The following is a 52,906-nucleotide window of genomic DNA, read 5'->3' on the forward strand; positions in this document are numbered from 1 at the left end:
GGAGAGGGGAGATGGAGAGGAGATCTTGGGCAGGGAGGAGGGAGGGAGAAATGGTTTGGGGTGAGGGTGCTGAGCCCCTGGGTGCCCAGGTTGCCCCCAGAAGCTGTGGCTGCCCCATCCCTGGCAGTGTTGAAGGTTGGATGGGGCTTGGAGCCCCCTGGGCTGGGGGAGGGGTCCCTGACCATGGCAGGGGGGCACTGGGGGGGATTTAAGGTCCCTTCCAACCCAACCCAGTCTGGGGTTCCATGAAGTGCCTGGGGAAGCAGCTCTGCCAGCAGGCTCAGGGCTGGGGAACATCACCCTGCACCCCAGACCTGCAGAGACCCCCACCCAGCACCAAGGCTTTGGGGGGGTCCACCCAAGGAGGCCAAGAGCAAGGGTTGGGGTATTCCCAGTGCCAGCACAAACTGGGGGGGATGGAGAACAGCCAAGAGGAGGACTTGGGGACACTGCTGGGTGACAAATGGGACAGGAGGTGGCAACGTGCACTGGTAGCCCAGAAGCCACCTATGTGCTGGGATGTGACACCATCCCTGGCAGTGTTGAAGGTTGGATGGGGCTTGGAGCCCCCTGGGCTGGGGGAGGGGTCCCTGACCATGGCAGGGGGGGCACTGGGGGGGATTTAAGGGATTTAAGGTCCCTTCCAACCCAACCCAGTCTGGGGTTCCATGAAGTGCCTGGGGAAGCAGCTCTGCCAGCAGGCTCAGGGCTGGGGAACATCACCCTGTCCCAGCCTGGGGACAAATGCCACTTGAGAAAGTGTCCCAGGGCACCCCAAGCATCTCACCCAACTTCAGAGCCCTCTTGCTCCTGGGTTCTCTCCACTTCCCTGTGCCCATCCACCCAGCAGCTGTGTCCTACCCTGGATCCAGCCTCCAGGAGACACCAAAGCCCAGGCCTGGTGGGACTGGAGCAGAGGGCTCAGCACGGGACCATCCCTCCTGCTCCCTCCAGATGAGCCAAGGGTTTGTCCCAGCTCCTCCTCACCTCCCTCTCTGCCTCCTCGTGGTATCTGGCTGTTTCCAGGAGCTCCTGGAGCTGCTTCTGAACGAGGTCTTTGCTGGTGCAGGCTCCAAGGGTCGTCCCAATGCATTTATAGAGGAAATTCTGGAAGAGCAAAGGAACGTCACCACCCCTGGGAACCTGGCCCAGCCCTCAGGGGGGCTCCATCCACCCCTGGGTTACTCCTTGCAGCACCCTGGAGGCACCTGCCCCAAAGCCAAGGGGAAGGACAGAGCTTGGCCACGAGCAGCTGGGGGACAGCAGAAACAAAACCCTTCCTCCTGCCCCAAATGGAAACAAAACCTCCAGGAGAGGGGGAGCAGGAGAGAGGTTCCCCAGCCAGGGCACCACAGCCCCTGGTGACCAACCTGGGAGCAGCTCTGACTGTTCCTACATTGGATTGGGGTTGGAGATGGGGGAGAAATCCTTAGGGGTGAGGGTGCTGAGCCCCTGGTTGCCCAGGTTGCCCCCAGAAGCTGTGGCTGCCCCATCCCTGGCAGTGTTGAAGGTTGGATGGGGCTTGGAGCCCCCTGGGCTGGGGAGGGGTCCCTGACTGTGGCAGGGGGGGCACTGGGGGGGATTTAGGGTCCCTCCCACCCCAGTTTGGGGCTGGAGGAGAAGCTCTGGGGAGAGCTGAGCAGGAGCTGTGGGTTCAGCCCTGGTGCAGGAGGAGCTGCTGACAGAAACCCTGCAGATAAGGAGCAAAATGAGGTGCTGGGAGTTTTCCTCCTCCCCCTTGAGCCCCCCCTGCACCCCCCCAGCCCCAGCTCTTCCCTTATCTGCTGCGAGGAGATAAGAGCCCAGGGCCCAGCTGGGTGCTGCTGATACCTCCCTGCTTTGCAAGTCAGCCCCAGGGAGCAAACAGCTCCAGAGCCACCACCTCAGCCCCCCAGCCCCTCAGCCCCCCATCCCCTCAGCCCCCCATCCCCTCAGCCCCCCATCCCCCCAGCCCCCCATCCCCTCAGCCCTCCATCCCCTCATCCCCTCAGCCCCCCATCCCCCCAGTCCCCCATCCCCCCAGTCCCCCATCCCCAGTCCCCCAGTCCCCATCCCCCCATCCCCCAGCCCCCCATCCCCCATCCCCCCATCCCCCCAGCCCCCCATCCCCTCAGCCCCCCAGCTCCTCAGCCCCCCATCCCCTCAGCCCCCCAGCTCCTCAGCCCCCAGCTCCTCAGCCCCCCAGTTCCTCAGCCCCCCAGCTCCTCAGCCCCCCAGCCCCCCAGCCCCCCAGCCCCCCATCCCCTCAGCCCCCCATCCCCTCAGCCCCCCATCCCCTCAGCCCCCAGCTCCTCAGCCCCCCAGCCCCCAGCCCCTCAGCCCCCCATCCCCTCAGCCCCCCATCCCTCAGCCCCCCATCCCCTCAGCCCCCAGCCCCCCAGCCCCCCAGCCCCCCAGCTCCTCAGCCCCCCAGCTCCTCAGCCCCCCAGCCCCCCAGCCCCCCAGCCCCTCAGCCCCCCCAGCTCCTCAGCCCCTCAGCCCCCCCCAGCCCCCCTCAGCCCCCCAGCCCCTCAGCCCCCCAGCTCCTCAGCCCCCCAGCTCCTCAGCCTCCCAGCTCCTCAGCCCCCCAGCCTTTCAGCCCCCCAGCCTTTCAGCCCCCCAGCCTTTCAGCCCCCAGCCCCCAGCCCCCAGCTCCTCAGCCCCCCAGCTCCCCAGCCCCCCCAGCTCCTCAGCCCCCAGCTCCTCAGCCCCCCAGCCCCTCAGCCCCCCAGCTCCTCAGCCCCCCAGCTCCTCAGCCCCCCAGCCCCTCAGCCCCCCAGCCCCCCAGCTCCTCAGCCCCCACTCCCCCACCCCCCCACAACCCATCCCCCAGCCCCTCAGCCCCCCAGCTCCTCAGCCCCCATCCCCCAGCCCCCCATCCCCCAGCCTCTCAGCCCCCATCCCCTCAGCCCCCATCCCTCAGCCCCCCATCCCCTCAGCCCCCATCCCCTCAGCCCCTCAGCCCCCCAGCCCCCCAGCTCCCCAGACCCTCAGCTCCTCAACCCCCCAGCCCCCCAGCCCCTCTCCTGCCACCACTTGGGGTTTTCTGGGTTTTTTTTAATGCTAAAACTGGTGGTTTGGGGGCCTGGGAACAACAACAACACCCCCACCAGCACCATCCTCCCCCCTCCTCCCTGCTGAAGGTCGCCCTGGGGGGAGTTCTTGGGTTTGCTGGGAAAACTTCTGGGGCTGAAACCAAAGAGTGGGAGCAGAGAGAGATGTGTGGGGGTGTTGGAGGAGCTCTGGAGCTCACATCCCAACCCCCCCAGACCTTGCAAGGAGCAATAACACCTCTGCTGGGCTCCCCAGCACTGAGAGTTCCCCCCCTCACCCCCTTTCCCCCTGGGCACTGCTCAGGCTGGGGAGGGCTCCAGGATTCCCAAATGTCCCTGATCCTCAGGGATCAACCTTGGCAGAGATGGGCTGGGGGAGAGGGATCTGCTGGGGGGCTGGGAGGGAAAAGGAAAGGTTCCTGCTGAGCTTCTCCATCTCCTGCAGCTCCTCTGGGGAGGTTCCTCCCCTGCTCCTCTGCTTTGGTCACCAGGGAGCAGCTCTGGGGGTGACCATGGGGTGAACCCCATCCTGAGGAGGAAACAAGAGGCCCCCACCTTGATCCTGGGGGCAGAAAAGGGTCCTGGGGGGTCTGGGGGTGTCCAGAGAAGGGAATGGAGGTGGGGAAGGGGCTGGAGCAGAAGGAGAAGGGTCTGGAGAAGTTGTGAGGAGCAGCTGAGGGCCCTGGGGGTGTTGATCCTGGAGCAGAGGAGGCTGAGGGGAGACCTTGTGGCTCTCTGCAACCCCCTGAGAGGAGGTTGGAGCCAGGGGGGGTCGGGCTCTGCTCCCAAGGAACAAGGGATGGGACAAGAGGAACTTTGGGCACAACTCAAGTTGTGCCAGGGGAGGTTTAGGTTGGAGCTGGGGAAGAATTTCTGCCTGGAAAGGGTTGTCAGGGCCTGGCCCAGGCTGCCCAGGGCAGGGCTGGAGTCCCCATCATCCCTGGAGGGGTTTCAGAGCCCCACAGATGTGGGGATGAGGGACATGGGGGGTGCTGGGGTCAGGGTTGGACTCCAGGATCTCCAAGCTCTTTTCCAACCCAAACCATTCCATGACTCTGCCAGGTCTGGGGTTGTAGTTTAATCCCAGTGTCTGGGACTTTCCCCTTCTGCAGCTCCATCTGCACAGGACCAGGTTGTCACAGGTGGGGTTTCTGGGGGTTCTGGAGTCCCCATCATCCCTGGGGGGGTTTCAGAGCCTGGGGGTGTGGGGATGAGGGACATGGGGTGGGGATGGAGTCAGGGTTGGACTCCAGGATCTCCAGGTTCTCTCTTTTCCAACCAAAATAGTTTGATTTTTCTAACCCTGGAGTTCATCCACCCCTCCCCCAGCCCAGGGGGCTCCAAGCCCCATCCAACCTTCAACACTGCCAGGGATGGGGCAGCCACAGCTTCTGGGGGCAACCTGGGCACCCAGGGGCTCAGCACCCTCACCCCAAACCATTTCTCCCTCCCTCCCTCCCTGCCCAAGATCTCCTCTCCATCTCCCCTCTCCCAGCTCCAAACCCTTCCCCCTCGCAGGCTCCCATCCCTCCAGGCCCTTGTCCCAAGTCCCTCCCCAGCTTTCCTGGAGCCCCTTCAGGACCTGGAAGCTGCTCCAAGGTCTCCCCATTGCAGCCTTCTCTTCTCCAGCCTCAACACCCCCAACTCTCTCAGCCTGGCTCCAGAGCAGAGCTGCTCCAGCCCTCCCAGCAGCTCCAGGGCCTCCTCTGCACTGGCTCCAACAGCTCCGTGTCCTTCTGCTGATGGGGACCCCAGAGCTGGACACAGCTTTACCCCAGGGGGGTCTCCCCAGAGGGGCTCTGGGTCCTTCCCCACCACAAGATCCCCTGAGCACCTCAGCAGCTCCTGCCACCCCCTGCTCTGTGGGGACATTCCCAGGAGGAGCAGAGGGATTTGGCCACGGGACAGGAACCTTCCTGTGTCCCCTGCCAGCAGCACCATCCCTCTCTCCATCCCTCCCTCCATCCCTCCAGGGAATTCCTCCTCGGTGTGGATGGAAACCAGGCTGGGAAAAGGGCCCCATGGAGCTGGGTGTGGGGAGCAGTCAGGGCAGCTGAGAGCTCTGAACAAAACCCTCCTCCTGGTGGAGTCAATCACAGAATCATCTGGGTTGGGAGGGACCTCAGAGCTCATCAGCTCAAACCCTTGATCCACTCCCCCCGTGGTTCCCAGCCCATGGCACTCAGTGCCACATCCAGGCTCTTTGGAAAGATCTCCAGACACGGAGAATCCACTACTTCCCTGGGCATTCCAGTGTCTGATCACCCTCTCTGCAAAGAATCCTTTCCTAATATCCAACCTAAACCTCCCCTGGCAGAGCTTCAGCTCTGCCAGGGGAGGTTTAGGTTGGATATTAGGGAAGAATTCTTTAGTCCGAGCCCTCTTATCCCACTGATACCTCCCCGACCCCCCCCTGGCTCCAACCTCCTTTCAGGGAGTTGCAGAGAGTGATGAGGTCTCCCCTGAGCCTCCTCTTCTCCAGCCTCAACACCCCCAGCTCCCTCAGCCCTTCCTCACAGCAATTCTGCTGGATCCCTTCACAGCCTCCTTGCTCTTCTCTGGACCTGCTCCAGCACCTCAAGCTCCTTCCTGAGCTGAGGGGCCCAGAACTGGACACAGGACTCAAGCTGTGGCCTCACCAGGGGCAGAATCCCTTCCCTGGATCTCTTGGCCACACTCTTCCTCATCCAGGATGCCCTTGGGATTCTTGGCCACACTGCTGGCTCATGGTCACCTACCAGGTCCCTTTCTGCCACTCTGGAGCTCCCCGTGGGGTTGTTGTGGTCCAAAATTCAGGATCCAGCACTTGGAATGTTGAACCTCATCCCATTGGGATCATCCCAACTCTCCAACCTCCTTTCAGGGAGTTGCAGAGAGTGATGAGGTCTCCCCTGAGCCTCCTCTTCTCCAGCCTCAACACCCCCAGCCTCACCTCACACGACTTGTGCTGGATCCCTTCACCAGCCCAGTTCCCTCTTTTGGACCTCCATCTCCTTCCTGAGCTGAGGGGCCCAGAACTGGACACAGGACTCAAGCTGTGACCTCCCCAGGGGCAGAATCCCTTCCCTGGACCTCTTGGCCACCAGCCCAGGATGCCATTGGGATTCTTGGCCACACTGCTGGCTCATGGTCACCTTCCAGGTCCCTTCCTGCCACTCTGGAGCTCTCCATGGGGTTGTTGTGGCCAAAATGCAAGAACTGGCACTTGGAATGTTGAACCTGGCTCCAACCTCCTTTCAGGGAGTTGCAGAGAGTGATGAGGTCTCCCCTGAGCCTCCTCTTCTCCAGCCTCAACACCCCCAGCCTCACCTCACAGGACTTGTCCCTCACAGGACTTGTCCCCCAGCCCTTCCTCACAGGACTTCTGCTGGATCCCTCCACCAGTTCCCTCCTTTGGGCCTCCATCTCCTTCCTGAATTTCAGGGCCCAGAACTGGACACAGGACTCAAGCTGTGGCCTCCCCAGGGGCAGAATCCCTTCCCTGGATCTCTTGGCCACACTCTTCCTCATCCAGGATGCCCTTGGGATTCTTGGCCACACTGCTGGCTCATGGTCACCTTCCTGTCACCCCAAACTCCCAGGTCCCTTTCTGCCACTCTGGAGCTCAGGACCCAGGACCCAGCACTTGGAATGTTGAACCTGGCTCCATCCTCCTTTCAGGGAGTTGTAGAGAGTGATTTCCCTTCCTCCCCAGGGAAGATTGTGGGAGACAGAATCCCAGAATTACCCAGCTTGGAAATGACCTCTGAGAGCATCAACTCCAACCCTTAATTAATCCACAACCACCCCAGAGCACTCAGCCCCTTCTTAAATATCTCCAGGGATGGAGAATCCCCCCCCTGTCTGGGCAGCCCATCCCAAGGTCTGATCACCCTCCCTGTAAGGATTTTTTTCCTAATATCCAACCTAATTAAGCCCATGCCCTCTTGTAAGAAGATCCTGACCCCCCCCTGGCTCCAACCTCCTTTCAGGGAGTTGCAGAGAGTGATGAGGTCTCCCCTGAGCCTCCTCTTCTCCAGCCTCAACACCCCCAGCTCCCTCAGCCCTTCCTCACAGCAATTCTGCTGGATCCCTTCACAGCCTCCTTGCTCTTCTCTGGACCTGCTCCAGCACCTCAAGCTCCTTCCTGAGCTGAGGGGCCCAGAACTGGACACAGGACTCAAGCTGTGGCCTCCCCAGAGCTGAGCACAGGGGCAGAATCCCTTCCCTGGACCTGCTGGCCACGCTGTTCCTGAGCCAGCCCAGGATGCCATTGGCCTTCTTGGCCACCTGGGCACACTGCTGGCTCCTTTTCAGCTTCCTGGCAATCCAGACTCCCAGGTCCCTTTCTGCCACTCTGTGCCCAGCCTGGAGCTCCCCATGGGGTTGTTGTGTTGAACCTCATCCCCTTGGGATCAGCCCAACTCTCCAGTCTGTCCAGGTCCCTCTGCAGAGCCCTCCTGCCTTCCAGCTGACCCACACTCCCCTCATCTTGGTGTCGTCTGTGAGAGGGACCCCAGGGAGGGCCCAGGACATGGAAATGGGGCTGGGGGTGCTGGCAGGGGGGGATTCCCACAACCCAACCCCCAGGGACACCTTCCTGGCAATCCCAGGTCCCTCTCTGCCTGGCTGCTCTCCTTGCCCAGCTCAGGGAGCAGAAGGAGCTCAGGGCTCTGGTTCCTCCCATCCCTCCCTCTCCCTGTGCTCTGAATCCCCACGTTGGGAATGTTTGTCGTGGAGTCACCAAGGTTGGAAAGGACCCCAAGGACCCCCCTGAGCCCTGTCCTGCAGTTGCCACATCCCCACTGAGCAGCTCAACCTCACCCCAGGGCCACAGGGAGCTGCCCCAGGAATCCCACCTGGAATTGGCACCACTGCTTTCCCGTGGGGATCTTCAGACCCAAGCCAAGCTCAGGATCAGTGCCAGGGCTTGGCAGGGACCTCTGGAGGTGTCCAGGGGGGTTGGAATTGTCTCCAGGGATGGAGGCTCCATCAGCTCTCTGGGCAGCCTGGCCAGGTTCTTCCTTCCCTTTGGCTCAGCCTCCTGTGGGGGCCCCTTGGTGACCATTCCCCCCTCATGACCATTCCCCCTCATGACCATTCCCCCCTCATGACCATTCCCCCCTCAGGACCATTCCCCCCTCATGACCATTCCCCCCTCAGGACCATTCCCCCCTCATGACCATTCCCCCCTCAGCCTCTGAGGTTGGGGACAGGAAAACCAAAGGGAAAGGCTGAGGAGTCCCTGGGTGTGCAGCTGAGGGGGCTCCTGCCACCTCCTGCTCTGGGACTGGATCCCTGAGGGGCTTTCCTGGGCTCTCCTGACTCTCCCAGTTTGATCCCAGCATGAAGAGCCAGCACCTCCTTCCTGCTCCTCCAGAGCCCTCAGGAACCTGGAATCCTCCTGGGCTGAGCCTGAGGGAATGGGATCCAGGGTCCTGCAGGAGTTCTGGGGCTGCAGCTCCAGGGGCAGCTCTGACCTCATCAGGAGTTCAGCTGCACAGGATCACCAGATCCCACACTGGTTTCAGTGGGAAGAGACCTTAAATCCCCCCCAGCGCTCCCCCTGCCATGGTCAGGGACCCCTCCCCAGCCCAGGGGGCTCCAAGCCCCATCCAACCTTCAACACTGCCAGGGATGGGGCAGCCACAGCTTCTGGGGGCAACCTGGGGCTCAGCACCCTCACCCCAAAGGATTTCTCCCTCCCATCTCCCCTCCTCCTGCAGCTGGGAACCTTTCCCCCTGCCCCTCTCAGCTTCCCCCAAACCAGATTCTTGGGAGCCCAGGGGTTGGGGACATCCCTGGTGGCACCCAGAGGACAGGGGGGGCTCCTCCTCCCCCCTGCCTGATCAGTAATGTTTTCTTTTTGGTTTCTCAACAGAGTGGAAGCAGCTTCCATGTCTTTGACCAGGGGCAGTTTGCCAAGGAGGTGCTGCCAAAGTACTTCAAACACAACAACATGGCAAGCTTTGTGAGACAGCTCAACATGTGTGAGTAGTGCCTGGCACCAGGGTGAGGGGCTCCTCCTGCACCAGGGACTGGGGGGGCTTGGAAGGACCTCTGGAGATGGAACACAGCAGGATCAGCCAGGGCAGCCTGGACAGGAACAGATCCAGGGGGGGTTTGGAAGGCAGCAGAGAAGGAGAGGAACCTCATCTGGAGGTTGGGGGGGTTCAGGAGGGGTTTGGAAGGCAGCAGAGAAGGAGAGGAACCTCATCTGGAGGTTGGGGGGGTTCAGGAGGGGTTTGGAAGGCAGCAGAGAAGGAGAGGAACCTCATCTGGAGGTTGGGGGGGTTCAGGAGGGGTTTGGAAGGCACCAGAGAAGGAGAGGAACCTCATCTGGAGGTTGGGGGGGTTCAGGAGGGGTTTGGAAGGCAGCAGAGAAGGAGAGGAACCTCATCTGGAGGTTGGGGGGGTTCAGGAGGGGTTTGGAAGGCACCAGAGAAGGAGAGGAACCTCAGATCCCCCCCAGTGCCCCCCCTGCCATGGTCAGGGACCCCTCCCCCAGCCCAGGGGTCTCCAAGCCCCATCCAACCTTCAGCAGTGCCAGGGATGGGGTTTTCTTGAGGAGCACTGAGCTCCCTGGGGGTTCTTGGTTTGGTTTCAGCCTTTCCAGGTTCTCCTCTCCCTGTCATCCACACATCAGCCTCTCCTGGCCTTGGGGGAGCAGCACAAAGTGGGTTTCAAACTGGAAATCTGATGTTTGGAAAGATTTCTGTTCCCCCCCCCAGGGCAAGGCTGGAATCTCCATCATCCCTGGAGGATTTGCCAAGCCCTGGAGATGGATGTGGGGATGAGGGAGATGGGGTAGGGGTGGCCCTGGCTCAGTCTTGGTGATCTCCAGGGCTTTTCCCCCCTTGCTGATTGATGAGCTGGGGGTTTCCCTCTCCAGGGGGTGGTTGGGAAGCACAGAGGGCTGAGGTTCTGCTGTCTCCAGTTCCAGTTTCACCCCAGTGTAAGTTTTTTCTCTGCTGCTCTCTCTCCCTCCCCTCTGGTTTCAGATGGCTTCAGGAAGGTTGTTCACATTGAGCAGGGGGGGTTGGTGAAGCCTGAGAAGGATGACACAGAATTCCAGCATCCCTACTTCATCCGAGGGCAGGAACATCTCCTGGAGAACATCAAGAGGAAAGTGAACAGTGTAAGTTCCTCCCACACTTCTCCCTCTGCACAAACACTTCCAGACCAGAGGGCTTGGAATTTATTTCAGATCAAAATCTCCCTTTTTCTTTAGGGTTTTTTTTTTTCTTTTTACTCTTTTTTTCCTAAGTCAGTTTTCAGCCTCAGGCTGGTGGGTGGCACTGCAGGTTCCCTCCCCTCTCTCCAGCAGAACCAACCCACCCAAAAGTGTTTCTTGAGTGTGGGGAGAAGGGTGGCTGCATTTTCCCTCCCTTTTTTCTTTTCCTCAGCAAGCAATATCTGGGGAAGTTCAGCTCAGGGGAGCTGAGTCCAACCCCCCTGCAACCTGGCCCTGAACCCCTCCAGGGAGGGGGCAGCCACAGCTTCTCTGGGCAATCTGTTCCAGAGTCTCAGCACCCTCCTGCTGAAGAACTTCTTCCTCAGCTCCAGGCTCAACCTCTTCTCCTTCAGTTGGAAACCATCTCCCCGTGTCCTGTCCCTGGACACTCTGATGAAAAGTCCCTCTGCAGCCTTCCTGGAGGTTCCCTTCAGGGCTTGGGGGGCAGCTCTAAGGTTCCCCAAGGTCAATCAACACCCTCAAGTCCTCTTCTTCAGGGCTGCTCTCCACCCACTCCGTACCCAAAGTCCTCCCAAACTGGACCCCTATGAGTAAGATCATTCAGAACCATTCACTTGATTCTTACCTGGATTTGCTGAGACCAATCTACTGACATTTAGAGCATCTTCTCTACCTCTGCTCAGTGCTCACTTTACTCATTCATCTGCTCCTGACTCCTAACACTCTATCCCAGCAGAGTTTATTGCTTCCCTTCTATCAAATACCTTAAAAGAAATTTTAAGTAGGTTCAACCTTTTAAATTCATTTTTAAGGCTCAGCACCCTCACCCCAAACCATTTCTCCCTCCCTCCCTCCCTGCCCAAGATCTCCTCTCCATCTCCCCTCTCCCAGCTCCAAACCCTTCCCCCTGGGAGGCTCCCATCCCTCCAGGCCCTTGTCCCAAGTCCCTCCCCAGCTTTCCTGGAGCCCCTTCAGGACCTGGAAGCTGCTCCAAGGTCTCCCCATTGCAGCCTTCTCTTCTCCAGCCTCAACACCCCCAACTCTCTCAGCCTGGCTCCAGAGCAGAGCTGCTCCAGCCCTCCCAGCAGCTCCAGGGCCTCCTCTGCACTGGCTCCAACAGCTCCGTGTCCTTCTGCTGATGGGGACCCCAGAGCTGGACACAGCTTTACCCCAGGGGGGTCTCCCCAGAGCAGAGCAGAGGGGGACAATCACCTCTCTTGACCTTCTGGCCATGCTCCTCTTGATGCCTCCCAGGTTAGGGTTGCCCTGAGCCCCCTGAGAGCTCCTCTTGAGCTTCTGCTCACCCAGCACCCCCAGCTCCTTCTCTGGGGGCTGCTCTGCCCCCAGTGCTCCCCCCACTCTTGGGGGTGAGCTCAGGGGGTGTTTTCGGGGGGGTTCCCCCATCAGGATGCCCTTGCCAGCTCAGGGTTGTGTCTGCAGCCTCCTGGTCCCCTGTTCCCTGCTCAGGTCTCTTGCAGAGAGGTTCAGAGGGGCTCCAGCTGTGCCCCATTTCCCTCCAGCCCCCCCAGGAACTTCAGGCTGATGGTTGGGGGCTCCCCCCAAGCTTTGTCCTGAGCTGCAGAGGTGGTGGAGCCCAGGAGGGGGTTGGAGCTTTGGGGAAGTTTGGTGCTGGGAAGGGCTGGTCCTGGTGCTGCCATCCTGGCAGGGACTCTCCTGGCTCTGGACTTTCTGGCCACACAGACAGGAAATCCCAGCAAGGTGCTGGGAGTTGCCCTCTCCTCGTGCTCCCAAACAACCCCAGTGCCACTCTCCCTCAGCTCTGGAGCATCCCAGGGATTTTCAGAGCAGGCAAAAGCCCTGAGGAGGAGGTGAGGGAGCTGTGAAGGTGAGCCCAGAGCACAGGAGGTGGGCAGGAGGTGCTGCTGAGCTGTGTCACCCCCTGTGCTGCTCTGCAGGTTGAGAGGCTCTGTCCTGGGACGTGCTCTGGGGGTCATTGTGTTGTTGTTCCTCAGGAGAACAGAACCCTCTGCTCACAATCTTGTGACACATCTCCTGGTGTCACCCTGGGGGTGCCCTCCCCAGGAACAGGACCTGATGGGTCCCTCCCAACTCAGCAGCTTAGAATCATAGAATCACAGAATTAGCCAGGTTGGAAGGGACCTCAGAGATCATCAAGTCCAACCCTTGACCCACCGGAGCAGTTCCCAGCCCATGGCACTGAGTGCCACATCCAGTCTGTTTTTAAATGTCTCCAGGGACGGAGAATCTCCCACCTCCCCGGGCAGTCCATTCCATAGCCTGATCACCCTCTCCGTGAAGAAATTCTTTCTAATATCTAACCTAAACCTCCCCTGGCACAACTTCAGACTGTGTCCTCTTGTCTTGTTGAAGGTCGTCTGTGAAAAGAGTCCAGTTCCCACCTGGCTACAGCCTCCTTTCAGGGAGTTGTAGACAGCAATGAGGTCTCCCCTGAGCCTCCTCTTCTTCAGGCTGAACAGCCCCAGCTCCCTCAGCCCTTCCTCATAGGGCCTGTGCTCGAGTCCCTTCACCAGCCTGGTTGCCTCCTTTGGACCTGCTCCAGCACCTCAATCTCCTTCCTGAGCTGAGGGGCCCAGAACTGGACACAGGACTCAAGCTGTGGCCTCCCCAGAGCTGAGCACAGGGGCAGAATCCCTTCCCTGGACCTGCTGGCCACGCTGTTCCTGAGCCAGCCCAGGATGCCATTGGCCTTCTTGGCCACCTGGGCACACTGCTGGCTCATGGTCACCTTCCTGGCAATCCAGACTCCCAGGTCCCTTTCTGCCACTCTGTGCCCAGCCTGGAGCTCCCCATGGGGTTGTTGTGTTGAACCTCATCCCCTTGGGATCAGCCCAACTCTCCAGTCTCTCCAGGTCCCTCTGCAGAGCCCTCCTGCCTTCCAGCTGATCCACACTCCCCCCAGCTTGGTGTCATCTGCAATTTGCTGATGATGGACTCAATCCCCTCATCTAAATCATCAATGAAGATATTGAACAGAACTGGGCCCAACACTGATCCCTGGGGGACACCACTAGTGACCAGCTGCCAACTGGATCAGCCCCGTTCAGCACCACTCTCTGGGCCCGTTCCAGCCAGTTCCTAACCCAGCACAGGGTGCTCCTGTCCAAGCTGTGGGCTGACAGCTTCTTCAGGAGGATGCTGTGGGGGACAGTGTCAAAGGCCTTGCTGAAGTCCAGGTAGACAAATCCAGGTAGAAATTCTGAGGTTCTGCTCAGCTGCCCTGACACTTGTAGTGGGAAGGAGGGAAGGAGGCAGATGGTTGGGATTTCCAGAGGGATCCAGTTCCCCTCTGCTGCCCTTTTGCTCCTGGCTTTCCTTCCCAAACCAGCTCCTGGCTCTCTCCAGTGCTTCCAGTTCTCTGCGTGCAGCAGAAGCTTCTGGAAGTTTGCCAGGAGGAAGTTTTGTTTCCTGTCCTCTCCTCATCTCTTTGGCTGCAAAGTTGAGGTTTGAAAACTGCCATAAATCACAGAATCAGGGAATGCTCAGGGTTGGAAGGACCTCTGGAGATGCTGGAGTCCAAACCCTGGCACAGCAGGATCAGCCAGGGCAGCCCAGACAGGAACAGATCCAGGGGGGGTTTGGAAGGCAGCAGAGAAGGAGAGGAACCTCATCTGGAGGTTGGGGGGGTTCAGGAGGGGTTTGGAAGGCAGCAGAGAAGGAGAGGAACCTCATCTGGAGGTTGGGGGGGTTCAGGAGGGGTTTGGAAGGCAGCAGAGAAGGAGAGGAACCTCATCTGGAGGTTGGGGGGGTTCAGGAGGGGTTTGGAGACTCCACAACCTCTCTGGGCAGCCTGGGCCAGGGCTCCCTCAGCCTCACAGCAAAGAAGTTTCTCCTCCCCTGGAGCTGGAACTTCCCATCTTCTAGCTTCAACCCATTCTTCCTTGGCCTGGGCACCACCCAAAAGAGACTGAGCCCTTCCTCTTGCCCCCCAGCCCTCAGCTACTGACAGACATTCAGCAGATCCCCTCTCAGCCTTCTCTTCTCCAGCCTCAACACCCCCAGGGCTCTCACTCTTTCTTCCCAGCAGAGATGCTCAAGGCCCTTCAGCACCTCCCAGCTCTCCAGGGGACTCTCTCCAGTAGATCTCTGGCTCTCCTCAACTGGGGAGCCCCAAACTGGAGCCAGGATTCCAGCTGTGCTCTCCCCAGGGCAGAGCAGAGCAGAGCAGAGCAGAGCAGAGGGGGAGCAGAACCTCCCTGGACCTGCTGGACACACTTTTCCTGATGCCCCCCAGGCCACCCTTGGCCTCTTGGCCACCAGGGCACATTGCTGACCCCTGGAGAACTTCCTGCCCACCAGGACTCCAAGGGCTTTCTCCAGCCTCTCAGGAAGGCTGTGCTGCTCCCTTGCCCATCTGAAGCTTTCCCTTTCCCCTCAGCCCCATCCTGCTGATCCCAAAAGTGATTTATTTTTTTTTTTTCACCCAGACTGTGACAGGATTTGATGTTTCCCATGAACAGAGAACTCCCTTGGGAGGTTTTGCTCCTTTGTGACCCAGTGGCCCCAGGCCTGGATGTGGGGGGGGGGGGAATGGGATGAATTGTTGGAAGCTGTGGAAGGAGGAATCATCATCTTAACCCCCCCTCTGTGTCCCCAGGTCTCCAGCATCAAGAATGAGGACATCAAGGTCCGTCAGGACAACGTCACCAAGCTGCTGACTGACATCCAGGTGATGAAGGGGAAGCAGGAGAGCATGGACTCCAAGCTGCTGGCCATGAAGCAGTATGTATGTGGGAGGGGGTGGGCAGAACATCCAGGGGAGTTTGCTCAGAGGTTCCTTCCCTCAGCACCTGGGGCTGAGAGGAGGCTGAGAGGAGGCTGAGAGGAGGCTGAGAGGAGGCTGAGGGACTCTGCTCCCCTTCTGTGAGCTGCAGGGAGCAGGTTGGGCTTCCAGGGGTTCTCTGCTCCAGGTGAGGAAGGGGATGGGTGGTGGAGGAACCTTTGGAAGATGATTCAGAAGCCACTGAAGGGTTGGGGGCTCAGGCAGCAGAGCTCTGGAGGACAACTCTTGTCCAAGGTGTGGGTTGGAGGGGCTGGGAAGCCCCCAGGAACCTCTTGATGCTTAACATCTCAGCTCCCAGTCCATGTGTGGTGCTGGGCTTTGCTCTTCTGCTTTTCTTTCCTCCCACAAAACTCTTCTGTGTCCCTGAGCCCCTGGGGAGGACACCTCCTCCTCTTCTCTCCCAGTCCTGTCTTTCCTCCTCTTGCTTCCACCCAGTTCAATCCTGGCTGGATTCTGCTCACCCACTAGAAGGTGGAATGGGGAATCTTGAGTCCCACCCCAGAGAAGAGCAGGAAAACCACTGCTCCCCCCTGCCTGGCATTTCCCCATGCTGCTCCTGCAGAGGAACTCACTGAGCATCACCCAGGGAGGCACCAGGAGCTGAGACCCCCTGGGCTGGGGCTTGGATCTCCCCAAACCATTCCATGACCTGACTGCCCCCCAGCACCAGGATCCAGCTAAAATCTGACCCTTGTGAGACTTGTTCTGACTCCTCAAGTTGCCTTTCAGTTCAGAGGGTGATGGAAAGGGGGGGCAGTGGCTGGTGCCATCCAGCACCCCAGAAATCTGGAGTGAAAGGTTTTGGTATTCTCTTCATTATTGCCCACAAAGTGAAGTGAATCATGGAATGGGTTGGAAGGGACCTTAAAGATCATCTTAATCCAACCCTAACCCATGGGCAGGGACCCCTCCCCAGCCCAGGGGGCTCCAAGCCCCATCCAACCTTCAACACTGCCAGGGATGGGGCAGCCACAGCTTCTGGGGGCAACCTGGGCACCCAGGGGCTCAGCACCCTCACCCCAAACCATTTCTCCCTCACATCTCATCCCCATCTCCCCTTTCCCAGCTCCAAACCCTTCCCCCTTCTCCTATCCCACTCCAGCCCAGCCAGGACATCACCTTATTCCAGGCCACCACTAACCCATGTCCCACACCTGAGAATCACAGAATGCTCATGGCTGGAAAGGACCTTGGAGATCACCAAGTCCAACCAAACCATTTCTCCCTCCCTCCCTCCCTGCCCAAGATCTCCTCTCCATCTCCCCTCTCCCAGCTCCAAACCCTTCCCCCTGGGAGGCTCCCATCCCTCCAGGCCCTTGTCCCAAGTCCCTCCCCAGCTTTCCTGGAGCCCCTTCAGGACCTGGAAGCTGCTCCAAGGTCTCCCAGTTGGGTTCTCCAGGCTGTGTCCTGGCTGCTCCATCTCCTTGTTCCCTGGCCATGCCCTGCAGACCACTAGATGGAGTTCTGGGAGCAGGGAATGGAGCTCTCCAGGCAGCTGAGCTTCCCCCCTCTTTCCAGCCAGGGATTTATTGATTCACAGATAAAATTCTGATGCCACACGTGGTCCCTCCCCAAGCTGTGCTCTCGGGCTCTGGTGCTGCCCCCACTGCCACAACAGCAAAGACCCAACTGGGGGGGACTGGAGAGGGCACAGGGTCAGTGGGAGAAGGTCCAGAGTGGGGTGTTTGGGCCTCCTGCCTGGGGGTGATGCACCCCAAGAAGGTGCTGAGCAGGACCTGGGTTGGGACATCCATCTGTGAGTGCTCCATAGGTTGTGACAGCATAACAGAGCCATGGGATCATAGAATCCTAGAATCCTTGGGGTTGGAAGGGACCTCGAAAGATCATCTAGTCCAACCCCCCCTGCCAGAGCAGGGCCACCTAGAGCACTTCGTAGAGGAACATGTCCAGGTGGGTTTTGGACAGACTGGAGAGCTGGGCAGATTCCAACGGGATGAGGTTCAACATTCCAAGTGCCGGGTCCTGCACTTTGGCCACAACAACCCCATGGGGAGCTCCAGGCTGGGCACAGAGTGGTTGGAGAAAGGGAGCTGGGAGTCTGGATTGCCAGGAAGGTGACCATGAGCCAGCAGTGTGCCCAGGTGGCCAAGAAGGCCAATGGCATCCTGGGCTGGCTCAGGAACAGCGTGGCCAGCAGGTCCAGGGAAGGGATTCTGCCCCTGTGCTCAGCTCTGGGGAGGCCACAGCTTGAGTCCTGTGTCCAGTTCTGGGCCCCTCAGCTCAGGAAGGAGATTGAGGTGCTGGAGCAGGTCCAGAGAAGAGCAAGGAGGCTGTGAAGGGATCCAGCAGAATTGCTGTGAGGAAGGGCTGAGGGAGCTGGGGGTGTTGAGGCTGGAGAAGAGGAGGCTCAGGGGAGACCTCATCACTCTCTGCAACTCCCTGAAAGGAGGTTGGAGCCAGGGGGGGGTTGGGCTCTTTTCCCAGGCAACTCTCAGCAAGACAAGAGGGCACAAAGGGTCTCAAGTTGTGCCAGGGGAGGTTTAGGTTGGAGATGAGAAAGAATTTCTTTCTGGAGAGGGTGATCAGGCATTGGAATGGGCTGCCCAGGGAAGTAGTGGATTCTCCGTGTCTGGAGATCTTTCCAAAGAGCCTGGATGTGGCACTCAGTGCCATGGGCTGGGAACCACGGGGGGAGTGGATCAAGGGTTGGACTAGATGATCTCTGAGGTCCCTTCCAACCCGGCTAATTCTATGATCTATGAATGTCTCCAGTGAAGGGGACTCCACGACCCCCCTGGGCAGCCTGTTCCAGGGCTCTGTCACCCTTACAGGAAAACAATTCCTCCAGATATTCAACTTGAACCTCCTGTGCTCCAATTTACACCCATTACCCCTTGTCCTATCACTGGTCACCACTGAGAGGAGCCTAACTCCATCTCCCTGACACTCACCCCTTACATGTTTGAACACATTGATGAGGTCACCCCTCAGTCTCCTTTTCTCCAAACTAAAGAATCATAGAATCATAGAATTAGCTGGGTTGGAAGGGACCTCAGAGATCATCGAGTCCAACCCTTGACCCACCGGAGCAGTTCCCAGCCCATGGCACTGAGTGCCACATCCAGTCTGTTTTTAAATGTCTCCAGGGACGGAGAATCTCCCACCTCCCCGGGCAGTCCATTCCATAGCCTGATCACCCTCTCCGTGAAGAAATTCTTTCTAATATCTAACCTAAACCTCCCCTGGCACAACTTCAGACTGTGTCCTCTTGTCTTGTTGAAGGTCGTCTGTGAAAAGAGTCCAGTTCCCACCTGGCTACAGCCTCCTTTCAGGGAGTTGTAGACAGCAATGAGGTCTCCCCTGAGCCTCCTCTTCTCCAGGCTGAACAGCCCCAGCTCCCTCAGCCTTTCCTCATAAGGGAGATGTTCCACTCCCTTCATCATCTTAGTAGCTCTGCGCTGGACTCTTTCAAGCACTTCCCTGTCCTTCTTGAACTGAGGGGCTCAGAACTGGACACAATACTCCAGGTGCGGCCTCACCAATGCAGAATAGAGGGGGAGGAGAACCTCTCTTGACCTACTAACCACCCCCTTTCTAATGCACCCCAGGATGCCATTGGCCTTCTTGGCCACAAGGGCACATTGCTGGCTCATGGTCATCCTCTTGTCTACCAGGACCCCCAGGTCTCTTTCACCTACACTGCTCTCCAGCAGGTCAGCCCCCAACCTATACTGGGCCATCGTGTTGTTCTTCCCCAAATGAAGGGACCTCAAATCCCCCCCAGTGCCATGGCCAGAGACCCCTCCCCAGCCCAGGGGGCTCCAAGCCCCATCCAACCTTCAACACTGCCAGGGATGGGGCAGCCACAGCTTCTGGGGGCAACCTGGGCACCCAGGGGCTCAGCACCCTCACCCCAAAGGATTTCTCCCCCATCTCCCTTCTCCCAGGACCATAACAAAGTTTCTTATCCCCCCAAAGCCCTCCAGTTTTCATCATTCTTTTTCCCTGCCTCTGAAGGGGCTCCTCTGGCCCTCAGCTCACCAGGTGGAATTCCTATCAAGCTGCTTTGCTGGCAGGAAAAGAAGTTTTATGGTCAGGACTTCTCTTCTGCTGGAGATCTTGGGAGCTTATTGAAAATGCAGCTGGGGAAGGAGAGGGAAAGCAGTTCTGGGGGGGGTTTACTGGGTTGGATTGGATTGGATTGGATTGGATTGGATTGGACCTCCTCTCTGGCACCCCCACTACTGAGCCTGTAGTAAACACCATTTTATTGCTCAGATCCCTGAGCTCCAACCCACCCCTCCTGCCCTGCTCTGTCCTGACAGGTGAACCACCACCCAGCCCCAGCCCAGGGCAAGCAAAATCAGCTTTAAATCAGGATTTGGGCCATCACAGCCCTTCTGCTGCCTCCCCAGCACCTCCTGCAGGAGTTTTCCTGAACATGGGATCCCTGGAGCACGGAGGAATCTCCCCTGGTTCCCCTGGGTTAATCCAGGCTCTTAGTTTGATGTTTTGGGGTTTTTTTTGTGAGTTCTAGGGGGTTTTGGGTTTTTTCTTTGCTTCCTCTGGAAAACAGAAGTCCCTTGTCTTCTTCCAGGTGGTTTATGGGGCACTGGAGGGTTCTTATTCAAGTGGAAAAAAACAAAAAGGCAAACGAGCTACAGGTGGAACAAGTGTCTGCCCCATCCCAGAGCTCAGGGGAGGCTTTAGTGCTCTTTGTGTCCTTTGGAGGGAAGGCTCACGTTGCACCAGGGTTTCTTTGCCCCTCTTAATCACCTCCTGGAGAAAGATGTGCAAAAAAAGAGCAAAATCTTCTTAAATTTGAAAGAGAGGGAGGAGTTGCCTTTCACTCTTGGCACCGGGGTTGTAGCAGAGCTTCCATCTGCTCCCTGACTGCTCTGGCTTCTCCCCCACTCCTCCCAGGTCCTTTTTTCTTTTATATTTAACCCTCTGAAAATCTCTTTTTGTTGCTGGTTTGGTTTGTGAGGTTGGTTTGGGTTTTTTTTTCCCCCTTCTTTATCATGAAGTGAAGTTTACTGGAGGATGTGAAGACAAACCCTTCAGGCTGGATGGGATAAATCACCCTGCAGCCTTGGGGTTGGGTCCTGCCTCATCCCTGGCCTTCTCCTGGGCTCTGAGCCAGGGAGGGTCACGGCTTGGGGCTGGCCCTGGATGTGCTGGGGCAACGTTTGGACTCCAGGATCCCAAAGCTCTTTCCCAACCTTAAGGATTCCATGATTCCAAGCCTAGTGTGGAATGATTCCTTGGACCTCTCCATCACCAGGCTGCCCAGGGAGGTGGTGGAGTCTCCATCCCTGGGTTTGTTCTGGGGTTGTTCAGAGGTGTTGTTGGGGGATGTGGTTTAGGGGAGCACTTGGCAGAGCAGGGATGGTGCTTGGACATCCCAAGGGGCTTTTCCATCCTGAAGGATTCCACGGGTTCCATGCTCCTGACATTCCATGGACACCTCCAGGGGGATGGTGGCTGAAAGTCGTTTGGGTTTTCCACAAGTGGAGGCCCAAGGTGAGCAGCTCCTGCTGCAGAACTCCTCAGAGCTGGGGAACCAAGGCCTTGGGGGCAGATTCTGGTGTCCCAGCAGGTCCCCAATGGCAGGACAGGAGCTGGGTCTGTGCCCAGGTGGCCAAGGTGGCCACCAGCATCCTGGCTGGTGTCAGCACTGGGGTGGGCAGCAGGAGCAGGGCAGGGATTGTCCCCCCACACCTGGAGCCTTGGGGTCAGGTTTGGGGTGAGAAAAGGGCCCTGGAGGGTCTGGGGGTGTCCAGAGAAGGGAATGGAGGTGGGGAAGGGTGTGGAGCAGAAGGAGAAGGGTCTGGAGAAGTTGTGAGGAGCAGCTGAGGGCCCTGGGGGTGTTGATCCTGGAGCAGAGGAGGCTGAGGGGAGACCTTGTGGCTCTCTGCAACCCCCTGAGAGGAGGTTGGAGCCAGGGGGGGTCGGGCTCTGCTCCCAAGGAACAAGGGATGGGACAAGAGGAACTTTGGGCACAACTCAAGTGGTGCCAGGGGAGGTTTAGGTTGGAGCTGGGGAAGAATTTCTGCCTGGAAAGGGTTGTCAGGGCCTGGCCCAGGCTGCCCAGGGCAGGGCTGGAGTCCCCATCATCCCTGGAGGGGTTTCAGAGCCCCACAGATGTGGGGATGAGGGACATGGGGGGTGCTGGGGTCAGGGTTGGACTCCAGGATCTCCAAGCTCTTTTCCAACCCAAACCATTCCATGACTCTGCCAGGTCTGGGGTTGTAGTTTAATCCCAGTGTCTGGGACTTTCCCCTTCTGCAGCTCCATCTGCACAGGACCAGGTTGTCACAGGTGGGGTTTCTGGGGGTTCTGGAGTCCCCATCATCCCTGGAGGGGTTTCAGAGCCCCACAGATGTGGGGATGAGGGATGTGGGGTTGGGTGCTGGGGTCAGGGTTGGACTCCAGGACCTCCAAGCTCTTTCCCAACCCAAAAGGATTCCACAATGAGATGAAATTCTGTGTTCCTTTCTCAGGACTGAGCTGAGTGGTTTCAGTTTGGTTCAGAAACTTCAGCTCCTCTCTGTTTGAAACGAGTTTCCTCCTCTGCTTCAAAGACTTTCATGATTCAGGGATTCCAAGCCCTGTCCTACCACAGCTTTTCCCCTCCTTAGGGTGAGGCTCTGGGGCTTTTTATCTCCTCTTTACAAGAACAAAGACTTTTTGGTTCCATTAAGAGTGAGGAAGCCATCACCTTCATCTTGACCTGAGTATTAGGCAGACAAGAAGCACCAGACAGCAAGGGGCTGTGAGCTCGGGGTTGCCAGAAAGAAAAAGAAGATAAATCAATCAATCAATCAATCAATGAATCCATAAATGAGGTTTTTAGGAGCCTCTGTAATTCTGCAGGCAGTTTGGGGCATTCCAAACTCCTTTGATTCCTGAAGCAAAACGTTCCTGAACCCAGGCTGCCCAGGGCAGGGCTGGAGTCCCCATCATCCCTGGGGGGGTTTCAGACCCTGGGGGTGTTGGGATGAGGGATGTGGGGTTGGGTGCTTGGGTCAGGGTTGGACTCGATGCTCTCCAAGCTCTTTTCCAACCCAAACAATCCCAGGATTTGGCAGTTCTGGTCCCAGGGATTCCTCTTTTGGGAGGCAGGAGCTCCTGCTGGTGTCCATGCTGGCTTCTCCCCCCCTTTCCCCTGCTGCTCGGGGCAGGAAGGGGAAGGTTTGGGGGGTTCCACCTCTTCCTCATGATTCATCGGCTCGGCTGGAGCCCTGGGGGAGCCCCGTGGATCCGTGCAGTTTAATTTCAAACAGATTGTTGAAAGCAGCCAGGGAGCCACCACGTCTGCACCTGCTTTTATGGCTTTCCCTCCAACCTTTGGTCCAGGGATTTGTCTTCACCGGGGCTCAGGGAGCTTCTCTTCCCCCTCCTGCCCCCGGCCCCGCGCGCTTTCACGAGGCCCCCGCCGCTCACAAAGGCTTAAAAAGCTTTTAAAGAGTTTCCCTCCCGAGGAACATAAATCTGGAGGAGACACAAGGCCTTGGCCTCCTCGGCCCTCTCCACCGGAATGACTTTTCCCTCTGCCAAACCCCATCCCCACTAAATCATCATCCCCAAACCCTTCCCCTCCCGCCTGCAGCTCTCTCCGTGGCTTCGGAGCCTTCCAAAAGCAACACATCCATCCCGCTCTGACACCCACCCGAGGGGGGGAGAGCTGGATTTGGGATCTTTGCTGAAAAGCTTGGAGCTCCTGGGCGTGGGGTGAGGGGGAAGCTGAGCAGGAGCCATGGGACTGATGTCCAAGTTGAGCTGGAGCAGCCCCGGAGCCCTCCCAGCCCTGGGAGCTGTGGTTAAAACCTGCTGAAAGTCCTCGGGGAGCAGCCCAGGGGTTGGGGTGTGGGATGGGGCAGAGGTTTGCATCCTGCTCCTCAACTCAGCACCTCTGAGGGGGAAGCTGCTTCATCCCAGGGCTGCATCCCCAGGATCTGCTCCAGTCCTGGGAAAAGGGAGGCTCAGGTTGTACAGCAAAGGGGCAAAACAGCATCAGGGAATGGGTTGGGGTGGAAGGGACCTGAAATGGGGGATGTGTGGGACTGGCTGATGCCAGGCAGCACTCTCAGAAGTCTGGATTGAAAGCTTTTTGGGTTTTCTTCATTGTTTCCCACAAAGTGAAGTGAATCATGGAATGGGTTGGAAGGGACCTTAAAGATCATCTTAATCCAACCCCAACCCATGGGCAGGGACCCCTCCCCAGCCCAGGGGGCTCCAAGCCCCATCCAACCTTCAACACTGCCAGGGATGGGGCAGCCACAGCTTCTGGGGGCAACCTGGGCACCCAGGGGCTCAGCACCCTCACCCCAAAGGATTTCTCTCTCTCATCTCATCCCCATCTCCCCTCTCCCAGCTCCAAACCCTTCCCCCTTGTCCTATCCCACTCCAGCCCAGCCAGGACATCACCTTATTCCAGGCCACCACTAACCCATGTCCCACACCTGAGAATCACAGAATGCTCATGGCTGGAAAGGACCTTGGAGATCACCAAGTCCAACCAAACCATTTCTCCCTCCCTCCCTGCCTGCCCAAGATCTCCTCTCCATCTCCCCTCTCCCAGCTCCAAACCCTTCCCCCTGGGAGGCTCCCATCCCTCCAGGCCCTTGTCCCAAGTCCCTCCCCAGCTTTCCTGGAGCCCCTTCAGGACCTGGAAGCTGCTCCAAGGTCTCCCCATTGCAGCCTTCTCTTCTCCAGCCTCAACACCCCCAACTCTCTCAGCCTGTTCCAGGCTTTCCCCACTCTCAAATTCCAGAATTTCTCCCCATCTCCAACCTCAATCTCCCCTTTCTCTCCAAGTTTTAACCCATTTCCCTTCTCCTCTCCCTACCCCCCCGTGTCCAAAGCCCTCCCCCAGCTTTCTTGTAGCCCCTTCAGATATTGGAAGGTTGCTCTGAGCTCCCCTGGGAGCCTCCTCTTCTCCAGGCTGAACAACCCCAATCCCTCAGCCTGGCTTCCCAGGGAGCTGCTCAGCCCTCTGAGCATTTCAGTGCCTCCTCTGGACACCTCCCAGGAGCATCTCCTGGAATGATCACCCGGGCACTTCTGGCCAGGTCTTTCCTGTGTGTTATGTGTGTCCCATTCCCCCAGCCTGGTTGGGAGCAGGGATGGGGGCTCCTACACCACCCTGGGAGTTTCTGTGCCACCTTTTTGGGCTCGTGCTGCAGGTGATGGCACCCTCAGCATCTGAACAACCAACACAACTCTGACCTCTGCAGAGCACCCAGCAGCAACCTGAGGGACTTCAGGGCCCCGTTTCATTCAGTGGGGTGACCCCAGAGCAACCTGCAAGGACAAGGGGAATGGGTTAAAACTTGGAGAGAAAGGGGAGATTGAGCTTGGAGATGGGGGAGAAATCCTTTGGGGTGAGGGTGCTGAGCCCCTGGGTGCCCAGGTTGCCCCCAGAAGCTGTGGCTGCCCCATCCCTGGCAGTGTTGAAGGTTGGATGGGGCTTGGAGCCCCCTGGGCTGGGGAGGGGTCCCTGACCATGGGTTGAAGTGGGACTGGGGGGGATTTGAGGTCCCTTCCAACCCAACCCAGTCTGGGGTTCCATGATCCCAGGAATGGGGTGTTGGGCACTGGCCTGGGCTGCCCAGGGAGGTGGTGGGATCAGCAGCCCTGGAGGGGCTTCAGAGCCCTTGAGAAGGGGTGTGGGGGGACATGGGTTAAGGTCTGGACTTGGTAGGGTTGGGTTATGGGGGGTAGGGTTGGGTTATAGGGAGTTGGGTTGGGTTAATGGGCGGTAGAGCTGGGTTAATGGTTGGTAGGGCTGGGTTATGGGGTTTAGGGCTGGGTTATGGGGGGTAGGGTTGGGTTATGGGGGTTAGGGCTGGGTTAATGGTTGGTAGAGTTGGGTTATGGGGGTTAAGGTTGGGTTATGGGGGGTAGGGATGGGTTATGGGTGGTAGAGCTGGGTTATGGGTGTTAGGGCTGGGTTATGGGGTTTAGGGCTGGGTTATGGGGAGTAGGGTTGGGTTCTGGGGGTTCAGGTTGGGTTCTGGGGGTTCAGGTTGGGTTATGAGGGTTAAGGTTGGGTTATGGATGGTAGGGTTGGGTTATGGGTGGTAGAGCTGGGTTAATGGGTGGTAGGGTTTGGGTTATGGGGGTTAAGGTTGGGTTAATGGTAGGGTTGGGTTATGGGGGTTAGGGCTGGGTTATGGGGAGTAGGGTTGGGTTATGGGGGTTAAGGTTGGGTTATGGGGGTTAAGGTTGGGTTATGGGTGACAGGGTTGGGTTATGAGGGTTAAGGTTGGGTTATGGATGGTAGGGTTGGGTTGTGGGGGAGTAGAGCTGGGTTATGGGGAGTAGGGTTGGGTTATGGTTGGTAGGGTTGGGTTATGGATGGTAGGGTTGGGTTATGGATGGTAGGGTTGGGTTATGGGGGGTAGGACTGGGTTATGTGTGATAGGGTTGGGTCAGTGGTTGGTAATGTTGGGTTATGGGGGGTAGAGCTGGGTTATGGGTGACAGGGTTGGGTTATGGGGTTTAAGGTTGGGTTATGGGGGTTAAGGTTGGGTTAATGGTAGGGCTGGGTTCTGGTTGGTAGGGTTGGGTTCTGGGGGTTCAGGTTGGGTTCTGGGGGTTCAGGTTGGGTTATGAGGGTTCAGGTTGGGTTATGGATGAAAGGATTGGGTTATGGATGGTAGGGTTGGGTTATGGGGGGTAGGACTGGGTTATGGGTGACAGGGTTGGGTTATGGGGGTTAAGGTTGGGTTATGGATGGTAGGGATGGGTTATGGGGGGTAGGGATGGGTTATGGGGGGTAGGGCTGGGTTATAGGGGTTAAGGTTGGGTTATGGGGGGTAGGGCTGGATTATGGGGGGTAGGACTGGGTTATGGGTGACAGGGTTGGGTTATGGGGGTTAAGGTTGGGTTAATGGTAGGGTTGGGTTCTGGGTTCTGGTTGGATGGGATGATCTGGAGTCTTTTCCAAGCAGAACAGCTCTGTGATGCTGTAACAGGGCAGGGGCAGCCTGCAGGTGCCATCCCCTCTCTCATCCTTCCCCAACCCATTCAGAACTCCAGGCAAATCCCCTTCCTGCACCTCTGGGAGGTTCAGTCACCTTGGGAAGCTTTGGTTTGCTTCTCAGCTTCTCCACCAGCAGGAACAGCCTCAGCTCTGGTGGCCAAACCCCTTTATCCAAACGAGTCTTCTGGAGGCAGTAGTGATCCATCTCCTCTCATCCACCACCAGGGCTGAGCTGAAGGGGGATTCTGTGTCCTCTGGGGCCTCAGCCCCTCTGCAGCTGAGCAGATTTCTGCTCTTTGTGCCCTGCAGGGAGTGGGGGCAGCTGGAAGGCATCTGCCTGTCCCACCTCCTCCTCCTCCTCCTCCTCCTCCTCCTCCTCCCTGCTCCTCTTCTGGTTATTAGCTGACTGCTTCCTAAAACAAAACCCAAAACACGAGCAGGATGAGGATGAGTTGGAGCACTGAAGTCCTGGGGCCAGCAGAGTTTGGTTTCCCAGGTGGATTGGGACCTCTCTGGAAAGGACAGAGCAGGACTGGGCTTGGTCACTGCTCAGAAATCCAGACAAGGGGTCCCCAGGGTGTGCTCTGGTTTGGGGTTGGGAAGGAGACATCAGAGTCCTGGCCATGGGGTCTTGTTGAGGGGGGGTTCTGCAGCACCCATGGGTGGAGCTGGAGGAGCTCAGGAGGGAGGGTTTGGGGTGCTGGGGCTCAGAGAGCTCTCACTGAACCCCAGACTGGGTTGGGGTGGAAGGGACCCTAAATCCCCCCCCAGTGTCCCCCCTGCCATGGTCAGGGACCCCTCCCCAGCCCAGGGTGCTCCCAGCCCCATCCAACCTCCAACACTGCCAGGGATGGGGTAGCCACAGCTTCTGGGGGCAACCTGGGCACCCAGGGGCTCAGCACCCTCACCCCAAACCATTTCTCCCTCCCTCCCTCCCTGCCCAAGATCTCCTCTCCATCTCCCCTCTCCCAGCTGCAAACCCTTCCCCCTGGGAGGCTCCCATCCCTCCAGGCCCTTGTCCCAAGTCCCTCCCCAGCTTTCCTGGAGCCCCTTCAGGACCTGGAAGCTGCTCCAAGGTCTCCCCATGGGATCCTTCTCTTCTCCAGCCTCAACACCCCCAACTCTCTCCAGAGCTGCTCCAGCCCTCCCAGCAGCTCCCTGTCCCCCTTCTCTCCAGCACTTTGTCTCCTGTTGTTTTGGGGTTTCCCTCATCCCCTTTCCTGCTCCAGTGATCCAAGGAAACCATTGCCTCCACCTCAGCCCCTCCAGAGCCCCCGTTCTGGGTCGGGCATGAAGGGAGAACCTTCCCTGAGCACCCCTGGTCCCATCCTTGCTGGGGATGAGGAGATGGAGGTGCTGGTGACCTTGAGGAGGGGACTTGGTGGTTCAGGACTCCATCAGCTCCAAGGTCCTTCCCACCCAGAGTGGTTCTGTGACTCTCTGACCCACTGGTCTAACTGGGACCAAACTGGAGAGACCCAACTGGAGAGCCCCTGGGGCTGGTTTGCTGCTTCCAACAGGAGATGCAGGGAAATGGGGCTGCTGGGGCTGGGTAAGCAGGAAGCCTGATTTTAGGGGCAAAAAAAAGGAGCTAATTCCATATTTGCCAAGAGCCAGGAGGGAAACGACCTCTGGAGGGGCCTCCAGGCCCTGGAGATGTGGTGCTGAGGGACTTGGGTTAAGCACTGGAGTCAGAGCTGGGTTCTGGTTGGTGCTGTCAGGTCATGTTGGACCCAATGATGCTGAAGTTCCTTTCCAACCCAGGGCAGTTCTGAGCCTCTCTCTCTGGGCTCTGCACTCCTTCTGGTGTGGTTTCTGCATCTGCTCCTCTTCCTTTTTCTCTCTTTTGTGCTCCCAGTGTTGAGTTTTCCTGGCTGGACTCTGACTCCTTCAGCCTTCTCCAGACTTATTATGACCTGGAAACGGGTCAGTGGTGACATCTTGGTTCATGGGCTCCCCCTCCAAGGATGCCAAAACACCTCTCTGTGCCGTGGCCTCCAGCCCTCACTCAGCTCCTGGGGGACCTGGGCTGGCTGGGATTCAACCCTCATCTTCACCTCCAGATCCCTTTGGTGCCTTCTGAGCCCAGGAGCCTTGGGGTTCCTCTCCAGGGCTGCTCTGGATCAGCTCCCTCCCTGCTGGAGGTCCTGGGGAGCTGGGTTTGGGTTGGAGCTTCCCAAGGAGCTCTGGAGTGCTGATCCTGCAGCCCTGGGAACCTGAAACAGATCCCCAGCAGCTGGGCTAAAACAACTCAACCCAACTTCAGCTCCTCAGCCCCAGGGGCTCACAGAAGGTCCTTGTGAGGGGCAGAACCAGAACCAGCTTTGGGCAGCAGGTTCACTCCATCTCTGCACTTGCCTCTTGTGCCACCTTGGCCTGGTCTCCAGGTCTCATCTGCACTGATGGAAACTCTTGGAATATTCTAGGGGAGTTTTTCACCATCTTTGGAGAGGTTTCCACCCGTAGAGGGATCCATCACCCCTGGAGGGATCCCCCAATCACCCCTGGATCCCCCATCCCTGGAGGGATCCCCCAGACCTGGAGGGATCCCCCAATCACCCCTGGATCCCCCATCCCTGGAGGGATCCCCCAGCCCTGGAGGGTTCCATCACCCCTGAATCCCTCATCCTTGGAGGGATCCATCACCCCTGGATCCCCCATTCCTGGAGGAATCCATCACCCCTGAATCCCCCATCCCTGGAGGGATCCATCACCCCTGGGTCCCCCATTCCTCGAGGGATCCACCAGCCATGGAAGGATTTACCACCCATGGAGGGGTTCACCATCCCTGGAGGGATCCCCCATTCTTGGAGGGATCCATCACCCCTGGAGGGATCCCCCACCCCTGGAGGGATCCATCACCCCTGGGTCCCCCATTCCTGGAGGAATTCATCACCCCTGGAGGGATCCATCACCCCTGGAGGGACCACCCATCCCTGGAGGGACCACCCATCCCTGGATCCCCCATTCCTGGAGGGATCCATCACCCCTGGAGGGATCTATCACCCCTGGATCCCCCATCCCTGGAGGAATCCATCAACCCCGGAGGGATCCCCCATTCCTGGAGGGATCCATCACCCCTGGAGGGACCACCCATCCCTGGAGGGATCCATCACCCCTGGGTCCCCCATCCCTGGAGGGATCCATGACCCCTGGAGGGATCCCCCATTCCTGGAGGGATCCATCACCCCTGGAGGGATCCCCCATTCCTGGAGGGATCCATCACCCCTGGAGGGATCTCCCATCCCTGGAGGGATTTCCAAGCCACGTAGCTGTGGTGTTGAGGGCCCTGGGTCAGCAGAGGACTTGGCAGAGCTGGGGGTGGTTGGTGGGCTTGGGTTTGATGATCTCCAGGGTCTTCCCCAACCCAGCTGCTCCTGTGTCCCTGTTCCTCTGGGTTTCTGCCACCCAGGAGGTGAGAGCTCGGGCTGATGGCCCTGATTTCATCATCCCCCCCTTCCCATGCTCCAGACCATCTCTCTGTCCCCTCCCTGGAACCCCCCCTGATTTCTGCAGCTCTGGAGAGCTCTGCTGTGCTCTGGTTTGGGGCAGACACCTCTGGTGTCCTCTGCTTTGGGGCTCATTCTGCAGATGTCCCCTGTCCCCTCCTTCTCCACCCCAGCTCTCCCCAGGCCTGAGCTTCTCCTCCAGGCTTTGCAGTCACACAACCCCTGCAAGATGTTCTGCTTCAGAATGGAGATGAAATCCTTGCTGGGCAGTGGTCAGAACTCTCCCTCCCTGCTGGACTCCTCCAAGATGAAGCCCAGAAACCCCCCCTGGGCTTTAAGCTCCCTCCAGCCCGACCCATTCCGTGGTTCCGTGAGGTGCTCCTGCTGTGTGCCTGGGGGTGGGTTGGACATCAGTTTCCTCCTGGGGTTCTGGGGGGTTCTGCAGAATCAGTGACCTCAAAACTTGAAGTGGTTTTGGGCAGAAGAGGAGGAGCTGGAACTGCTGAGGCTCTGGGACAAAGAAGCATCAGGGCAAGGAGGAGGATTCTCTTCTGGTTCTGTTCTGGTTCCTTCCTGGTTCTGTTTTGGTTCTCTCCTGGTTCCTTCCTGGTTCTGTTTTGGTTCTCTCCTGGTTCCTTTCTGGTTCTGGTTGGGTTCTCTCCTGGTTCTTTCCTGGTTCTGGTCAGGTTCCCTCCTGGTTCCTTCCTGGTTCTGTTTTAGTTCTCTCCTGGTTCCTTCCTGCTTCTGGTTGGGTTCTCTCCTGGTTCTGGTTGGGTTCTCTCCTGGTTCCTTCCTGCTTCTGGTTGGGTTCTCTCCTGGTTCCTTTCTGGTTCTGGTTGGGTTCTCTCCTGGTTCCTTTCTAGTTCTGTTTTGGTTCTCTCCTGGTTCCTTCCTGGTTCTGTTTTGGTTCTCTCCTGGTTCCTTCCTGGTTCTGGTTGAGTTCTCTCCTGGTTCCTTTCTGGTTCTGGTTGGGTTCTCTCCTGGTTCTGGTTGGGTTCTCTCCTGGTTCCTTCCTGGTTCTGGTTGGGTTCTCCCCTGGTTCTGGTTGGGTTCTCTCCTGGTTCTGGTTGGGTTCTCTCCTGGGTCTCCTCTAACACATTCATTTCACACATAACGTTTGGGGCCCAGGAGTTCTGCCTTGGGGAACCAACCCCCTTTCCCTCCCCAGCCCGTGCCAGGTGATTCCCGTCCTGCTTGTGAAAGGATTAACCAATAATTGACTTTTTTCTCCTTTTTCCTTTGTCCCCCACTCTCATTATGCTTTACAAGGCTTCTGCCATCCCCCCCTTTGATCTCCAGGCCTGAAGAAGCCTCAGATCTCTGCTGCCTTTCATCACCCCGCTCCCTCTGACCTTCCCACCCCTATGACGTCATCAGCAGTGATGACATCACAGGCAGGGGGTCTGGGGGGTTCCACACAGGGATCCTTTGTCCTTCCCTTGGCCTCGGTGCCTTTGGCTGAGTGATGAGGGAGGTTCAGGGAACGTTTCGCTTCAGGAATCAAAGGAGTTTGGAATGCCCCAAACTGCTGCAGAATTACAGAAAAACCTCAATTATGGAACGGGCTGGAACGGGCCCAGAGAGTGGTGCTGAACGGGGCTGCCTCAAAATGGCGGCTGTGGTGTCCCCCAGGGATCAGTGCTGGGCCCAGTGCTGTTCAATATCTTCATTGATGATTTAGAGGAGGGGATTGAGTCCATCATCAGCAAATTGCAGATGACACCAAGCTGGGGGGAGTGTGGATCAGCTGGAAGGCAGGAGGGCTCTGCAGAGGGACCTGGAGAGACTGGAGAGTTGGGATGATCCCAATGGGATGAGGTTCAACACAACAACCCCAAAAACTGCCCAGTAGAAAAGGCAAGGCCTTTGGCACCTTCTCCCACAGGATTCTCCTGAAAAAGCTCTGGATCAGCCAGGAGAACTCTGTGCTGGAGGCCCCCAGAGAGTGGTGCTGAACAGGGCTGCATCAAAATGGCGGCCGTGGTGTCCAAAATGGCGGCCGTGGTGTCCCCCAGGGATCAGTGTTGGGCCCAGTTCTCTTTAATGTCTTTATTGATGATTTAGATGAGGGGATTGAGTCCATCATCAGCAAATTGCAGATGACACCAAGCTGGGGGGAGTGTGGATCAGCTGGAAGGCAGGAGGGCTCTGCAGAGGGACCTGGACAGACTGGAGAGTTGGGATGATCCCAAGGGGATGAGGTTCAACACAACAACCCCATGGGGAGCTCCAGGCTGGGCACAGAGTGGCAGAAAGGGACCTGGGAGTCTGGATTGCCAGGAAGCTGAACAGGAGCCAGCAGTGTGCCCAGGTGGCCAAGAAGGCCAATGGCATCCTGGGCTGGCTCAGGAACAGCGTGGCCAGCAGGTCCAGGGAAGGGATTCTGCCCCTGTGCTCAGCCCTGGGGAGGCCACAGCTTGAGTCCTGTGTCCAGTTCTGGGCCCCTCAGCTCAGGAAGGAGATTGAGGTGCTGGAGCAGGTCCAGAGAAGAGCAAGGAGGCAGTGAAGGGATCCAGCAGAATTGCTGTGAGGAAGGGCTGAGGGAGCTGGGGGTGTTGAGGCTGGAGAAGAGGAGGCTCAGAGGAGACCTCATTGCTGTCTACAACTCCCTGAAAGGAGGCTGTAGCCAGGTGGGAACTGGACTCTTTTCCCAGACGACCTTCAACAAGACAAGAGGACACAGTCTGAAGTTGTGCCAGGGGAGGTTTAGGTTAGATATTAGGAAAGGATTCTTTGCAGAGAGGGTGATCAGACACTGGAATGCCCAGGGAAGTAGTGGATTCTCCGTGTCTGGAGATCTTTCCAAAGAGCCTGGATGTGGCACTCAGTGCCATGGTCTAGCAACTGCTCCGGTGGGTCAAGGGTTGGACTCGATGATCTCTGAGGTCCCTTCCAACCCGGCTAATTCTGTGATTCTATGATTGATTGATTGATTTATCTCCTTTTTCTTTCTGGCAACCCCGAGCTCACAGCCCCTTGCTGTCTGGTGCTTCTTGTCTGCCTAATACTCAGGTCAAGATGAAGGTGATGGCTTCCTCACTCTTAATGGAACCAAAAAGTCTTTGTTCTTGTAAAGAGGAGATAAAAAGCCCCAGAGCCTCACCCTAAGGAGGGGAAAAGCTGTGGTAGGACAGGGCTTGGAATCCCTGAATCATGAAACTCTTTGAAGCAGAGGAGGAAACTCGTTTCAAACAGAGAGGAGCTGAAGTTTCTGAACCAAACTGAAACCACTCAGCTCAGTCCTGAGAAAGGAACACAGAATTTCATCTCATTGTGGAATCCTTTTGGGTTGGGAAAGAGCTTGTAGGTCCTGGAGTCCAACCCTGACCCCAGCACCCAGCCCCACATCCCTCATCCCCACACCCCCAGGGTCTGAAACCCCCCCAGGGATGATGGGGACTCCAGAACCCCCAGAAACCCCACCTGTGACAACCTGGTCCTGTGCAGATGGAGCTGCAGAAGGGGAAAGTCCCAGACACTGGGATTAAACTACAACCCCAGACCTGGCAGAGTCATGGAATGGTTTGGGTTGGAAAAGAGCTTGGAGATCCTGGAGTCCAACCCTGACCCCAGCACCCCCCATGTCCCTCATCCCCACATCTGTGGGGCTCTGAAACCCCTCCAGGGATGATGGGGACTCCAGCCCTGCCCTGGGCAGCCTGGGCCAGGCCCTGACAACCCTTTCCAGGCAGAAATTCTTCCCCAGCTCCAACCTAAACCTCCCCTGGCACAACTTGAGTTGTGCCCAAAGTTCCTCTTGTCCCATCCCTTGTTCCTTGGGAGCAGAGCCCGACCCCCCCTGGCTCCAACCTCCTCTCAGGGGGTTGCAGAGAGCCACAAGGTCTCCCTCAGCCTCCTCTGCTCCAGGATCAACACCCCCAGGGCCCTCAGCTGCTCCTCACAACTTCTCCAGACCCTTCTCCTTCTGCTCCACACCCTTCCCCACCTCCATTCCCTTCTCTGGACACCCCCAGCCCCTCCAGGACCCTTTTCTCACCCCAAAACCGACCCCAAGGCTCCAGGTGTGGGGGGACAATCCCTGCCCTGCTCCTGGTGCCCACCCCAGTGCTGACACCAGCCAGGATGCTGGTGGCCACCTTGGCCACCTGGGCACAGACCCAGCTCCTGTCCTGCCCCTGGGGACCTGCTGAGGAAAGACCCACGTTAAAAGGATCACAGAATGGTTTGGGTTGGGAGGGACTTTCAGATCCTCTCCTTCACCCCATCAGGAGTTGGCACCTCCAATGTTTAAATCAGGAGCTCCAGCATTCCCAGCAGGAATGGGTTTTCCTGCCGTGGCAGGGAAGGTCTGGAGGGGGATGCAGAGCTGTGGGGTGAGGACTGAAACCTTCCCCAGCTCCTGATCTTCCATCTCCAGGATTTTATGTTCAGAATCCCCAGATCCTGGGGCAGAAATCCCTCCCTGTGAGTGTGGAGGGGCCCTGGCTGGGGGGGCTGTGGCTGCCCCATCCCTGGCAGTGTCCAGGCTGAGGTTGGATGGAGCTCTGAGCTGTCCCTGCTCACACAGAGGCCTTGGGATGGAATTCTAAGGTCGTTTCTGACCCAAACCATTCTGTGAGTCTCTGAAAGGAGGCAGAGGAGGAGATGGGAGGAAGCAGACAAGCCTTGCCCCTCCAGAGCCATCTCTGGGGGTTCGCTGAGCTCCAGGTGATGCCCTGGCACTTAATGGTCCTCAGTAGATTTGTTTTCATTTTGTGTGACTTCTGTCCCGTGACTCCTGGGAGGGGGCAGGGGGAGGGCTGCATCTTAATGATCTGCAGAACCCTGGCCCTTTGTCTGGGCTGAGTCTGAGTCTGCCAGCTGCTGACTTCAGCTGATCCACCCCGAGCTGCAGAGCAGGAGGCAGAGGGAGCAGTTGCTGCCTCTTTCACCTCCCCTTTTGTCTTCTGACTTCCCTGGCGTGGGACAGAACCTCTCATTCATCCCTTCCTCCATCTATCCTTCCTTCCTTCCTTCCTTCCTTCCTTCCTTCCTTCCTTCCTTCCTTCCTTCCTTCCTTCCTTCCTTCCTTCCTTCCTTCCTTCCATCCATCCCTTTCTCCCTCCCTCCATCCATCCCTCCCTCCCTCCATCCATCCATCCCTCCATCCATCCATCCATCCATCCATCCATCCATCCATCTATCCCTCCCTCTCTCCATCCCTCCCTCCATCCATCCCTCCATCCATCTATCCCTCCCTCTCTCCATCCCTCCATCCATCCATCCCTCCATCCATCTATCCCTCCCTCCATCCCTCCCTCCATCCATCCATCCTCTCTCTCTCTCCCTCCATCCATCCCTCCATCCATCTCTCCTTCCCTCCCTCCATCCATCCCTCCCTCCATCCCTCCATCCCTCCATCCCTCCCTCCATCCATCCATCCCTCTCTCTCTCCCTCCATCCCTCCATCCATCCATCCATCCATCCTTCCATCCCTCCCTCCACCCACCCACTCACCCAACCACCATGACCCCAGCAGCTCCTGGGTTTGGGTGTTGAGCCCTTTCAGGGCTTTCTGGGGAAATTGTTTCTTTGGGTTTTTTCTGTTTTTTCCACCCAAATCCATCCCACTGACTCAGTTGTGCTGCTGGAGCAGCTCTGGAGCCAGGCTGAGAGAGTTGGGGGTGTTGAGGCTGGAGAAGAGAAGGCTGCAATGGGGAGACCTTGGAGCAGCTTCCAGGTCCTGAAGGGGCTCCAGGAAAGCTGGGGAGGGACTTGGGACAAGGGCCTGGAGGGATGGGAGCCTCCCAGGGGGAAGGGTTTGGAGCTGGGAGAGGGGAGATGGAGAGGAGATCTTGGGCAGGGAGGGAGGGAGGGAGAAATGGTTTGGGGTGAGGGTGCTGAGCCCCTGGGTGCCCAGGTTGCCCCCAGAAGCTGTGGCTGCCCCATCCCTGGCAGTGTTGAAGGTTGGATGGGGCTTGGAGCCCCCTGAGGACTCCCTGCCCATGAGCTTTAAGGTCCCTGCAACCCAAATCTGATTTTTACTCATGTCATTTCCCCCATTTTTGGAGCCCCAGGGACGGGGACTTGGGGGGGGTTCTCACAATCCACCCCACTTCCCTCTCCTCTCAGTGGGTGAGTGCCCAGCTCCAGCTCTGTGCTGGATCCATTGCTCAGTTTCACAACAAAGGTTGGGACATTTCATCCTCTCTGGGATTTGGGTGAGTCCGTGGCATTTGCCACCCTCAGCTCCACTCCAGACCTGTCACTTGGTTCCAAAAATGTAGATTTTTTGCCCGTTCACATGAGGTTTTTCCCCCCAAAATGAATACAAGGGGAACAGGACACTTTGGATCTTGATGGGTTCTCTTGATTAAAATCCCCTTTTATTTTCTCCGTGCTCCTCTCTGAAGCACTGGAGCATCAGGAAGGTGCTAAATAAACCTATACAAATTAAATAAAGGGAAATAAACAAAAAGAAAAGCCAAATAAACTCTGGAGGAGCTTGAGGCAAAAATATTACAGTGCAGGAGAAAGCTCCAGCGTGAGCTCTGGGGGCACCAAACCTCTCCTTGCACTGCATGGAAAAGAATTTCCTTTTAGCCTCAACCTCTCAAGTTCAAACACCCAAAGCAGGAGATTAAAAAACCCAAGCTGAATTAAGGTGTTTTTCTTTTTATTATCCTGTTTCTTGGCTGGCAGCTCCAGGCTTCTCCCTGCAGCTGGGGCTGATGGAGGGAGAGGAGGCGATGCTCGGGCCGGGACTCACCTTCTCCCTAAAGCTGGAAGAAATTGCCCCAATAGAAGCAGGGCCCAGATGGGGAGGGATTGGGGGGTTTAATTTGCAAGAACACGGGATAAAAAGGAGGGGAAAAAAATAAAAAAAAAAGTCATTTATTTATAAAGAGAAAGAAATTGTTGGCTGGGAAGTCAAGCGCGGCGTCCGCCCCGAGCCGGCTGAAAGGCGAGCGGGGAGGGTTTGTTGCTGATGGGTGGAGGGTAATTAAAGCTCTTTGGAGAAAAAGATATTGAAAAAAACCAGCGAGCAGCAGTCTGGAGGTTTCTCCTGAGGACCCTGGTAGAGGCAGGGTGATAAATGAGCCTCTCTGCTGGCTCCAGGAGATAACAAATGGCATTCTCCTGCCTGGCAGAAACACGGCCCAGGGCTGAGCCCCGGGGGCAGCAGGAGAGCTCTGCTCCCAAGCTGGGGCTTCAGGAGGGGGAGATTATCTGTAGGTGGGGATTTGTGATGTAAAACGTGGGGTTTGAGGGGGATTGTAAACAGGAAAGTCACATTTAGATCAGGGATCTTGTGTATTCCCAGGCTGGGTTGAGTTGGAGGGAACCTAAAGGTCACCTGGATCCATGGGCAGGGACATCTCCCCCAACCCCATCCAACCTTCAGCACTGCCAGGGGTGGGGTGGATGGGATGGGATTGATGGGATGGGATTGATGGGATGGGATGGGATGGGTGGGATGGGATGGGATTGATGGGATGGGATGGGATGGGATGGGATGGGATGGGATGGGATGGGATGGGATGGGATGAGATGGGATGGGTGGGATGGGATGGAATGGATGGGATGGGATGGGATGGGATGGGATGGGATGGGATGGATGGGATGAGATGGGATTGATGGGATGGGATGGAATGGATGGGATGGGATGGGATGGATGGGATGGATGGAATGGGATGGGTGGGATGGGATGAGATGGGATGGGATGGGACAGCCACAACCTGGGCCAGCAGGAGGACAGCTCTGCTCCCAAGCTGGGGCACAAGGGGGCTGGGGAGGAAACATTCTCTTCAGGTGGGGATTTCTAATGTAAAACGTGGGGTTTGAGGAAGATTGCAAACAGAAAAGTCACCTTAAATCAGAGAGTTGTTGAATTCCAGGTTGGGTTGAGTTGTAGGGACCCTAAAGATCATCAAGATCCAACCCAAGCCATGGCCCCAGACCTCTCCCCCAGCCCAGGGGGCTCCAAGCCCCAGCCAACCTTCAGGGATGGGGCAGCCACAGCCTCCCTGGGCAACCTCTGCCAGGGTCCCACCACCCTCAGAATGAGGAATTTCTTCCTGAGCTGTGGGAATTCTAAACATGAAAGGTGGGAGGGGTCCCTGCTCGTGCTTTGGGTTGGATCGTGGTGCCCTCCAAGGTCCCTCCAACCCCAACCAGTCTGGGATTCCCTGGTTCTGCCTGCAGAGCCCCAGCTTCCCCCAGCTTCCCCAGGCTGCCATACCATAGGGTCAGGGAGCATTTGGAGGTTGGAAGGGACCTTAAGGGTCATCTGATTCCAGCCCCCCCGGATGGAGCAGCCTTGGGTACCAGGGACAAGCAGCTCTTGGCTCGGCAGCCGCTCCCACGCGCTGCGGGGAGAAGAGAGCTCCCTTGTCTTCTGCCTCCCTCTCCCTTCTCCCCCAGCCACAAACCTTTTGTGTTGGGTTTTTTGTTGTTGTTCTGGAGCTGCTGGACCTCATCCCCAGCTTCCCCAGGGTCCCCACTGCTCCGGGGGGGGTTGGGGGACACCGAGCAGCAGGTGCGGAGCGGGGTCCGCTCGGTGCCCCCCCCAAACCACCATAAAAACCACTTCAAAGATCTTTCCATCATCCCTCGGATGGAACGTTTGGAGAAAGCCCCCTTGTGAACCCCCCTCTAATTGCCTCGTAAAGCAAAATGCTTTTTTTATTATTATTATGATTGTTTTGGTGGGGTGGGGGTTGTGGGGGGTTTTTCCTCGGCTGCTCTGGGATCAGTTTAACCCTTCGGGGTGTCCGGCTGCTTCTCTGCTTCTCTCTCCTGTCCCCTAATGACCAGTTAACCACCTTCTGTCTTTCTTCTCCTTTCATGAGGCATCTCTGGCTCAGAGCCCACCAGACCCCCACCTCCTCACCCCCTCCATCCCGGGGGGGCTCTGGGAGGTGATTTGGGGGGGATTTGGGCAGCGGGCGCTCGGCTGCGGCTTTTCCCTTCCCAACCATCAGGACTTGGCAGCCTCCTTCCAGCCCCCTCTCTGTCCCCGGGGTCAGTGCAGGAGCTGCCTTCAGATGCTCCCTGCCCAGGGAACCTTTGGCTGATTTACAGCAACTCCCCCCCAAAAATCCCCACCGGGACCCAGAGCAGCAAATCCTCCGACCGCGTAATTGGCAGGGATGGAGCAGCTGAGATGGAGGCACCTGGAGCCTTCCCCCCCCGAGGCCACCACCTCCCCCCAGCCCTGGGACATCTCCCTGGGCCTGGAGGACCTGAAAGTGCTGAGAGATCCAACTGAGGTTGGAGCAAAGTGGAGGTCGGGCTCTGCTCCCAAGGAACAAGGGATGGGACAAGAGGAACTTTGGGCACAACTCAAGTTGTGCCAGGGGAGGTTTAGGTTGGAGCTGGGGAAGAATTTCTGCCTGGAAAGGGTTGTCAGGGCCTGGCCCAGGCTGCCCAGGGCAGGGCTGGAGTCCCCATCATCCCTGGAGGGGTTTCAGAGCCCCACAGATGTGGGGATGAGAGACATGGGGGGTGCTGGGGTCAGGGTTGGACTCCAGGATCTCCAAGCTCTTTTCCAACCCAAACCATTCCATGACTCTGCCAGGTCTGGGGTTGTAGTTTAATCCCAGTGTCTGGGACTTTCCCCTTCTGCAGCTCCATCTGCACAGGACCAGGTTGTCACAGGTGGGGTTTCTGGGGGTTCTGGAGTCCCCATCATCCCTGGAGGGGTTTCAGAGCCTGGGGGTGTGGGGATGAGGGACATGGGGTGGGGGTGACCTTGGTCAGGTTTGGGGTCAGGGTTGGACTGAGTGATCTCCAAGGTGTTTTCCAACCCAAACCATTCCATGATTTGATGAAACTCAGCCCCTTGGCACCTGGGGATGATTTTCCCCTCCCAGTTGGAAACAGTTCCTTTACCCCCATGGTTTGGATGGACACAGAGCCAGGGTTGGGAAGGATGGAGTGATTGTGTGTGAGATTCCCTCTTTGTCCTTTTTTCCCTCTTCACTTTGCTCTCCCCAGGACTCTTCTTGCCCTTGTATCCACTGGGGGCTCTGTTCTGGGGACACTCCATCCCTATCCCCATCCCCATCCCATCCCCATCCCCATCCCCATTCCCATCCCATCCCCATCCCATCCCATCCCATCCCATCCCATTCCCATCCCATCCCATCCCATTCCCATCCCATCCCCATCCCATCTCCATCCCATCCCATCCCCATTCCCATCCCATCCCCATCCCACCCCATTCCATCCCTATCCCCATCTCCATCCCATCCCATCCCCATTCCCATCCCCATCCCCATCTCCATCCCATCCCCATCTCCATCCCATCCCCATTCCCATCCCATCCCATCCTCATCCCATCTCCATCCCATCCCATCCCCATTCCCATCCCCATCCCACCCCATTCCATCCCATCCCCATCCCCATCCCCATCCATCCCATCCCCATTCCCATCCCATCCCATCCCCATCCCCATCCCCATCCCATTCCCATCCCATCCCCATCCTTCTCCAGGAGAACCCATCACCCAGAGTCCCTGCATTGTCCCCACCAGTTCAAACCCCTCCTGAAGTTAAACCTGAAAAGGGCTGAGGAGCTTCAGCCCTAAAGATCCCAGAAATGGGGGGGTTGAGTCCCCCAAAAAGGACTTGAGGTGGCTTTATTTTCCATCATTCCCTGGCTCTGGGGTTGTCCCCGTGCTCTGCTCACACCAAGGTGGAACTGAAACCACCCGGAGCTCCTGGGATCCCCCAGAGCCCCAAACCCAGAGCCTTTCTCACCAATCTTTTGTTGGCATCCTGCAGAACACTCCCCCCCCCCCTCAGCCTTGTCCTTTTCAAGCCCGTTCAAAAAAAAAGCCAAAAAGCAGAATTCCCACCCAAAAAAACCCCTTCCATGTGGGGAGAGCTGGGGAAGCAGAGCTGCAGGAGAAGACCCCAAGGGGTCAGCAGTGCTGAGCTCCATCCCGGCTCCCTCCTCCTCCTCCTCATTCCCCCTCCTCCTGTCCCTGGGGGAGCTGATTTATCACCAGTTCCTCCTGCACCTGGGGCAGATGAAGGCAGCAGAGCTGGGTCCTGGGGGGCTTCTCCATGCTGGATCTTAGGAGCAGATGTCAGCTGCTCCCCCCCCTCCTCCGCTGCCGCCGGCAGGGAACGATTTGGGGAAAAAAAAACCCTAAAGCACCAAAATATCAACCCCTTAATGAAGGCAATTTCAGCCCCAGCCCCAGGAGGCTGGAAATGAGATGGGGTCTGGAGATGGCAACGAATCCCCCGCTGGGCTTTGGCAGCTTTGGTCCTTTATTTGCTTCCCTTTGGGTTTGGGTTTTTTCCGTGTGGCTTTTTTTGCCTCCAAAAGGTTTTTTTTTGGTGTTTTCTTGCAGTGAGAACGAGGCCCTGTGGAGGGAAGTGGCCAGCTTGAGGCAGAAGCACACTCAGCAGCAGAAAGTTGTCAATAAGGTAAAGCCCCCACTGCCAGGGCTGGGACTTTCTGGTGGCCGTGGGTACAGGTGGGGTGGGCAGGAGCTGTGGGGTGCAGGGGGGGCTTTGCTTGGGGTGCAGACTCAGCTGGATGGGATTTCTTCCTGAAAACCATCACATCCCAGACTGAGTCAGAAGGGACTTTAAAGATCATCTGGATGCAACCCCAGCCCATGGTCAGGGACCCCTCCCCAGCCCAGGGGGCTCCAAGCCCCATCCAACCTTCAACACTGCCAGGGATGGGGCAGCCACAGCTTCTGGGGGCAACCTGGGCACCCAGGGGCTCAGCACCCTCACCCCAAAGGATTTCTCTCTCACATCTCATCCCCATCTCCCCTCTCCCAGCTCCAAACCCTTCCCCCTTCTCCTATCCCACTCCAGCCCAGCCAGGACATCACCTTATTCCAGGCCACCACTAACCCATGTCCCACACCTGAGAATCACAGAATGCTCATGGCTGGAAAGGACCTTGGAGATCACCAAGTCCAACCAAACCATTTCTCCCTCCCTCCCTCCCTGCCCAAGATCTCCTCTCCATCTCCCCTCTCCCAGCTCCAAACCCTTCCCCCTCGCAGGCTCCCATCCCTCCAGGCCCTTGTCCCAAGTCCCTCCCCAGCTTTCCTGGAGCCCCTTCAGGACCTGGAAGCTGCTCCAAGGTCTCCCCATTGCAGCCTTCTCTTCTCCAGCCTCAACACCCCCAACTCTCTCAGCCTGGCTCCAGAGCAGAGCTGCTCCAGCCCTCCCAGCAGCTCCAGGGCCTCCTCTGCACTGGCTCCAACAGCTCCGTGTCCTTCTGCTGATGGGGACCCCAGAGCTGGACACAGCTTTACCCCAGGGGGGGCTCCCCAGAGCAGAGCAGAGGGGACAATCCCCTCCCTGTCCTGCTGCTCACACTGCTGGGGGTTTGAGGGCTCCTGGGCACCTTCTCCTCACCCCACACCCCCAGGTCCCTCTCCTCAGGGATCCTTTCAGCCATTCCTCTCCCAGCAGCAGATCCTCCCTCAGCCCAGCAGATCCCAGGGCAGTGCAGGCACCCTGAGCCTCAACCTCAACACCAGGAGGGATTTTCCTGTAGTGAAGAACACGCTTAGGTTGGAGCTGGGGAAGAATTTCTGCCTGGAAAGGGTTGTCAGGGCCTGGCCCAGGCTGCCCAGGGCAGGGCTGGAGTCCCCATCATCCCTGGAGGGGTTTCAGAGCCCCACAGATGTGGGGATGAGGGACATGGGGGGTGCTGGGGTCAGGGTTGGACTCCAGGATCTCCAAGCTCTTTCCCAACCCAAACCATTCCATGACTCTGCCAGGTCTGGGGTTGTAGTTTAATCCCAGTGTCTGGGACTTTCCCCTTCTGCAGCTCCATCTGCACAGGACCAGGTTGTCACAGGTGGGGTTTCTGGGGGTTCTGGAGTCCCCATCATCCCTGGGGGGGTTTCAGAGCCTGGGGGTGTGGGGATGAGGGACATGGGACAGTGGGGATGGGGTCAGGGTTGGTTTGGATGCTCCTCAACCTCTTCTCCAAGCCAGTTGGTTCCATGATTCCACAGCAGCTTTCTCCTCCTTCTCTCCTCACAGCTTATCCAGTTTTTGATTTCACTGGTGCAATCCAACCGTATTCTTGGGGTGAAGAGGAAGATGTAAGTCTGCATTTCTCCATCCAGATAACGATTCCCTGTCTGAGAGAATAAAGAGAGGATCAGCAGAGTGGGTCCCCCAGGTCTCTGTCTCCTGTAGCAGCCTTGCCAGAGGGGTAGGACTGGGCAGTGGGCACTGGGATCGTCTCACAGCCTTCAAGAACTTCTCCAGCCAACACCACCCGACCCTGCCACGCACCTGGGACCCAGGGTTGGCCTCCCCAGCCCCATCAGCCCCATCCAGAACCTTCCTCAGAGCTCCCCAATCCCCTGGGTGACCCAGCAAGGGCCTGGGGGATGCTCAGGTGGCCTCCTGGCACTGCTCTGATGTTCTGGACCATCCAGAACTCCCAGGAGATGCTCACAGGGCTGCTGGGACAACTCCACAGCTTCTCCTCCCTTCTGCTCTGGGTTATTTTGGACCCTTGTGAGCACCCAGGACTTAAATCACAGTCCCAGACTGCTTTGGGTCTGGAGGGACCTTAAAGCCCTTGCAGTGCCACCTCCCTGTCCTGGGCAGGGACACCTCCCATCCAGCCTGGCCTGAGACACTGAGATCCCATCAGTGACTGAGAACAACCCCAGGCTGATTTCTTTGGGCCTTTTATCACCCCAGGATGGTGCTGGAGCCCCAATTCCTCATCCCTCCTCAGCTTCTACAGATGGGCTCTCACCCCACACTCCCCTAGGCTGAGCAGGCTCCTGCACCTTCATCCCCTGAGCCATCCTCCACCTCCTCATCCTCCTCCACTTTGGTTTTTGGTTTGCTCCTGTCCGTTTTGGAACCACATCAGATCCTCCTGGTGTCTCTGTCCCCCCCCTCTCTCCTGCTGTCCCTTTGTGCTGGAGCAGCACCATATGGCAGCCAACACCACGGAGGGGCTTGATTGTTATTAATGAAGAGAGGGCTTTAATTGGGTGAGCACGTCCAGGAGGTGCCCAAATGATTGATGTCCCGAGGAGCAAAAAAAGAAGAATTTCCTCCCCATCCTGGTGGAGTCCCTGGGAAGGGCCAGGGGAGGGGTTGGGGTGGGCTCAGCTGACCTCCATCCATCCATCCATCCATCCATCCATCCATCCTGGGAGCACTTGGCCGTGGAGAAAGCCAAGCCAAGCAAGAAGGCTCTGACAATAGAGGAGGTGACCAGGGGCCCCACAGAAGTCCCCTGAGCCCCCAGCTTGATAGACTTGGAGAAAAGGAGCTGCTGCTCCCGGGGGCTCTCCTTGGATCCTCCATGGGGGGGTTGTTGGGGAGGGGGATGCTGCCTGCTCTGCTCTGCTCTCCTGACACAACCCCCACCCTTCCCTGGTGGCCACGGGGCCACCCAGACCTGGAGCTGGTTGAGCCTTCACCCCTTGGGGTGAGTGCAAGCACCCAGGCCTGGGCTCTGGGGTGGTGGGTGCTGGTGGTACTGGTGGTGGTGGTGGTACTGGTGGTGGTGGTGGTGGTGGGCGTGTCCTGGTGCTGGGAGCTGTTTTGGGGTAACTCCTGGGGTCTCTGGGACTCTTTTGCAGCCCCCTGATGTTGAACGACAGCAGTTCAGCACATTCCATGCCCAAGTACAGCCGACAGTATTCCCTGGAGCACGTCCACGGCTCCTCCCCGTACACAGTGAGTACCCCCGGAGGTCACCCTGCGGCTGCTGGGGCTGCTGGGGCTGCTGGGGCTGCTGGTGGTGCTGGTGGTGCTGGTGGTGCTGGTGGTGCTGGTGGTGCTGGTACTGGTGGTGTTACTGGTGGTGCTGGTGGTACTGGTGGTGCTGGTGGTGCTGGTGGTGCTGGTGGTGCTGGTACTGGTGGTGGTACTGGTGGTGCTGGTGGTACTGGTGGTGCTGGTGGTGCTGGTGGTGCTGGTGGTGCTGGTACTGGTGGTGTTACTGGTGGTGCTGGTGGTGATCGTACTGGTGGTACTGGTACTGGTGATGGTGGTGGTGCTGGTGATGGTACTGGTGCTGGTGGTGGTGGTGCTGGTGGTACTGGTGGTGTTACTGGTGGTGCTGGTGGTGATCGTACTGGTGGTACTGGTACTGGTGATGGTGGTGGTGCTGGTGGTAGTGGTGCTGGTGGTGCTGGTACTGGTGGTGGTCCTGGTGGTGCTGGTGGTACTGATGGTGTTACTGGTGGTGCTGGTCGTTGTGGTGTTGGTGGTGCTGGTCGTGGTGGTGCTGGTACTGGTGATGGTGGTGGTGCTGGTAGTGCTGGTGGTTGTACTGGTGATGGTACTGGTGGTGCTGGTGGTGGTACTGGTGGTAGTACTGGTGGTGCTGGTGCTGGTGGTGTTGGTGGTGCTGGTCATGGTGGTGTTGGTGGTGCTGGTCGTGGTGGTGCTGGTGGTTGTACTGGTGATGGTACTGGTAGTGCTAGTGGTGGTGCTGGTGCTAGTGGTACTGGTGGTGCTGGTGTTGGTGGTGTTACTGGTGGTGTTACTGGTGGTGCTGGTGGTGATCGTACTGGTGGTACTGGTGCTGGTGATGGTGGTGGTGCTGGTGGTACTGGTGGTGGTGGTGCTGGTGGTGCTGGTACTGGTGGTGGTCCTGGTGGTGCTGGTGGTGCTGGTGGTACTGATGCTGTTACTGGTGGTGCTGGTGGTGATGGTACTGGTGGTGCTGGTGGTACTGGTGCCAGTGGTGGTGCTGGTGGTGCTGGTGGTGCTGGTGCTGGTGGTGCTGGTGCTGGTGGTACTGGTGGTACTGGTGCTGGTGGTGGTGGTGAGGACACAGCATGGTGGGCAGGGGCTCCCCAGGTCAGTTCCCCTCCTGCCCATCCCCAGCCCCCCCACCTCTGGGTCCTGACCCGGGGGCTGCTCAGAACCAACCCCACCTCTGAAACCCAAACTGGGAGTTCCTCAGAACCAACCCCACCTCTGGGTCCTCACCTGGGAGCTCCTCAGAACCAACCCCACCTCTGGGTCCTCACCTGGGAGCTCCTCAGAACCAACCCCACCTCTGGGTCCTCACCTGGGGGCTGCTCAGAACCAACCCCACCTCTGAAACCCAAGCTGGGGGCTGCTCAGAACCAACCCCACCTCTGGGTCCTCACCTGGGAGCTCCTCAGAACCAACCCCACCTCTGGGTTCTGACCTGGGAGCTGCTCAGAACCAACCCCACCTTTGGGTCCTGACCTGGGGGCTGCTCAGAACCAACCCCACCTCTGGGTCCTGACCTGGGGGCTGCTCAGAACCAACCCCACCTCTGAAACCCAAACTGGGAGTTCCTCAGAACCAACCCCACCTCTGGGTCCTGACCTGGGGGCTGCTCAGAACCAACCCCTCAGCTGCTCCTCACAACTTCTCCAGACCCTTCTCCTTCTGCTCCAGCCCCTTCCCCACCTCCATTCCCTTCTCTGGACACCCCCAGACCCTCCAGGGCCCTTTTCTCACCCCAAACCTGACCCCAGGACTCCAGGTCCAGCAGCCTCAGATCTCAGAACCAGGAGGTGGCCCCAGAAGTCCCTGTCCAGAAGTGGTTCTGGGGTGTGGGGTGCTCTCTGCTCCCACCTTTGGGGAGTTTTGGGGGGGGGTCTCTGAGTCCTGTCCCTGAGGTGATGAACCCAAGGGTGGGCTCCCCACTCGTGGGTCTGGAAGGGGGGATCCCAACTCCCAGGGCAACCTTTGGGTGGAGTTGGGCAAACATCTCCCCGTGCCCCCATCCATCACCTGGCAGGCATCCTATGGCTTTGGGGCTCTTCCCATGGCTTTGGGGCTCTTCCCATGGCTTTGGGGCTCTTCCCATGGCTTTGGGGCTCTTCTCCTGGGTTTTGGGGCTCTTCCCATGGCTTTGGGGCTCTTCCCATGGCTTTGGGGCTCTTCCCCTGGGTTTTGGGGCTCTTCCCATGGCTTTGGGGCTCTTCCCCTGGGTTTTTGGGCTCTCCCCATGGGTTATGGGGCTCTTCCCATGGGTTATGGGGCTCTTCCCATGGCTTTGGGCCTCTTCCCATGGCTTTGGGGCTCTTCCCATGAGTTTTGGGGCTCTTCCCATGGGTTTTGGGGCTCTTCCCATGGGTTTTGGGGCTCTTCCCATGGGTTTTGGGGCTCTTCCCATGGCTTTGGGGCTCTTCCCATGGGTTTTGGGCTCTTCCCATTGGTTTTGAGGCTCTTCCCATTGGTTTTGGGGCTCTTCCCATGGGTTATGGGGCTCTTCCCATGGCTTTGGGGGCTCTTCCCATGGGTTTTGGGCTCTTCCCATTGGTTTTGGGGCTCTTCCCATGGGTTTTGGGGCTCTTCCCATGGGTTTTTGGACTCTTCCCATGGGTTTTGGGCTCTTCTCATGGGTTTGGGGCTCTTCCCATGAGTTTTGGGGCTCTTCTCATGGGTTTGGGGCTCTTCCCATGGGTTTTGGGCTCTTCTCATGGGTTTGGGGCTCTTCCCATGAGTTTTGGGGCTCTTCTCATGGGTTTGGGGCTCTTCCCATGGGTTTTGGGGCTCTTCCCATGGGTTTTGGGCTCTTCCCAAGTGTCTCATCCCCCTCCACCTCCCCTCAGTGGGGACCCTGGGTGACAGTGCCACCTCCTCAGTGCTTCCCAGCCATTCTCTACCTGTCATTCCAGGCCTCTTCCCCAACCTACAGTGGCTCCAACCTCTATTCCCCCGACTCTTCAGCCAACTCTGGTCCCATCATCTCCGACGTCACCGAGCTGGCCCAGTCCAGCCCTTCAGCATCTCCCAGTGGCAGCCTGGAGGAGAGGTGGGTGGATGTTGGACATCTCTGCTCCTCCTGGGAGTTTGGCATCAGGCAGATGGCACCAAGCTGGGGGCTTGGGGGGACTGGTGGGATGGGACAAGGCCAACAAGAGGAGCCAAGTGCCAGGTCCTGCCTTGGGAAAAGATCTGCTGAGAAATGAGGGAGCTGGGAGGGTTTGGTGTGAGGAAGAGGAGGCTGAGGGGAGACCTCAGGGCTCTGTAAGCACCTGAGAGGTCACTGGGGAGGGGTTGGTGCTGGGCTCTGCTCATGGGGATGGGGATAGGAAAGGGGGAATGGGCTCCAAGTGCAGCAGGGGGGGCAGGTGGGACATCAGGGACAGATCAGTGACAGAAGAGTGGTCAGAGCCTGGAGAAGAAGTCTGCCCAGGGAGGTGGTGGAGTCTCCATCCCTGGGGGTGTTTGGGGGTTGGGGGATGTGGTTTAGGGCAGGACTTGGGTGGGGATGGGGTTGGACTCAATCATCCCAAGGGGCTTTCCCAACCTGAAGGTTTCTGTGGTTCTGTGGTTGTCCTCAGAAGGTTTGGCATTCTCTCTGTTGGGAGGAGGTGTTTGCCCATCAGTTGAGTGGAACTCAACTCAAACACCACTGGAACTTTTCCCTTCTGGGGAGAATTCCCCATGGGGGGCTGGAAAAGGGAGAGGGGTTGTTTCCTCCTGTCCTTCCTTGGGAGAACGGGCACAGAATCCTCCTGGCTGGAAAATACCTTGAAGCTCCTCAACTCCAACCATAACCTGACCCTGCCAACCCTCAACCCAACTCTACCAACCATCATTTCACTCTGCCAAGGTCACCCCCACCCCATGTCCCTCATCCCCACATCTGTGGGGCTCTGAAACCCCTCCAGGGATGATGGGGACTCCAGAACCCCCAGAAACCCCACCTGTGACAACCTGGTCCTGTGCAGATGGAGCTGCAGAAGGGGAAAGTCCCAGACACTGGGATTAAACTACAACCCCAGACCTGGCAGAGTCATGGAATGGTTTGGGTTGGAAAAGAGCTTGGAGATCCTGGAGTCCAACCCTGACCCCAGCACCCCCCATGTCCCTCATCCCCACATCTGTGGGGCTCTGAAACCCCTCCAGGGATGATGGGACTCCAGCCCTGCCCTGGGCAGCCTGGGCCAGGCCCTGACAACCCTTTCCAGGCAGAAATTCTTCCCCAGCTCCAACCTAAACCTCCCCTGGCACCACTTGAGTTGTGCCCAAAGTTCCTCTTGTCCCATCCCTTGTTCCTTGGGAGCAGAGCCCGACCCCCCCTGGCTCCAACCTCCTCTCAGGGGGTTGCAGAGAGCCACAAGGTCTCCCCTCAGCCTCCTCTGCTCCAGGATCAACACCCCCAGGGCCCTCAGCTGCTCCTCACAACTTCTCCAGACCCTTCTCCTTCTGCTCCACACCCTTCCCCACCTCCATTCCCTTCTCTGGACACCCCCAGCCCCTCCAGGGCCCTTTTCTCACCCAAACCCAATCCCCACTTCATTTTCCACTCATTTTTTTTTCCCTTTCTCTTTCCTTCCCCTCCCTCAGGAGCAGCCCCGTGGTCCGTATCAAAGAAGAACCCCCCAGCCCCAGCCGGAGCCCCCAGGTAGAGGAGGCCAACCCCAGGAACCCTCCCACTGGAGAAACTCCTCTGTCCCCCTCCACCTTCATTGACTCCATCCTGCAGGAGAACGAACCCGGCACCGCCACGGCCGCCGCTGCCGACAGCTCCACGCAGCCCCACACCCCCGAGAAGTGCCTCAGTGTCGCCTGCCTGGACAAGTGAGTGGCACCCAGGGCTGGCAGGGGGGGTCTCCCACCACCCATCCCACCCAGCTCCACCTCAGAGCTTCGACAGCTCCCACCCAACCTCCCCACGGCACCCAGGACGGGCGCTGGGCTGAGCAGATCACCCGTGGCCTGGGTCCTCATCCAGTCCCAGAGGGGATGGGGTGGAAGGGACCTCAAAGATGATCCAGTCCATGGGCAGGGACCCCTCCCCCAGCCCAGGGGGCTCCAAGCCCCATCCAACCTTCAACACTGCCAGGGATGGGGCAGCCACAGCTTCTGGGGGCAACCTGGGCACCCTGGGGCTCAGCACCCTCACCCCAAGGAATTCCTCCCTCACATCTCATCCCCATCTCCCCTCTCCCAGCTCCAAACCCTTCCCCCTTCTCCTATCCCACTCCAGCCCAGCCAGGACATCACCTTATTCCAGGCCACCACTAACCCATGTCCCACACCTGAGAATCACAGAATGCTCATGGCTGGAAAGGACCTTGGAGATCACCAAGTCCAACCAAACCATTTCTCCCTCCCTCCCTCCCTGCCCAAGATCTCCTCTCCATCTCCCCTCTCCCAGCTCCAAACCCTTCCCCCTGGGAGGCTCCCATCCCTCCAGGCCCTTGTCCCAAGTCCCTCCCCAGCTTTCCTGGAGCCCCTTCAGGACCTGGAAGCTGCTCCAAGAACCTCCCAGATGTGTTCTCTGATGACTTTTGTCCTCACACAGTGCTCACAGATGAACCTCCAAGGGTTGGGGTGAAAAACTGGGAAGCTCCATTTTGAGCTGCCAAGAACTTTCCCCTTGATCTTATTGAGGTCTTGGCCACGTTTCCTTCTCCTGGTGTTGTGGGGAGATGGAGGTATCAGAATTAAGGACTTCCTTAATGGGCTTCATGTCTTTGAAGTATGGAATTATGGAGTCATTTTGGTTGGAAAAGCCCTTGGAGAGCACCCAATCCCACTGCCCAGCCCACCCACCCCATGTCCCTCATCCCCACATCTGTGGGGCTCTGAAACCCCTCCAGGGATGATGGGGACTCCAGAACCCCCAGAAACCCCACCTGTGACAACCTGGTCCTGTGCAGATGGAGCTGCAGAAGGGGAAAGTCCCAGACACTGGGATTAAACTACAACCCCAGACCTGGCAGAGTCATGGAATGGTTTGGGTTGGAAAAGAGCTTGGAGATCCTGGAGTCCAACCCTGACCCCAGCACCCCCCATGTCCCTCATCCCCACATCTGTGGGGCTCTGAAACCCCTCCAGGGATGATGGGGACTCCAGCCCTGCCCTGGGCAGCCTGGGCCAGGCCCTGACAACCCTTTCCAGGCAGAAATTCTTCCCCAGCTCCAACCTAAACCTCCCCTGGCACAACTTGAGTTGTGCCCAAAGTTCCTCTTGTCCCATCTCTTGTTCCTTGGGAGCAGAGCCCGACCCCCCCTGGCTCCAACCTCCTCTCAGGGGGTTGCAGAGAGCCACAAGGTCTCCCCTCAGCCTCCTCTGCTCCAGGATCAACACCCCCAGGGCCCTCAGCTGCTCCTCACAACTTCTCCAGACCTTCTCCTTGCTCTCCAGACCCTTCCCAGGTCCAGCCCCATCTCCAGGTGGGCAAACATCCCTGCCAGGGAAAGCACCACATGCTCCAAAATCCAGCCTGGGATTAGGAGCTAACCCAGCAGTGCCAGGGCCACCCCTGCCCCATGTCCCTCATCCCCACATCCCCAGGGCTTTCTCTGAAACCCCTCCAGGGATGATGGGGACTCCAGCCCTGCCCTGGGCAGCCTGGGCCAGGCCCTGACAACCCTTTCCAGGCAGAAATTCTTCCCCAGCTCCAACCTAAACCTCCCCTGGGTTTACACCAGGTTCCCCATCCCTGGAAGTGCTCCCAGTTGGATGAGGTTTGGAGCTGATGAAGTTGAAGCTGTCCCTGTTGGGCTCAGTGACTTCAGGGGTTCCCCCAACCCCATCCTCATCCTTCTCTCCCCGTGCTCAGCTCTGGGGCTGCTCCAGCTCCCCCAGAACCTGGGGTTCAAATTCCTCAGGGTTTGCTCCTGGTATCAAGGTGCAGGTAATAAGGGAGGTGTTTACTGACACTGGGTGACTCCTGAGAGCTTCTCAGGTGTTCCCAAACTCCGGGCAGTTTGCCAGGAAGCCTCAGCCAGACCCGGCTGTCATCACCTTGGGTCGTTCTCCGGGGTTTATTGGGGATGGAGCAGCCTGGATGGAGGGGGAGGTGACCCCTTCCTGAGCCACCCCCGGGGTTGGGCTCTCACCCACAACATCTCCTTTGTCCTGAGGAGCTTCTCGTGAACTGAGAATGACCCTGGGGGGACCCAGCAGTGTCCTGGCAGCTGCTGACAGCACCGAGGTCCAACCCAAAGGGAAGGTTGGCATGGAAACCCCAACGTCACCCCCCACCCACCCAAGGACCCTCCTGAGCTGCCTTACAGGAGACAAAACCAGAGAGTTCCCCCCTCTGTGGGGCCCTGGTGAGGCCCCATCTCCACTGCTGGATCACTTCTGGGTCAGAACAGTGGAGTCCCCATCGTCCCTGGAGGGGTTCCAGACCCCGGGGATGTGGGGATGGGGTTGGACTCCGTGATCTCCAAGCTCTTTGCCAACCCCCCCCATGGTGCCATGAGTGACACCCCCATGGTTTACACAACTCCCCCACCCCTGGGGCAGGAGGGGTCTGGCTGGAGGCAGAGTTGGGTGCCAGCACCCACCTTGTCCCAGAGCTTCACTGCCCTCTTTGAGGTGACAGCAACTGTGTCCTCACAGCCCAGTCCTGACACCACCAGCCCACAGCAGAAGGAGCTGAGAAGCTTCCACCTGAGCTTGGATGTTCCATAACCAACCTCTGCCTTGTCCAAGCTGTGCTGGAACCACCCTCAGCTTCACCCAAAACCTTCACTTCACCCAAAACCTCAGTTCACCCAACCTCAGCCTCACCCAAAACCCCAACTTCACCCAACCTCAGCTTCCCCCAACCTCAGCTTCACCCAAAACCTCAGTTTCACCCAAAACCTTCACTTCACCCAAAACCTCAGTTCACCCAACCTCAGCCTCACCCAACCCCAGCTTCACCCAAAACCTTCACTTCACCCAAAACCTTCACCCAACCTCAGCCTCACCCAACCTCAGCTTCACCCAAAACCTCAGTTTCACCCAATTTCAGCTTCACCCAAAACCCCAGCTTCACTCAACCTCAGTTTCACCCAAAAACTCAGTCTCACCCAACCCCAGCTTCACCCAAAACCTTCACCCAAAACCTCAGCTTCACCTAAAACCTTCACTTCACCCAACCTCAGCTTCACCCAAAACCTCAGCTCACCCAAAACTTCAGCTCACCCAAAACCTTCACTTCACCCAGCCCAGATTCTTCCAACCTCAGCTTCACCCAAAACCTCAGCTTCCCCCAACCTCAGTTTCACCCAAAACCTCAGCTTCACCCAAAACTTTCACTTCCTCCAATTCGGCTTCACCCAACCTTGGCTTCACCCAACCCCATCTTCACCCAACCCCATCTTCACCCAACCCCATCTTCACCCAACCCCATCTTCACCCAAAACCTCAGTTTCACCCAAAACCTCAGCTTCCCCCAAAAACTCAGTTCACCCAACCCCAGCTTCTTCCAGCCCCAGCATCACCCAACCCCATCTTCACCCAACCCCAGCTTCACCCAAAGCCTCAGCTTCACCCAAAACCTCAGCTCACCCAAAACCTCAGCTTCACCCAAAACCCCAGCTTCCCCCAACCCCACCTTCACCCAACCTCAGCCTCACCCAACCTCAGCTTCACCCAACCCCAGCTTCACCCAAAACCTCAGTTTCACCCAAAACCTTCACTTCACCCACCCCCATCTTCACCCAACCCCATCTTCACCCAGCCCCAGCTTCACCCAGCCCCAGCTTCCCCCAAAACCTCAGTTTCCCCAACCCCAGCTTCCCCCAACCCCACCTTCACCCAACCTCAGCCTCACCCAACCTCAGCTTCACCCAAAACCTCAGCTTCACCCAAAACCTTCACTTCA

General features: G+C 58.0%; 1 protein-coding gene across 1 annotated transcript; it reads left to right on the top strand.

Annotated features, from left to right (window-relative positions):
- The first annotated feature begins 8,189 nt into the window (after positions 1 to 8,189).
- LOC103526247 (heat shock factor protein 1) lies at positions 8,190 to 49,003 on the top strand. Its single transcript, XM_030468643.1, has 10 exons — positions 8,190 to 8,216; positions 8,893 to 9,001; positions 10,013 to 10,149; positions 14,804 to 14,928; positions 40,695 to 40,770; positions 42,361 to 42,422; positions 43,935 to 44,031; positions 46,965 to 47,101; positions 48,643 to 48,700; positions 48,782 to 49,003. Exons 1-10 carry the CDS (start codon positions 8,190 to 8,192, stop codon positions 48,878 to 48,880), a joined length of 927 nt encoding a protein of 308 aa, XP_030324503.1. The 3' UTR covers positions 48,881 to 49,003.
- Positions 49,004 to 52,906: the final 3,903 nt, after the last annotated feature.

This window comes from Calypte anna, unplaced genomic scaffold, assembly GCF_003957555.1.
Source record: "Calypte anna isolate BGI_N300 unplaced genomic scaffold, bCalAnn1_v1.p scaffold_203_arrow_ctg1, whole genome shotgun sequence".
Classification (NCBI taxonomy): domain Eukaryota; kingdom Metazoa; phylum Chordata; class Aves; order Apodiformes; family Trochilidae; genus Calypte; species Calypte anna.

Bases quoted from the DNA above. Each gene is read 5' to 3' on its own strand.
- LOC103526247 (XM_030468643.1), top strand. From the start codon at position 8,190: ATGACCATTCCCCCCTCAGCCTCTGAG. The intron at 10,150-14,803 runs GTAAGTTCCTCC...CTGTGTCCCCAG, and splicing joins TCAAGAGGAAAGTGAACAGT to GTCTCCAGCATCAAGAATGA. The intron at 40,771-42,360 runs GTAAAGCCCCCA...CTCTCCTCACAG, and splicing joins AGCAGAAAGTTGTCAATAAG to CTTATCCAGTTTTTGATTTC.